Below are 61,013 nucleotides of genomic sequence, written 5' to 3'. Positions count from 1 at the left end.
TTTATATCTAATATGTCAAATTTAATATTTATAAAAAATTTAAAACTTTTAAATTATAAAAAAAATTATAATAAGATATAATACATTAAAAATATTTAATAATTTTGTTAGTTATAAAAAATGATTTAGACATACTCAGTGAGCTTAGGATTAGCATGTTAACATATTTAGACTTTTACCGTGGACTTTTATAATTCTTTGTTAGTTAGTTTCTTTTTTTTTTTTTTTTTTGAAGTTTTAATTGATTAGCTAGCATTAAATCAATTCTCAATTGATTTAATGATTAGTTTATTAGTCTGCTTAAAAATGTGTTGGGAGTTTGAATCTTGTATTGTGCATGCAATCTATTGACCAGCAACAAATCTTTAAATAAAATTCAAATTTGCGACGAATCAATCTTTATTTTATCAAGTTAAACGATATTATGAAAAGAAATAGATAGTATTAATATATATATAGGCTATTATCTTTTTCAATTCTTTGTTTAACTTTCCCAAATCAGTTCTTAAAGCTATGCTATTTCTTAATTTTTTGTTAGTTAATTCCTCATTTCTTTTTAAGCCTAAAATTGAGAAACAGCAAGGCTTTACGAACTAATTTGGAGAACTAAAAAAAAAATTGAAAGAAATAATGGCGAAAAAAAAAAAGTTGGATGGAGGTTAATGGTACTGGGGGACATCATGCCATCATGGTCCATGGTGTAGGGAATAGCCTAGGTTGCAATATTAAGTCTTCATGAACTCTGTGGGTCACCACTGGCCCACTTTAAATTGCTGTCGGTATGGTGTTTGTTCTCGGCGCCACTTTATGCCCCTCTTCTCAAGCTATGTTATGACTTTGTTTGCGTTTATCAAACTTAACCACCACTCCATTCTAAGTTTCTAATTAACCAATAACAACCTAAACTATACGTACATATATAATGCTTCACAATTCATGTTACCGAAAAAACTACAATCCAAGTAAAAACATGACTCGCCATTTTCTTATGTATCAGATAAACTTGAAAATCCCACGCGAGAGTCCTACCCGGTGGATTCCACTGTCCCAAATAACTCTAATATTCAGTGATGGTCACGTGAAGTGGATGGGCGGTGGGCTAAGCGCGTACACTTCACACATCCATTCAAAAGTTTTTGTCCCCCTCAAATTTATTATTCAATGTTCATAAGATATTATTTATACATTCTAGTATAACTATGTTGTAGTGTTATTCCAATGAGTTACAACTTAAATGGTATAATCTTTTCATACTCAATTAAGAAATTGTAAATTTGAATTTTTTATTTTTAATAAAAAAAAAATATTGTAGTGGTTATAATAATTATATAAGTCTTATTAAAATTCAAGTTATATTTTTTATATTTTATTAATAAATTTTTAAATAATATTTTTAAAATACTATAATTGCGGTACTATAATTATTATAATTATCGTAATATAATTATATTAAAATATTTTATTTATATGCATTCATATTTAATTAAAAAAAATAACTTTAGAATAAATGAAAATTTAAAAGTATTTTATTTAATTAATTTAATTTTTATTTAAAAATATAGTTATGTATTAATTATAAATACAGTATACATTGACATCTATAATAAGACTAAGCATTTAATAATTTCTCATCAATCTGGTTATTGGATGAGAGATGATGTTTAGTCAAAAGTGTTGTTTGCAAATTGAAACAAAGGTGGCCCAGTGTTTGTCTATTGGATTTTTCATGTATAAATATACCATGCTTCTCACTACTTCACCCACCAATTCATCTTCGATGTTTCAATCTACATATCAACTAAGATCTGCACTCTATCTATCTCTCTCTCATTACTCCCTATAGTCCCACTCAAATATTCCTTCTCCATCTCTTGCTTGCTCCTAAAAGCTATATATTGACGAGAAATTCTATTTTTGAGCCTTATCTATATACATTCCCTTGTACACTTTTTAGTTTATATAATCTAAGAATACCCCCTCTTCACTCATTATTTCCCAACCTCCCTGAAAAAAAAAAAGAAAAAGAAAAATGAGGCTATTGTCTAGAAAAGCAACATGCAACACTCACGGCCAAGATTCTTCATACTTCCTAGGATGGGAAGAATATGAAAAGAATCCCTATGATAAGGTTAAGAACCCTAATGGAATCATTCAAATGGGTCTTGCCGAAAATCAGGTTAGTTGCAACACTATTATTTTGGTGCAAAAAAAGCAAAAACAAAGAAGCTGCTAGCTCATCAATTATTATTTAAGGCATGGCTCACATGTAAGAAAACTTATGTTTTTCAATAATTGGCAGCTCTCTTTCGACCTCCTGGAGTCATGGCTGGCGAAGAATCCTGACGTGTCCGGATTCAAACGCGACGGCAAATCCATATTCCGAGAGCTTGCTCTCTTTCAAGACTACCACGGTCTCCCTCTTTTCAAGAAAGCATTGGTGGATTTCATGGCCGAGATAAGAGGAAACAAGGTCACTTTTGATCCCAACCACATGGTCCTCACCGCCGGCGCCACCTCGGCAAATGAGACCCTGATGTTCTGCGTTGCCGAAGAGGGCGATGCCTTCCTCCTTCCCACCCCATATTACCCAGGGTGCGTCTTAGTTGCACTGAATACGTGCATATGTTTCTTACTTTTCAGTCTCTGATCTTATTTTGCTTGCACTTGTGCAGATTCGATAGAGACCTCAAGTGGCGAACCGGGGTTGAAATTGTCCCAATACAATGCACGAGCTCAAACAACTTCCGAATCACTGAGTCAGCTTTGGAACAAGCCTACCAAGACGCAACAAAGCGTAACCTTAGAGTCAAAGGAGTCTTGGTCACGAATCCCTCAAACCCTCTGGGAACCACTCTTTCTCGTAATGAATTCGACTTGCTCGTTGACTTCATCAAAGACAAAGAAACCATGCACTTGATAAGCGATGAGATTTACTCTGGCACCGTTTTTAGCTCTCCAAGCTTTGTTAGCGTCATGGAGATCCTTAAGGAAATGAATCCTAATGACGCTACCAAAATTTGGAACAGAGTTCACGTTGTTTATAGTCTCTCCAAGGACTTGGGTTTACCCGGTTTCCGCGTCGGTGCTATCTACTCCGAAAACGACGCCGTTGTGGCTGCGGCGACCAAGATGTCAAGCTTTGGATTGGTTTCTTCACAAACTCAGTATCTTCTGGCAGCCATGCTGAGTGACAACAAGTTTACGAAGAAATACATCTCCGAGAATCAAAAGAGGCTGAGACGGAGACAGAGAATGCTCGTAACAGGGTTGCAGAAAGCGGGAATAAAGTGCCTGAAAAGCAATGCTGGTTTGTTCTGCTGGGTTGATATGAGGCACCTTCTCTGTTCCAACACTTTTGAGGCTGAGATGGAGCTCTGGAAGAAGATTGTCTACCAAGTTGGCTTGAACATTTCTCCGGGTTCGTCGTGCCATTGCAGTGAGCCAGGGTGGTTCAGGGTGTGCTTTGCCAACATGTCTCAAGACACTTTAAACGTAGCCATGAAACGAGTCAAGAACTTCGTTACAGACTCCACAGGAGCTGAATGTGGCTCTTCTTCTGTAAGTTTCACAAAGTCATTCTCTAATTGGGTTTTTCGGCTTTCGTCTCGCGATCATCGTGCGCCTGAAGAACGATAACTATAGCTATAGCTAGCTAGCATCTTCATGTTGTTTGTGGAATCTGAACGCATGCACAATTTTTTTTTTTTTAGCTTCCCGAATATTTTTGGTGGAGTTCAAAAGACATAGTTCTTTTTTATTTTTTATTTATTTTTCTTAATGGGGGATCGATCATGATGTAGAGAAAGAAACTGAAAGCACTCTGTCCACGTGGATGTGCAGTGTGGAATGTACTTACTAATTAATTAGCTTGCTATATATATGAATGTATTTAATTATTGTTTGATTTCCATAATAATCAATTACCCTACTTATTTATGAACATGCTTCCTGATGTGATAGATATGTAAAAAGTTTGACAATTTTTCCATTACAAAACTTATCTTATTAGATAATATACAAGAAGAGATAATGGGCGCTGTGTGAACGCGCACATAAATATACAATGGCACGCACCGCCGGCGAAACACACGGTGGGCTAGGCTTGCCGACGAACCGACTTGATTATCCATTATTTTTCTCTGATCTAATGAGTATTAATAACACATTTCAAGGCGTATAAGCATTTCAACGGAACCAAAAAGTCAATAATTAGGGTTTCTAATATATTTTAAATCAGGAAGGAATTTAATTTAAAAAAAAAGTCTAAAACCAGCAACTTTTTCAAATTCTGATTAGTACGTAACTAGCAAAGAAAAGTGAGTCATTGGATAAAATCTCACACCAATCTCATACCATTAAAATCATCATTAATGGCTATTTGATAACTACAAATCACAAAAATTACTGACCCCTAACACTACTTTTTAATTTATTTTAAATGTAGTCAAATTTACTCTTATTTTTTGTTTGAGTAAACTTAAATTTTTTTTCTTTCTACTGTAATTCTAAATTTTCAAAATGCTCCATCTTACTTATTGTGTTGAGATTTTTATTTAAAAAAAAATAAAGTTTAATTTTAGTAAATTTGCATAAATTTATAGGTCTAAGTTTCACCAATCATCCTTAATTGTATTTACAAAAAAGATGACGAGCTGGAATTAATTAATTATCTCTCATCATAACTATGTAAGAAAGAGCTATATGTGGTGGAAGCCACCAATGCAAGTAATTAAGTATAGGTGAAGAAGTTGAACTTTTGGAAACCCTTTTAAAATTCGTCACCAACTACGCAAGCACAAAAGTGTGCAATGGAAGAAAATAGGAAAAGGTATAATAATAAGTAGGAAAACACTTAAACACATTGCTCTTTTCTGAACTTTCTGGGAATAATCATCACTTCACAAAAAGTTATTTTGTCTCAAACAGGTTACGCGGTGTGTAGTATGTGCTGGTTATCTCTCTACGAATCACAATCTCTATTTAAGCATCTTTTTTAATTTAGATGACTCACTTTTCCTCAAATATATTAACGGAAGCAAAACAATAACAATCTTCTCGAACTGTCACTAAATAATCGTAAATACTAAATTCTAATAAACGAACTAGTTCTTAGCTTTTTTCAATCGAAATAAAAGGAAAACTTCTATATGTTTCAAGAACAAATTAAAGTATTTGTTTTATGTCATTTATTGATTAATATGTCAATCATTTAAATTTTTTATTTTTATTTTGAGTTCAATTTTAAAATTTTTATTAAAAAATTTCATATTAAAAAAAATTAATTTAAAACAACAAAAATTTATATTACTAAAATATCAAATATATTACAAAATACTTTCATATAAAAATATTTAATATATTTAATTAAATTATTTAATATAATACGTATTAACATCTCAATTATTTTTTTTATATAACTAGCACCTACTACAAACATATGACTGAATATAATGGGAGGATGGAGTAGTGCATTCACACATGACACTCCGCCAGCACAAATATATAAATCTATAATACTAATTATTAATACACAATTTGTTTCCCAGCTTGATCCGGTATTATAAACGTTAATCATGATTTCATACATTTTTAAATAATGCTACATTGCTACTACATATCCACTACTTGTTATTAATAATAAACAATTGTTATGAAGTTAAGGCACAAACCTAAATACATATTCATGCGTATCAAAAGTGTTAGTTGATAGGAGGATGTTGCTTTATTCAAAATTTTTTCTTTCCTTTGTTTTATACTTCAATTTTTTTTAAGGGTTATTAAACGAATGCTAAATTTTTAGGTTATAAAATTTTAATACCGTAATATAAAATTAATTCTCTTCAAATTTTAAGTTAATAAAAAGACACATAAATTATTATATTTTTAATAAAAAATATATTTATATACCTAAATAAATATGTAAAAACAACATAATGTAATACTTTTATTATTAGAATATTATACTTCCAATTGCGCTATTTTGATGGTATAAATATTACGACGATTTTTATATATTTAATAATAAAATAAGTTTCTTTTAAAATTTGAAATCGTATAAAATTCTTTTTTAAAATCGGAATTACTTTTTATTTAGAAAAACGTACATGTGCATACATACAAATCCCATAGCACCTTTTATATATATATATATATACACATTACATATCATGATTCTAATTTCTCTTATAAAAAGTATAATAATAATTAGGGTGAGCTAAATCTATAATATATGTATACAAAATAGAAATAATATAGTTAAGAACTTAGCAAAATTTCATAAATTTTTTCATCTATCTTAAAAAGAGAAATTTGTAGGAGCGAGAATATCGTCTTCGCAAATTCTCAGTAAACGGTTCAAGAATTATCATAAGAGAATATTTAATAAAAAATTATTTTCAACCACAATGATCATCGCTCGTCTTATGAATCTTAAATAAATATATTAAATCGTAAGTAACCTATTATTTAATTTTCAAAAAATTCGGAGTCTTACACATAGCATACATCATTATGCATTTAAAATTATGCGCTTAAAACCATACTGATTGTATATTAAGTTGTTTATTTATATTCGTCGTGAAATTATCTTTTTTATAATAAGCTTAAACTTATAAGAGAAGACAATATAAATTATTACATTTTAAATATATTTTTTTAAACAAAAAGTTTTATTTTTGAATTTTGTTAAATTTTACATAGATCTTTTTTTTATTTATTTTATGCTATTTTTTTTAATTAGCTAAAAATTAAACTCTAAATTTTTCAAACACAAAATTTTAATACCACATCAAAAAATCATTTTTTCCATAAAATTAAGCTAATAAAAAAATAACATGAATAATTAATTCTCTTATAATACCAAAACAGGTTATACACATACATTGGGATTCATCAGGTTTGATTATATGTTCTAATATGTTTTAATTATATTATTCGGCCTAACCAACTCATTCAAGTGGGTTGGATTGTTGGGTACGTAAGACAAAAAGAATTTTTTAATTTAGATCCATTTCTATTATTAAAATAAAGGGTAAATTAATCAAACTCTCTTGAAGTTTGCAATAGTGCACATATGTTCTTCTTTTATAACTATAAACTCTTTTACTATCATTGTTTTTTACAGTAATTGATTTACTATCATTGATAGAAGCAAAATCTAATCCCAAAAGTTTCAAAAATAAATAGACCGGCTTGAAAAAGCTAAACCCTCTAAAGTCTAAACCACTTACCCAGTTACCCACATCCGTAGTCACATATTGGCCCTAAACTTTTCTATAGAATTTGCAATGACTCAAGGATCATTCTCAATTAAAATGTAGTGACGATTGCATCGTTTTGAATAATTTTTTAAGACGAAGTTGTTACTTATATCAGCAGAGAATTAAAAGAAGCAATAATGTATATATAGTGTGTTGAATATAATAGTAATTATCTGATGAGTTGATTTTTGAGGGAATTAACGAATTAACATATCTTAAACTGAATGTTCCACCTAATAATAAAACGGCTTAGATCCAATTGGAGAAACTATCCAGAAACAAACTGATTATTATTAATATATATCTTAAAATATATATCTTAAAATTAATATATTTAATATATATCCATCCAAAAATATATATCTTAAAATTATTAAATATCTTAAAATTATTAAATATATTAATTATTAAAATATATATCTTAAAATTATTAAATATATATCTTAAAATTATTAAATATCTCCATCCAAAAATATATATCTTAAAATTGTTTTTAATTTATTTAAAATAATTCTTTGATGCTCTTTCAAGCCATGTATGTATTTTTCAATTAATTAATATATTTAATATTTATGATTATTGCTGTGAAAGAGTTTTTAAGTATGCATTGTTTAATCACTGTATATACGACAACTCTTAACTGAAACTCCAGATTAAATTTCACTTTTCACTATTTAAATAATTATATTATATTTTAAAAACGGTTTTCTTAGCTAGAGCCACTCGATGTGAGAATCTTAGTATAAATCGTGGAATCTCCAATCTCCATATAAAAACAAATTAACCAACTACTTAACCTACCTTAAATGCTATAACTATATACAGAGATTCCTTCGCTTTGATTTTGCTGTATGTAATATCATTCCAATTAATCTTGCGATAAAGAGAAACATAGGTCAATAGCATTACGTTTGCGGTCGGTCAAAAGATACGAAGCAGGGATACTTTATTCAGTTTATGGTATTTGTGTGTTGAATACATTTTGAGTTTAATATTTATTAATATTTATTTGATAGTCTGTTTTTGTGTTTAATCATATTTTAATAAAAAAAAAATTTGAACATGTTTAGATATACATAATATTAAAAGATATACATAATATAGTCACCAAAAAAAAAAAAAGATATACATAATATTAATTTATATTTTAATATTAATAAAATATCAAATTTTTTTTATAATTTATCTAAAATGTTGTATCTAAGACTGGTAATTCATACTCTATCCGCGGGTACTCAATCCATTGTGGGTAGGGTAGAGTGGTAGACTACCCGACCCGTTGTGAGTAGAATAAGGTCTGGATATGCTTGCGGGTAGGATAATATCCTATCCTATCCAATTTACACTCCATACATAACATATATTTTATAAAAATTAGGTATATAGTAAATGAGGTGATAGTTGAATCCACAACCTTTTTTTATATAATGACTTATAATAAATGAATAATCACTAAATTAGTTAGTTAATTTAATAATTTAGAACACTAATTTTTTATTTTTTATTTTATTAATATGTATGAAATTCGAAATGATTAAATTTTATATTTACTTTAAAAAAATTTGATATTTCTACATATAGAGTAGGATAGGATTTAAAACTTTAGGATACGAGTAGGCTAGAATAGAGTTTTAATAAAATTTTTAACCTACAGATAAAGTCTAAACCTTACCTTACCCTATTTATTATCCGCCCTAGTCGTATCTCATGCTTGCTTACAAAAAAAATTATGTATTTACGTGTTCTATGTCTGTATCCATATTTTATAGGGAGTGGATTCTTTCCAGTGAAAAAAATACTGGATAGTATCTAATGTTTGATTTCACCATTCATTATTCTCTCTCTTATTAATTTTTGGTCCCACTTATAAAATTAAAGGTGAGAGATCACACTTTATTCTCTCTAATAAAAAAAATTGGAAAGAATCCATTTCCATGAGTACATCTTAATTAAGCTCAATAGAACTTTCAGGATAATAACCATCCATATCCTGTCCAATGATTACACTGTCTGATTAAGTTCATCTTAGACTAATATTAAGTAATTAATTTTTTTAACTAATATTAGTTAATTTTTTGAAATTATTTTATTTATTTTAAATTATAGATTCTAAATTATAAATTATTAACTCTAAATCTCAAATTATAAACTTAAATTTTAAAGTTGTTTAATATTAACTAATTAAAAGTTTGTTCTTAATAATTTTTTATTCATTTCAATTATTCAATACTAAGCTTTAGCTAGGGAGATAGACATTGGTATATTGACACACATTATTGTGAACGAAATCATATCCATGTGCTTTCAAAGCTATTATTCTTTATTTTATTTTTTATTTCTTTAGAGCTTTTTCCTCTCGCTACATATTCGCCTCTGCTATGAGCAATCACTATCGGGGAGCTAATAACATGTGATGAAGTTCGTTACGAGCATGATTGTAAGTGGTATCATAATTATTGATAGTCTAATAAATTAAGTATATATATTCTTCCCTCGCAACTCAAAACAGAAAACATGGCAACACGGTTTTCTTTTGAACGCATAATGGATTTTGGACGGCAGCGAAACATGAGTAATATATATTACTATTATTTTATGTTGAATTGAATGTATTCGATATATCTTGAACTAAAATCAAAAGGTTTCATAACAATTATATATTCTAGTTATCTGCATTCTGCAAGGGGGCCAACCTCCTACATATATATTTTTTGTTTTTCGAAGAGAGAAAAAAAAAGTCAAAATTTATTTTGTTTAATATTCATTAATGATTGTTAGAACTAATGAATATTAAATAAAATAAATTTAGCTATTTTTAACTATTTTTTCGTATAAACATGAAAACCTAGCATTGATTTGATAAAAATGCTTTGTTTAGACATGTACATCAATACAAATTAAATTAGATGTTAATTAATTACTCCTCTACAATGTCACCACTACTTGGATAGGAAAGGTAAAAACTATATGGTGTAAATTAAGTTTTGGCTGGCAATAATATTGTTATAGATATAATTATTTTGATAATGTTTGGAAGATAATATTTAAAGTTATTTTATATAATATAATATGTATAATTTTATTTATATAATATTTATAATTATATATTTATTATATTTAAAATATACAATTATTTTAGTAATAATTAATAAATGTTAAGACAATTTTAGTCTGTTTAAGTTGATTTTTTTATTATTTTTTTAAATATTATTGATAATTATTTATGTATAATAACATGATATCAGAATTCTATATTAAAAAAATTGTATAATTCAATCCTTGATAACTCCAAAAAAAAATAGCAAATAGTTTTTACTATATATACTTGCCTTTAAAAAATACTCCAAGAAATCAAAATAACACTTTAACAACTTGTTTTCAACAGCCACGACTATAATAGAAACTATAATCTCGTAAATTATATATGGTTAATAATTAGAGGACTATGATGTAAATTGCAACTATTTCACTGACTCACTTAGCATAACAAAGTAAAATCACATTGCTGTATAAAGCGATGGAATGAAGTATATATGGGAATTTAGCCGCCCATGAATTTGAATTAAATTTCTAGGTCCAGGAGGACGTGACAATTTTGATTATTACGTGGGTATGGGTGACATGTGGGTTTCACATGTTGTGTAGCATAGGGTAGGGAACAGAGAACACCTGCACAAATCTGAATAGTGTAGAAGCCATTAGGGTTTCTTCCTTGGGTAGAAAGAAAGTTTGAATGCTTTAATTTCTTGCGGAAGGATCGGAGTAAATTAACAAGTTGCAAAGTCAAGCACTACCCTTAGTTGATGATGACAAGACAAGAAGGCCAGGGTTAAATGAACATGGCTCCTTGCATATCATAATTATTATGCCATTTCACCCCTAACCCATACACACAGAAATTCTAGTACCCTAGTTTTGGTCCCATGGGTCTGCGTGCTAGCTACGATGGATGTAGAGATTTCTCGGTGAATCATTCATCAATTAAACAATTGTCTTTATTTTCGGACCCCATGAAAATACTTGCAACTTTGTTTCTATTATCCCATGTTTTGAACGCAATATAATTAAACTGCGAAGCACCCTATCCACTAATAATATAAGTTCATCATGGAAGAATTCATATTATCACCTTATTATATATTATAGTCCAAATCGGCAATATAATTTTGAGTTCACTACTTCCCTTTAGCTTAATATAATGTTTTCCACTCTCACATATTGACTACTAATGTCACTCTCTTTTAATTGATAAGTTTGTTGTTTTCTCTAAAATATCCTTCTATTTATTTGTTACTAGAAACACTTACTAATTACATAATTATATATTTACTATAATTTATACGTCAATTTATTTGAGTTATTATCTTTTATTTTACTTAATAATTTGTTTTTAATAACAAAATCAGTAGTTTAATAATTTATTTTTCTAAAAAAAGTGTATCAGTATTTCAAGAAATGGGGTGTTTTTATTGTGAATTAAAATAAAAGATTCAGAATTTATTGTTTTTCACTGTTAGTTAGCTATTAATAAATATGAGATAATGTATATTAAATTACTAAATTAATAAAATTAGGCTAAAAAAATTAAATTAATAACTAAGTAATAACCAAAAATATTTATTATGATCCTTAGTATTTCTCTAAAAAAGTAAACAATTCTATAGCGTGTTTGGGCAAAAAATGCAGCAGGTCAATTGATCCCAAAGGAGATACGTATTGAAGAAAGCTAAAAACAAAATGGAAAAGACGTGTAAAACGTCTTTTTCTAAAGACATTTATGTGTTCTATTATTATTGGATATATTAATAAATCAGTTATTTTTTAATTTCTTAACAAATTAGAATAAAATCGATTTTTTTATAACAATAACAATAAATCTAATTGTTATCCAATCTGGTCGAATCGACCAATTTACATTAGCTATTGGATCATTTTTTTTTTAAACAAATTAGGAATATATTTGTCTTTTTATAAAAAAAATTTAGACATGATTCGATTTAGATTGTGTAAATCGATCGGATCAAATCGGGTCTAATAATTATGGTACGGACAATTAGATTTATTATTATTGCTATAATAAACCGATTTTGTTTTGATTTATTACAAAATAAATTATTAACCGATTTAATAAATATGTCCAATAATATCATGATCCATGTAAACGTCTTTAAAAAAAAACGTTTTTAGTGTCTTTATCGAAAAATACATGCATAATATCCAACACATGCATTTTGGATGTGAATTATTGCGTTTGTAAGATGACTCCAATCCAACTCAGAGAAGTAGTCCTACAGTTTTCTATGGAGTAATGTTAAATAACTATTTTTTAAATAACTATTTTTTTAGTTAATATTTACTATTTGTTAAAATTATTTTATTTATTTTAAATTTTAAATATTTAATTTTAAATCTAAAATTATAAATTTAAACACTAAAATTGATTAATTAAGAGTTGGTTTATTATTATTATTATTATTATTATTATTATTATTATTATTATTATTATTATTATTATTTAACATTTTCAACACTACGCATGCAGTTATCTACTACCAAGAACTCGTTTTTCTACATAAGACATCATCCTCTGCACCTTTTGTCCCTTAACGGACTATAGAAAAGTGGTAAGTATTATTGGTCTCATCAATTTACGTTGAATGCTAAAGTTCGATGATGTGGAACATCACAAGGCACAAGCTCACAACATTTAGTGCTCTCGTTGAATGCCACGGCACCATACTATACAAAGTAACTTATATATAGTTATATTCATAAAGCTTTACTTTGAGATACAGATTCACAGTCAATATATATATACGAATATTATATAGGAGTATATGATCAAATGTTTCAACTATTATCATTTATCAGGCACGACATACAATCTTTTATTTCCAAGTTAAAAAGGGAAAACCGTGAATCAATTGTCATGGTTGGGTGGAGTATTCTTTTTCTAGTATATTAGTATTAATGAGTAGGTAATTGCAATTCACGAAGTTTCCCTATATATAACTTGTTTGGCTGTATTCCACACATGTCATGGTGTGTGTTTCGTGTCTACACTATGACTTTAATTTGGACAATCTTTTAGGAGCTGCTTGCTATGACTTTTATAGAACAAGCTTTCTCTATGGCCCCGAAAAGGTAGTAATAATATCCCCAATATTCTGCTAAATGAGATTCTAGTCATCTGTGGCGGACGCCAAAAATGAAAAGCTAATGGAGAAGTCAAAATACATATGTTTTCATCCAAGGGTGTGTTGTGGGTTATACCGACAGTACGGTTTTCCATACCCAAGGGAAATTGGACGAATTCTCCACCAGGTTTTGGTGGGTTGGATTTGTTTCATTGTTTGGGTTGAGTGGAATTTCTCTTCTAAGATGGCATTGGTCTATTGGAATAAATGAGTATTTTGGACAAAAATAATTAAAAAGCTAAAAAATTCAGATACGGAAGTGATATGATAATTTTTTGTATTTTTTAAAATTGTAGGAGGTACACAAATTAGACTGTTCGATTTGTGTAAAGTCCAATTTTTGTACTTATACAAATTAGATGGTCCAATTTTTACTTTTCTAATTAAATAGTTCTACATTTGAAAATAACACTCTAATAGTCCACATCTCAAAAAAATACCGTTATCATTTCAATATTAAAAACAAAAAAAAGTGTAATTAAAACGGGGTGGGATAACTTTATTTTCATTTTTTCAAGCACTAATTTTTATTTTCTTTAGTTTTTTTCCTCTCGCAGACTTAGAATCTTAAAGATTGGTTGTAATTCAATGTTGTTGAAAATTTTATTTTTGTTATTCTTGGTGGCACAAAATATTCTATTTGTAATTTTATTCATATCAAGGAATCTTATATTTCCACGACAAAAAAAAATCTTATATTTCACGGAGAAAAAAGTGATCAATTGGATTTATGCCTTGTGATTCATTAAAGAATTTAATTTTAATAAATTGTATGTATAAAATTATTTTATACATGCCTCTAATTACATAATATTATATTAATAAAAATAATTATTTTTTATATTAATTATATGAATGGTTATCTAAGAAATGGTTATAACTTATAATTATACGACTATGTAAGATATTTTATAGTCTCAGTGTATCATTTTTTTTTATACAAATTAAACTCTTCATTAAATGGTAATAAATATGGCCTTATTGGTACCAAACCCTGATCCTGTATCAATATTGGACTTCGGCCCTTTTCCTTTGTGGTGTTTAGGAGGCACCTCTGTTGAAAACCCATGGATTTACGAAAAAAAAAATACACAAAACTGACGGATTTGCACCAAAAATAGAAAAAAAAAAATAAAACTCACGGCGGCTCAAAACTAAAACAAAACTCACGGCGGCTCAAAACTTGGGATGATTCTTGATGCATATAGCATATAGGTAAGCTTCCAAGACCGAAAATAAGAAGGTAAACTCCTGGAGACAAAACTCATGATAAGCCCAATCATAGCCCAAAAAAAAATGCTCAGCTCTAGGCACGATATGGTAAAGCAGGGAGGTTGGAACCAACTAACTTTGGTTTCATGTCCCGATGAAAAAAAATAACGAAACCAACTTTGGTTTCACTTAAACTGTTAAACCTGTAGCTAATGACCAAAAAAAAAAAACTGTTAAAGCTGTGGCTGAGGTATGTGATGTAATGGCAAAAGTATTTGCCTGACTAAAACCCCAAAATGGTTCTTGAGATTGGGCGAGTTATCCATACTTGTCCTTGACTTTCAAAATTTCCTAACAGCATCCCTGACATTCAGCTCCGGGACCCATAGTTGTCCTGCAACTCTTTCCGGCGCCAAGTCAGCAAACGGAGGGATGATCTGGCACCTCCAATGCCACGCTGGAGCCAGCAATGGCTAGCTGATGTGGCAAATCTGAATTTTGTACCCAATCTGGTCCCTGGTCCCATTAAAACCCTAAAAGCTAAGATCATCCTCTTCATCGCCTGAGCTTTAAACTGCTGCTGCTGATTCCTTCTCAGATCATCCTCTTCATCGCCTCCAGCTCCTTGCTTCTGCTCTATCCTTTTCAGCAGATTACCATTATAAGTTGCTGCATTCTCTGGTGAGACTCCAATTTCATTAGTATCACCTTTAGAAGGCCAACCTGTCTTTGAAATCCGGACCTCAATGTCTGTATGGCCCAGCATCTTGATGGCAGCATACACAGCATCAATTTGAGCATACAACATGTTGTTATAGTTGAGATTGGTGTTGGGATCGATGGAACCCGGATTGGGCTCGAATAGTACATAGCTCAAAGAAACCTCACTTGGGTTGTCCTTGTATGCAAAAAAAGGGTATGCATTGATGAGAAAAGGTGAATTGAATTGCGAGTGAAAAGCAAGAAGAGGTTGGATATATTGAAGCAGATCTTGCCTAAACGAACCAGACGAAGGAGGGTATGAATTGCTTAATATGTTGAAAGAATGTGCTGTTGTGACAGTAACTTGTTGGTCTAATCCAAGATTAACAAGGGCGCCATGAACACTCTGCATTGCTGGCAGGAGATTCATGATTAATTGGGTATCATTGGTGTTGAAGACTTCATTTCCAACAGTGATGCAGGTGATCTTGGTTTGTGAAAGGTAAGGTTGAAGGTGCTGCTGAATCCATGATTGAGCCTTTGAAGGGTTTGTCATATTGGCAAGGTACTCGTTTCCAAGGCCAACAACAAATTGGACATTGGAATTGGAGAATGCGAGTAGCACATTCGGATCAGCATCATAGAGCTTGATCCTAGTCACGTTCATTGATTTGATAAGAAGCACTACTCTTGATGGAGATGGAAGATTGTTGGCTATCTGGCCATAGTTGATTCCAAAACCAAGGGAACTTATTTGCACAAATGAAGCTGAAATGGTTAGTAGATGGAAGAGAAGAGTGAGGAAGAAGGAGGGGCTTCTGTTATTGGCCATAGACAGAATGCTGAGACTTTCTTTGTAATGATAATAATTGTAAGTATTTAGTATTTACACATTTGTCAACATACGTATACTTGAAGTGAGTAGTGAGTGGTGACATCACATCACATGCTCAATGTTGAAACTTGAAACTGAACACCTCACGCCCTCCATCTCCATGACCATGAAAGATGGCTCATGGCACGTTTTTCGGATCTCCATCTCTTTACATCATTCTTTTATTGTTGTCATAACTCATAACATGGCAAATGCCTCATTTCTCATCATTAGGAATACTTATTTGAACAACACTAGTTCTTAACTAGATATTGGCCTTCAAGGCTTCGATAAGGAGCAACAAAGTCATTTTTCTTTTCTGTCACATTTGAAATTCACCAAACACGAAAAATCCAACTAGAGTTATAGTAACACTTATCAGTTATCACATTTAAATTCCAACAGGAGGTAGTAAAACACATATCCCAAGTCACTAATAATCCCAAAACAAAGGTTTTATGATGATAAAGCAGAACAAGCAAATTTGGCTGCAAAGTCTAGCTATGATTCCCAGTCCCCATTTCTCAGTATAGATCGCCTTCCTTGTGAGTTTCAATCACACAATCTGAAGTTGGATATGAGACACAGGTTAGCAAAAATCCTTTATTCAGTTGATTCTCGTCGAGGAATGCGCCATCGGACTGATCCACAGTGCCGGAGACATCTTGCCAGCACAGGTGGAGCATGCTCCTGCACGGCAGGAATAAGGGAGCTCCACTCCTGCATTCTCGGCTGCATCTAAGATATAAGTGTCGTCAGGGGCCTCAAACTCATTCTCTTGTCCATCCGGGCCAATCAGCTTAACCTTGTAAGCAGCCATGGCAGTCACTCTGGATGAATGGGACGACTTCAAACCGAATGATCTGGAAACACTCCTCACCGACCCAATGGAGGAAGGGCACTTCACCTTAGGGTTTTAATGGGACCAGGGACCAGATTGGGTACAAAATTCAGATTTGCCACATCAGCTAGCCGTTGCTGGCTCCAGCGTGGCATTGGAGGTGCCAGATCATCCCTCCGTTTGCTGACTTGGTGCCGGAAAGGGTTGCAGGACAACTATGGGTCCCGGAACTGAATGTCAGGGATGCTGTTAGGGAATTTTGAAAGTCAAGGACAAGTATGGGTAACTCGCCCAATCTCAAGGACCACCTTGGGGTTTTAGTTGTATTTGCCTCAAACTAAAGATTCTGTTCATACCCTGACTCAACGTTAAGGCTCAGGACCAAATAAGACAAAGGGGCCCAATCCGCAGGTTTGCCTCCTCCCGCAACCGACCTCTTGGAAGAGGTCGGATTCAACGCGAGCTCCACTAAAAAGGAAGTCGGGAGTCAGATTAGCTGGCAGATAATACGTATTCAAATAAATAACTGCCCCTAAAATCTCTCAACCCACTTTCAGGAGCCATATCTCAACTTCCCTAAGATAAAGGGATGGTTATCCTCCTCAAAAGGAGGAACTACATCAACGGTAGTTATTGGTTCACCACTATAAATATACTGACATTCCTCAGGTATCTCTAAGTTCCAATACTCTCTAAACTTGCTTAGACCCTTGCTTACTTAGGTATCGGAGTGTCTTTGCAGGTACCACCCCCCTCTCCTTCGCTCATTCACAAGTCGGACGAGGTCTCCTAGCTTGGAACAGACCTGAAGGCTTTCTTCTTTAAACGATTGGGCCAACATTGCGAGTCCAGCCCAACAATCTCCGGTTACCCATCGTAACAGGTTCTAATTCTAGCAGTGGTAGTTAGGTTAGTGTGTGTGAGAGTGGGTGTGTCTGTGAGTGTATTTGTATGACAAAAAAAAAAAAAGAAAAACTGTTAAACATTAGCTTGTATATGTAATTTATTGACGAGCTATAAATTTTTGCTTTGTGCTGAAATAACTTGCAAGTAGATTAAGACGAATGACAAATTTTGTTACGATAATTAAATAATTATTAATATATATGCACATAAAAATTTAATCATTATATATTTATTTTTTATGTATAAATATATATTATTTATTTTTTAAAATATATATTTTATATTTTAATATGTATTATATACGAATAACAAATTTGATGATTGATTTTTTAATACAGAGTTAATAAATGAATAAAGAAAAAACTGTGGTGTTTATGAGTTATGACAATATACATCGTGTTTTGTGTTTAAAATTGTGATACGAAAGGTAATCTAAAGTAACATAAAAAATTAAAGAAAATGACTTATCTACCTCAGTTTAATTTTTTGATGCAACAATTAAGGAAATTACTCTAACTCTACTGTTCATACCAATGTTTTGAAAATCGGATTGGACCGATCGGTCAAACCGATTCAACTGGAAACCTGCAAAAGACAGTCTAATTCAATGTGTAAAACCGTTCCATTCAAAACCGTTAGTAAACCGTTGAACTGGCCAGTAATCGGTCGGTTGGACCGGACTGGAAACCGACCAGTTCTTTTAAACGCTATCGTTTTGAGCATTTAAAAAAAAAAGAGAAAACCAAAGCGTAAACGCTCACTCTCACCCACCCCCTTCCCCCAACATCCCGTAAGTGAAATTCAGAATTGAAAAGCAAAGCTTGCAAGTTCAAAAATTAGGGTTCTGGGTCTTGTCGCGCCGTCCGTTGTTCTCGGCGCTTCCGCGGCCTCCTCCTTCCCCCTGTCTCGAACCCAGCCACTCTCTTGTAGCTCGGCACGTCATCTGGTTGAGGGTTGGAGCTACTTGCCGTCTGTTCGTCGTCGTCGTCCCCCCGGTCGCCGTCGTCTGTTCGTCGCTCTGCTCTTTGTCGGAGGTTAGTGGCACTGCTTACAGGCTTACAGGGTTTTTTCACTTCTTCGAGTCTTGCTTTTATGCTCTGTTTAGTGATTTACTGATTTTTGAATGTGGATTGAAATTAAATTGTTGATTTTGTGTTGTTAAAAATGGATTTGTTACTCTTCTGCTGCTCTTTTTAATTTCTGAGGAAGTGGTGAAGTGGAGAAGAAGGAATAACAGTGGTCGTCATCTGGTGGCCGTTCTGCTTGCCGTTGTCTACTCGCTGTCGCGCTCAACTGCTCAGATCGAAGGTCGGTGTACATTGCTAGTGCTTGTTCTTCTTTTTTATGCTCTATTCAGAAGTGAGAACGAAGGGTTTAGGATTTTACTACTGTTAATGCTATTGTTGAATGATTGACTCTGCTGCTACTGCTGGGCTGTATTCTATTTGGTTGTTTTTTTATGCTGTACTGAAAAAAATTATGCTTAAACTTTGATAATTTTTTGTTAATTTATGTTAAAATTTTGATCAATCTGCTGTCTGCTGAAAATGTTACTAATCTTTGTTAAAATTATGGTAAGGTGTGAGCTTTTATTTGTTCAATGTAATCACTTTGTTAAAATGATACTAAAGCATGAGCTTTTATCTCAATGATTAAGTTTTCTCTATTGTATTGAACTAAATTTATTTATTAAATTTTTTAGTTAAATTTCGCTAAGTTGTATCTTGTTTTGAACTGGTTAAAATGAATGATGAAATTTTTATTGTTGAATTTTTTGTTGTTAAATCTTGTTTCCATTGAAAAAAAGAAATTAAAAGGAGAAGAAAACTTCCACAAACTATAGAATATTAAGTTAATTCCCACAAAAAAATATAAGCAAATGTCATAAGTTATGCAAAATATATAGACTGTTAATAACCAGTAGCATAAACAATTTACATAAATTCCATGTATCGAAGTTTATTAATGATCATGTTTCATAACAATAGCATAAGCAAATATCAATGCTTCTACAAATTATAAACTAAATATCTATTTTTGTACAATTATTTTAGATGTTGAGTATTGCTAATTTTCGAAGTGTCAGTGCTCAACTCCTGCATATTTGGTCTATGTTCACTTATCTTTTTAATCATTTGATTGCCAAAGAATCAAGGAGTTTTAATTTTTATTTTTTTTAATGAGCTTCAAGTCAATAAAATTATTGAATGTGACCTCTATGATGTATTTCACACCCAAATATCTCAAAGAAATTCAAAAAAATTTTCATTCCTCAAAGTTAAGAAAAAAAAAGTGGCTAACAGATTTTAGAGAGTTTTTATACCTCTTAAATTTAAAATTTTAACTTATAAATTTACTAAAATAAAAATGGGTCAAATTATAACTGGCCTAAAACAAATAAAATAAACTAAAATAAAATAAATATAAAATAAATATTAAGAAAGTGATACCTATTTAATTCATCTTGACTAACAAAAGTCTTCAATGTATTTTGTAAATAGTAAGACGTTTGATTTTCCATAATTTTTAATCAGTCTTGTCATTTAATTCATCTTGATTAACAAAAGTCTTCAATGCATCTTGTAAATAGTAAGACCTTTGATTTTTTATAAATTTTAATCATTGTCTTGCCCAATTTTTGATACATTTCTTGAACAAATAATTTAACCATGTTTACAAAACCTTCTTTTAATCTCTTAATGGTTGCTCTTATAATTGGACTAATTGATATATGACAATTTTTAATTTATTCCATAAAACTCGTATCAAACTATTTTCAAAAGATATTCGTAACTACTTTTTAACAAGAGAAATATAAAAAATTAGTGATTCTTTTTAAAATAGTTGATTATTACAAAATAACTAAACAAAATGAGAAGATATATAATAAAAAAATTTAATGAATGGTTGTCATCAAATTTGAAAAATTTTATATTTAGAATCTCTTGTTTAAATAACAATAAAATTACGTAGCCAATTAATTTTATTAATCAGTCCCAATTAAATTAGATACATGTGTTTTTTTATGTGTTGTCTTTTTTTTTTATTTGATTTTTTTTCCTTCACATTCTTTTTTATTGTCATCGTCGTCTTCTTCTTCTTTTTCTCTTATATATATACTAGTGTTAAGCCTGTGCGATGCACGGGCTTATATTTAAATTTAACATGTTAAATTAAAAATAATATTTTATAATTATAATTTTTTTGAGTTTAGTATAACACGATCATCATCATTATATAATAAATACATTGAATATGTTGTTTTATCTTTATTTAAAGTAAAAAGTAAATAGAAGAGTTTGAAATCTATAATATTTTTGAACCATCAGGAGGGAGACATGAAAAAATAAGAACATATATAATTGTAATAATAGCATATCAATTTTATACTAAACTTTATATCAAAAGGCTAATACAAATTTATCGACAACCTAGTATCTTACTAACTTCATTAGAAAAACAATTGGCATATGATGTTGTGCTCTTTGTTACACATTTTATCTCAAATCTGAAAACAGAGTTATAGATAAATTAGTTATATCTACAGTAAATATTTATACAAAAGTGTAAATCATAACATGCTATTAAAATAAAAATAATATTATTCTTACCTAAATATTAAAAATTTTTTTGAACACGACATTTGTTGTTGATGACTTTGGATTGCCGTCTTCGTCTAGAATTAAAATTCTGAGGCCACTGCGACTCTTAACTCTTGACAAAGCAACATAAAATTGTCCATGGGTGAACATTGATTTTGGCAAATAAAGTCCTACATGTGATAATGATTGACCCTGACTTTTGTTAATGGTCATTGCAAAGCATACTGTCAATGAAAATTGTCTCCGTTGGAACTTAAATGGCAATCTTGAATCTGAAGGGATCAAGTTCATTCTTGGAATGTACACTTTATCTCCAATATTTCTACCGGTCACTACCGTCGCTCCAATTACATTGTTGCCAAGTTCGTTAACTATTAATCTTGTCCCGTTGCTTAAATCTGAAGTCTAGTCTATGTTTCGCACTAGCATTACAGCGACTTCTGACTTCAAAGTCAACTTGTGATTGGGTAGTCCCGAATATTTGATGTCATTTAGGAACTCTGGTGTGAACCACTCTTGTTGTACATCTTCATTTTCATGAGCTTGACATGCTGTGTCAGAACTCAAATACTCATTTTCCATCCCTGGAAAGATTGTCAAGACAAAATTGTTTACCTTCTCGACACTCTCAAGCATGGGTGCAAGAATTGCTCTACTCTGAAAATACATGTACTCTGACATGTTTTGTAATAAATTTGGATATGCAAAGTCTACCAAATGATAGAGAGGGTCATCAGTAGTTGTAATCAATAGATCATCTAGAATTTCAACTTCTGATTCATCACCAACAACAGAGTCAATATTTACATTTCCAACATCAAGTATCCAATTAGCAAATATCTTCATTTCACCTTCATCTTGATCCGAAGAAGACATTAGAAGCCTCATGTTCGTATGCAGTTTCAGAACGGATATCAATATATCGTGTCTACTCCCTTTCGGAATCACCGGAAGTATCTGTCTGAAATCACCTCCTAGAACAACAACCTTACCACCAAATAGTTGATGTGTCTTATGTTGATCGATAACTAACATAAGATCCCTGAGCGTCCGATCAAGTGCTTCAAAGCACATTTTATTGAGCATTGGAGTTTCATCCCAAATTATTAAGCTACTTTGGATGAGTAGCTCAGCGTTCAAACTGCCATGCTTAATGTTGCAAGTAGATTTATCAGTGATTGTAGTGGGTATTGAAAACCTAGAATGAGTCGTTCTGCCACCAGGTAGGAGTAAAGATGCAATTTCACTGGATGCGACATTTAAAACAATCTTTCCTCTAAACCGAAAAGCAGAAGAAAGTCTATTCCAAATAAATGTCTTACCACACCCACCATGCCCATAAACGAAGTAAAAACCGCCTGAGTCTGTAATAACAACATTGAGTATCTCATCAAATACTAACCTTTGCTCATGAGTCATCTTTTGTTCTGTATATAAGTTTGTATGAGTCAACTCATTTGTGTCATATGCTAACTCCTCCTCTATTAGCTTATTCTAAAAAAAGGCAAACATCAGACATCTCAGGATATGGCATTGATTGATAGTCTCTTAAAGATCTCGCATTGCTATTGAGTATCTTCTCAATCTCAATAAGGCAGAGGTTTTCCAATTCGTCATCAGTCATGTTTAGTCCTAGTAAAAGCACATGGTAGTTTTATGAAATATTTAATAAGTAATTCCAAAATAAAACTATTAATATTATTAATAAAATAAAATAATAAGAGAATACAATCTTGATATAAAAAAAATAGTAAAATACCTTGGTTTTTCAAAGTTTTTCTCCTCTCATATTGTATTCCATCAGATAATAATGTCGAAATTGCATTACAAACACGCTCTGGATTGCTAATGCTATTAGATATCAGTAGCATCGCAAATAGTTTTCTCAATTAATAGATGCAAGTTCAGCTACCTCATTAATAGCTGCAATGAATTTCCTATCATCGCACAGTAGTCCCATGGAATAGCAAGTATCTTGGAAGCTAAAATATGTAATTCCATTAACTGTCCTAATAGACTCATATGTTGTGCAACCTCTCTGAACAGTTAACAAAATTCTCATATAGTAAATATCACCTGTATCCCGGGGGAACATAATTTAACCTCCCGATAGAATACCTTCTTTTGCGTGGATTCCATTCCCTTACTTCTCTATCATAAACAAATTGATTTGGAAACTCAGCATATGTCAAAGTTTGACCTGGTTCAAATTTTTTTATTGGCCTCCATCTATTCTAAAAACATCGTACATTTTTCTTCCTCTTCTTCCACGATTTTCTCAAGATCGTCATCGTCTTTAAAGATGATATTTTGCTCTACAGAAAAATGAAAGGTTAATCTTATCATTGAAGGCCACCTCTGATGAATATCATAAGCTAAAGTTCTTCACACAGCCTCACATGCAGACAAATATCTGTAATCATAAAATTGTTTGATCTCATAAATAACCTGAGCATCTTCTTCACTGGAAGCTTCCTTTGTAATTCCAACTACTACCCTGTCAGGACCTTTATTCACGTACTTGAACAAATATTGGATAGCATTTGACTTGTTGCGGTACTCTACATTAACATGCGCTTGATAAGACATCAGCAGATATGCATTGTATGGAACCACATTCCTATTATCCATATGGACTCCCTTCTTCTTAGTAATCACTCCTGTGTCTCGTCTTCTATATGATGGGTATCCACTATCATCGATAACTGTGGTTCTACTGAATGTTTTGGGATAATATTTGGTGCAGTACCCATCTTTCATGCAGGGAGATTTTTGAGAAAGCTCTACCACATGGTCCATGTATCATGTATGTAGATACAACTCTAAACAATTTTGGGTGCCAAACAGGATTTGGCAACTCTGAAGATATTAACCGATCAATTTGAGTTGTCGTTGTTATCTTATGGTCTCCACTTAACTATAAAAGAATGTGAGTATGTGGTAAACCTCATTTTTGAAATTCCACCGTATACATCCCTTATACCGAAAAGACAAAAAAAAAATGTTATAAATAAACTATCTATTTTATATATGTGCTTTGATAAATTAAGGGTGATAATAGAAAATCAACAATATGTTAAGTAAGAAAATATTTTGCCATTTATTTTATAACAATTTAAAGGAATATTTCTCTAAAAATAAGGTTGGATGATGAGTAATATCTGCATCTAACACTCCAAATGGAATTCCTTGCTTAAGATCCGAGATTAAATATATTTTACAGAAAATAATATATATTTTTCACAAAAGTTTCTTTTTTCAAATAAATATAAGTTTAATCTCACAATCAATAAATTCGACTAATAGTTAATTTTTTTCCATTTCTTTAAATAAAGAAATTGAAAATGAATAGCTTATAATTAAAAAAGAGAGAAAAAGATGAAAGTACCTCTATTATTGTACAAAGACAATCTAAAAAATAAAAATGTAAATGGAGTAAAGACAAAATTTATAAATGTGACATAAAAAAATTTAAATTTAAAAATCAAAATGGTTAAGAAGTCACTTAATTAGGAATTAGTATTAGAATTTTAAATTTCAAATTTTTAAATAGAGTTTCCTAATTAGCTAGTGCAAATTTTAAATTTTTAAATAAAATTTCCTAATTAAACGTTCGTTGTTCGTTAGGAATATAGTAATTTGTTAATTTAAAAATGATTTTTATTAATTTCGTCATAAATAGTATCAATCTTATTATTTGTCAATAAAAATAAATAAAATTAAATACAATCTAAAAATTAATAACCTTATAAATTACGTAAATTTAGAAAAATATTTAAAAAAAGAGAAAAAAATGAAAGTATTTCTATTGTGCAAAAACAATCTAAAAGATAACGATGTAAATTGAGTAAAGAAAAAATTTATAAATGTGGCAAGTAAAAAAATTTAAATTTAAAAATCGAAACAGTTAAGAAGTCACTTAATTATGAATTAGTATTAGAATTTCAAATTTCAAAATTTTAAATAGAGTTTTCTAATTAGCTAGTACAAATTTTAAATTTTTAAATAAAATTTTCTAAATTAAATTCAATTTTGTCGGAACAACATTAGAAACAGAATTAAGTATAGAAAAATGTCAAATTAAAATTTTCTTTTCAATAGTATGAATAACCTCACATTTTAATAAGATTGGTAATTCTATTTATTTTAATATAATATTTTGTAATTAGCATAATAGCTTATAAATTATATAAAATTTTAAAAAATATTCTCAAACCTAATTGCTTACTTAAAAAATTAAAAAAAGTGTTTAATTGAATTTAAATTTAAAATTTTAAACATAATACTTTAATTAAAAATTATAATTAGATTTTTTTAAAAATAAGTACACATTAAAAATTAATAACTAACTTAATTATATCAACAATAATTCATATGAGAAATTTATAACTTTATGATATTAAATACTAAATTAGAAATTAAAAGAATAAACGGTGTGAATTGAATTAAAATAAAACCACAAGTAATAACCAAATAACTTTAATTTATATTTAACAAAATTCTAAATTCCAAATATAAAAATCGAAAAGAACTAAAAGAAAAATAACAACTCAAAAAAAAAAAAAAGCAATATTTTCACCAAAACAAACATATGCTTTGCATTATTCTATTAGATAAACTCTAAAAAGGATTCCAAAACATGTGTATCTAAATTCTCAAGTTTCATTCTCAATCTTGATCTTCTTGCAAGTTGAGGTATCTCCTTGCAATTCAAATCTTCCGACTCCGAGGATAGTCGCTTGGTTGGTGTAATAGTATTTTCCAACACTTCGGATTTATCATTGTCCGCAACTTCATTGGAGAATTCAAGCAACAAATTATGTACAAAATACTATGTTAAATTAAAGACTTTCTTCTCACCTTTGATCTTATCTCAATAATATTTTTTGAATAAAATAAAGATTTAACTTTGAGAAAACAAACAAATAAAAAATTTAATTTTTGAACAAATTAATACCTTAGCACCTTCTACTTTCACTCCTTCAATGATTTAGGATACCTTTGAAGTTGGAAGCAAACCACTGGTGTAGTAAACATCCTAAAATTATAATTAGTTATTAATTATTATTTATAAATTAGGTACTACTAATAACCAAGAAAGAGAAAAATAAACTGATTTTTAATAGAAAGTACACTTATAACTGTATTCACAATTTGAATAAGGTGAGCCTTTTTGAATTTATTTATGAGGTCCATATTATCAGTCATCTTCTTAACTTTATAAGAAGGTGAAAAATGTGGATTATCAGATATTTGAACTTCAACGATGAAGAGAAATGTCTTATCAATTAGGTTGAGCAAAAGTGTAGGTGTATCCGATAGATCTCCTTTCTGCAAGATATTACATAATATATTAATAATAAATAATATAAAAATTACCATTCAAAATATCTTCACTAATGTGTTTAGAAATAAATATTGGTTAGAACTTATCAATAGGAGTGGATTAAGTATCTCTACACAGTTCTTTCGCAAAACTTATTTTACCTCCTTGTCAAAGACTACAAAAAAAAAAAAACATTTAATTCATGTGCATAGTTGCCAAAAAGTGCACGCTCCATTATTTTTCTATGTCAAATAGAATGTTTAATATTAAATATATTTTTTATAATAAAATAAACAAAAAATAATTACAACTAAAAAAGTAGCTACCAATAAAACAATATCAAATTATATATATATATATATATATATATATATATATATATATATATATATATATATAACTTTAAAAATTAACAATAAAATTAAAATGTCAAACACAATTAAAAAGAATAATTAGTTTATTAATTATCTTAAACTCATAAAAAAACTAACTACGGAAAGAATGCTTTTCATTAAAATTCTTTTTAAAAAAAGATTTAAATACTTTTTTTCAAAATCAATCCAAACTCATTTTTTTAAAAATTTAAATACCATTAATAAAAAAACGTTGCCTTTGAATAAAATATTTGTTACCTATTAATAATATTAATAACAATATTTATAATAAAATAAGTTAAAATAACAATTTAAAAAGATGAGAATATCAAAATTTTTAGATTTATAGAAATAAATATATGATTACCCATCATCAATCTCTAATTTAATAATAATATTTTTGGTATATTTGTCATTCTTTTCAAGAGTCATTTCACTCTTAATCCCAATAAGATATTCAACGACATCTGAAATGATTTAAAATAAAAAAAATTGTTATCAATACGTTTGTTAAAAAAAAAAAACACAGCCGAAATTATCAATAAAATAAATAAATTTATAAATAAATTATACTTTTTCTAAAACAATAAACTTACCAACTAAGTAGGTGTAATCATACCTATGTGTATTAAGAGTGTCAAAACTCACAAAATTAAATCCATATCGTGGGATACTTAACGATTCTGGAAGTCTGTACACATATGTACGTTGGTTTAAATTCACCACATACTCATGATGTGTAGTCTTGAAGTTACCCTCATTGAGTCCAACACCAAAATATCTTATTTGGTAAGATATTCCTTCCTTTAGCAAATTCACGAATCGAGACACAAGAAACCTCTTAACCGAGGCTTGTATTTTTCCTCCCTAGAATTGATAAACAAAAATCAAAGAACAATTAGATGGGGATAAACAAACAAATTTAAAATAAAATAAAAAAATATTAATAGAAAACTCACATTTTCATCGAGGCAAACCATCTCAATTGAGTATGGCAATAAAGAATTTTCGTAACTTGGTAGTCTCCATAACCGTATCACTCGTATACGTACACACAAATTGTCGATTGTAGGATTGATTTGTGCGATTTTGTGAATACCAGCCATTGGAATAAGTAGAAAAATTTTAGATTTTGGATGTATGTAAAGAAAGGATTTGATGTACTTTGAATTGTGATGCTATACATATCTCATAACTTATACTTTTATAGTTGACTCATAGTTAAAATTTTTTAAATTGGATTGACTTTAATTTAAATTTAAATTAAATTTGCAGATAAAATAAATAAATATATTAACAATATTTAAAATTCTAAATTAACGTAAATATTTAAATTTACGTATATAGCTGCAATTTTTGAAAAAAAAATCTACAAAAATTTAAAAAATAATGCTAAAAGAATCAACAAATTTTTGAAAAATAGTGTTAAAATTTAAAAATAACAACCTAAGTAAAATAATTTAAAATTTAAAAAATAACAACCTAAGTACAACAATCTAAGATTTTAAAAATAACAACCTAAATAAAATAATTTAAAATTTAAAAAATAACAACTAAGTATAACAACCCAAACAAATAATTTAAAATTTGAAAATAATAACCTAAGCAAATAATAATTTATAATTTATAAATATAAATCTAAAAATTTCTAGTGACGACACCTAAGAAAATAAACTCCCAGATTCAACGTATGAGCGCTACATTAGCATATGAGCTCCCCATTTGTATACTATATATATATATTCAAAAAATTAGACTACAAATTTTGATTTACAGTACAGATAATTTTGATGTACAACACAAAATTTGATGTTACACAAATTTTCAAAAAATCACATGCTTAGAATATTGACACCCAAATAATCCAACCAACAAAATATGCATAGCACAAAAATTTTGATACACAACTAAAAAAAATGGTGCATGTTCCAAACCCGATCACTAAGTCCCCCAAACGGCCTAGTAATGACCCGATTTCCTGGGCCGAGGCTCTCTATGCGGCCTAAATTGGCCAAGAGATTGCAAATCTCTAATTAACATTCAAAATCAAATATCTCTCTTATCTTAGCCAACAAGATAAGATAAGATAACAATGCAAATTTGATGCGCAACACAAAAAATATTCGAAGAACTATATATTCAGAACATTGATCCCAACCAACAAAATACATACAACACAAAAATTTTAGTGCATAATATAAAAATTTTTTATGTACATCACAAAAAAATTTTATGCACAACCACAATTTTTTATATATTTTGTGCAAAAATTTATATGCTATCGGATACAAATTTTTGTGCTATATGTAAAATTTTCTATGCTATATTGATAAAAAAAAATTTATGTGCAAAAATTTATGTGCTATGTCAATAAATTTTTGTACTCTCCAACAAAAATTTGTGTATTGAAAAAGCGCAAAAAAAAGAAAAGTAATGCATGTATTTGTTTTTTTTGTTAAATCTATGCCAACTTAATTAGACTTGACTACAAAAATATTTGTATATATAACATCATCGTTTAAATAATTACAGTTGCAAAACTTTTTTATTAAAAAAAAATAAATGAAAATTGCCCACAATAAATTGGTAGCTGCCTAAGGTTTTTTTTTTTTTTAAATAATTACTCAAATCAGGTTTTAAGAGACACTTTAATACCTCAGGTTTTAAGAGACACAAAATAATCCTTAATATTTATATTCATTAGATAATGCAATTCCCTCCATTAATCCATATCGGTGATCACATGATTATTAAGTGTCTATGTATACGAGATGAATAAATCAGTTTTTATATTGAAGTACAAACAGTCCCCAAAGAATTTTAAAAATCTTAAAATAATTCTTGAAAAATTTTAAAATAGTCCATTTCAAAAAAATGACTGATGAGTTGTATAAGAAGGGAATTGATGGAAGTTTGTCGAGGTGTTTAAGTCAAGATGATAAAAACATTGCTTTAGGTGAAGTTCATAAAGGGATTTGTGGTGGTCATCAGGCTGAAAAAAAGATGAAATTGGTATTATATCGAAGCCATATATATTGGCCATCCATAATCAAATATTGTATCGAATATGCAAAAGCGTGTTTAGAATGTCAAAAGTATGGATCGATACAACAGATCCCAGCATATGAGTTATATTCAATTATAAAGCCATGGCCGTTTAGGGGTTGGGCTTTAGATTTAATTGGATTGATTCATCCTCCTTCATCGAAACATCATAAATTTATTCTAGTAGCAATTGATTATTTTACGAAGTGGGTCGAAGCAGTTCCTTTAATAGAAGTTGGGCAAAATGAAATAATTGATTTTATTGAGGAACATATAGTCCATCGATTTGGAATTTCTAAAACATTAAGCACCGATCAAGGGACTATGTTTACTGGTCAGCGAATCAAGAATTTTGCAGCTTCGAGGAATATCAATATGGTTACTTCAACCCCTACTATGCACAAGCTAATGGGAAAGTTGAGGCAGCAAATAAAATTTTGATAAGTTTGATTAAAAAATATATCGAAAATAGACCTCGAACTTGGCATGACACGTTAAGTCAAGTACTATGGGCTTATCGAAATTCACCAAGAGGGTCGACAGGTACATCGCCCTATAGATTAGTGTATGGTCATGATGCTGTGCTACCATTGGAAATCAATCTTAACACTTTGAGGGTGTCAAGACAGAATGATTTGCCAATTGATGATTATTGGAATGCAATGTTTGATGAGTTGAATGAGATAGACTCAGAGCGAATATTGGCACTTGAAAACATGATTCGACAAAAAGAAAGTGTTGCTCGAAGTTACAATTGTCGAATAAAGGAAAAATGCTTCAGTATAGGTGAGTTGGTTTTAAAAATTATTTTGCCAATGAAAAAGAAATCGAAAATTTTTGGCAAATGGTCCCATACTTGGGAAGGCCCTTTCCAAGTGATAGGATTATATTCAAAAAATGTATATCGAATCAAAGATATCGAATCCGGAAATGTAATCAATTCGATAAATGGAAAGTATTTGAAGCAATATCATTGTATTTTAAATTAAAATTAGATTGCATAAGTCTGAAATAGAGAAAACCATTACAAATACAAAAATTTAAGGCGAAGAAATGTAAGGTGCCATGAGCTCTGCCAAGTCTGAGCGTAGTTTTACCCTTTCATTGTCCAGGGCTGAAAGGGCCTCAGCGTGTCTGAATTCTTCATATTGGGCCTTGTCAAGTTGTGTCTCACATTCTTCTTGTTTGGCGTCAATAGAAACGATTTCTTGCACAAGTTATTGTTGTTCTTGCTGAGCAGTAGCTAAAGGTGTAGCTATATCTGCCTTCCTTTTCCAAATTTTAGCTGGTCTTTCATTGAGCTGAGCCAATTCTGCTTCAAGCTTCCTCTCTTCATTGTCATAATGTGCTTGAACGGAGAGGGCCTGAAAAATTCTTAGATCGAATTTTTCACGGGAAGCCTTGATTGGCTGTAGAGTTGCAGTATAGCTTTCAGATTCAGTTTTAATTTGAGCCATTGTACCCTTGATCTCTTGTAGTTTTTCTTGGGTAATTATGCTCCTGTTGGCAACTTGTATGAACTGTTTGACTATGGCAGAGTATGAGGATGAGACATGGATCTCAAGAGACGAACTTAAAATATTAGAAAGTTTGTTCAGGGCTGCATCGTTGGTCCACTCGATGGGTGGATGGTCCAGGAGCTTGAGAAATGATAGAAGTTGTTCTCGAACATTAGCATTCAGTTCGATTGAAGGACCAGATGTAGAAGGACCAACAAGTATATGAGTAGAAAGAGGCACCTTATCTTTTTGAATAGCTTGGTTCATAATGGTGACCAGATTAACCAGGTTGGCATTTGTGGATTCGGTAGAAACACCTAAACCTCCAGATCCCTGACCAGGAAAAGTTTGAAGTTTAGCTTGTTTGGAAGGACTAGAAGTTCTTTGAGGAGAAGGAAGTGTTTCTATAACTCTGGATGGAGAATATGAATCAGGACCAGTAGTTTTAACAACCCGAGAGGGGGAGTCAGAATCAGGGGCCACTTGGAATTCAGAAGAAAGTGCAGCTGGTTGGTTGGAGAGGCATGTCCAGTACTCAAAGTTTGTGTTGAAGAGTGATGGGTGTGCTCCTTGGTTAAGTCAACCACGTGTGTCCCAGTTGGAGGTGAAAACGTGACCTGGAGAGGATGAACAGACTCTGTGGCTTTGATTGATGAGTGAGATGTGGGTTGTCCTAAGTCTTGTTGTTGTTTTTGATGTTGATGTGGCTGATCAGGTGCCAGAGGTGAGGTGATTGATTGAGCAACAATAACGGACTGAAATGTAAGGTGTAGTAAGTCAAGATTTATTTTGACTAAATTGAAATATATGTGAAAATGATATAAGGTTATTGGAAGAGGTCTTGTTCTTCGAACCAATTGAGAGCCCGAATCCGAATCAATTGTATCCTCCAATTGTGAGTATGCAGCAAGGATGTTCTGAATAGATGGCTCACTTTCATCAGAACTTTCACTCGACGGTTGCAATTGTAACTAAATAAAGATTGAAATTATAAAGAAAGCTGCAAGTAAATGTGGTTTTCGAAGAATCTCAGTTAAATAATGAGCATATGAATATAGTTACCTTCCTAGAAGTTTTCGAAGGTGTCTGTCGACTTTTCCTTGGTGGTTGGCGTGAGAGGGTTGTAGTTTTGGCTTTTCTCTTCTGAGTTCTCTTCAGAGAACCCTCAGCAGCAGGGACCGCTCGGGCAATAGAACGCTTGAGCTCTTCTAGGGTACGACTATACTTGGGGTAGTAAGTAATCCACCTTTCGAAGCAAGATTTTGTGATGTATGAGCTTTGATCGTAAACAAGGTGATTAAAACCCTTCCTTTGTTGTTGATTTTTTAAGAAGCAAATATCAAGCTCTCTTTTTGTGGCCAAAGTAATACGAAAAAAAGGCCTACTATTTCGAGGGAATGGAGTTGGGATGGCTTGTGAGAAGCCAAGTTGCCTGGCTGTGTAATGAGGGGCAGACAGGGTTACTTTGAAACGTTCTTTTTTATCTTGAGGTAACCCTGTAGGAATCACTTGTACAACCAGTAAATTTGCCCAGCTCCTGTTAGCAAGCTCATTTTTTTCAGTATCATTGGGGAAGAGTAGGCGTTCGAGCCAAGCAGGACCACAATTTCGACGCAAAAAGTGGTGAAATTGAGGTCCTCATTATGAAAGTCTTTGCAAGAATGGAAGAGAGAAAAGACAGCCCAAAATTGGTCTTCATCTGATTGTGCTTCTGGGAAATCTGGCTTGAAACTAGCCAATCGGAAGCCTTCAATGTGCTGCTTGTCTGTAGCACCACCTCCGGACTTTATCATATACTTTTCAAAAATGGCATTAAGCCACAATTGGAGAAGCCAGAGAGGACCACCTGTGCTAATTAAATAATTATTTCGAAGACAATTAACAAACTGACCAAGTTCTTCGAAAACATGTCCTAGAAGAAGCTTGGCCAGGTTGAGGTTGTTTCCATCATGAAGCAAGGAAGCAAGAGGAAGGAAAAGCTTCTGCATCTGCACACTTCGAGAGCAGAAAACAATTGCATTTAGCTAGTAGAACAGAAAGGCTACGTGCTCATCATCTGTAAGGGTCACCTTCCGCACCCATATGATGAGCAATGAAGTCACTGTAGGAGGTCAAGAGAGCAATGTTATATTGTTGCTTGGGTTGCATGTCGAAAGTGAAGTCTGGAGGATTAATCGAAAATCTTGTAATAGCAGCTACGTCTAAAAGCAACATACTAATCATTCCACAAGAAAGGTGAAAATTGTTGGTAGTCCTATTCCAGAAGAAGGTTACGGCTCCAATCATCCAAGAGAGCGTCAAAGGAGAGAAGTGAGCGAGTCTTAGAAGGTCCTGAATCCCAAGAGCCCTCCAGGCTGTGCTCTTCGATGGCGCAAGATGCTCGTACCAAGCGGTGAAGTCAGTTCCACGAGGGTTGATTTTTGGATTATTCCTAAAAGATTTTTGATTGGTAAAAAAAGAGATATCAAGGTCTTGGTTGATCACCAAGTCTTCCCCTTGAGCACTGGAGAAGAAAGGAAGCTTCTTGTTTGCCTTTTCCAAATTCTCGATGGAGCCAATGAAAGAATGGATATCTCCACCCACATTAAAGGGAATAAGGATTGTAAGGTCATTAACTTGGAGTTGTGGGTCATCAATAACTTCATCGTTGACCTAATTCAACACATGAAGAGATTGAGGAGCCGGTGGTTGTACCATAGGGCCTTTGCCTTTGTCTTGTGCAGCAGCGTGGGATGAAGAAGCGGCCATTAAAGAATGGGGAAGGATGAAGATTGAAAAGTAAAATTTTCGTAAGAAAAATTGAGGGAATAAGGGTTTGAGAAAGTTGAATAAAGACGAAAGTGTCGAATTTAAAGGGAGTGTTTCTCTAGCCGTTATTACAAAGAAAATTAAAAGAAGAAGGAGGTAACTTTGTGAAAAAGGCAAAGTGGTAGAGAGAGAGTGTGTGAATCCTGGGAGACGTGTCAAACGGGTCAGAATTAATGGAGAAGGTAAATGGTAATTATTATCAGTAAAGGTGCTTGACGATTGGATTAGGATTAAGTGTTTCACCTTCCAAGAAATGGCTTCGAAGGCAAACACATTAATCCTAAGGGACAATTTGTTAGTCGAAATAATTATTTTCGAGAAACTAAGTTGATTCAAAACGCTAGTGAAGGGTCAGCTAGGAAGCAGAGGTCGAAAGGATGCATGTACAGGCATTAATTGGAGGTTATTTGACACGGACTCAACTTAGACACTTTATTAAATCGAACAAGTATTCTAATGAAGAATCAAATAGTTGTTTGAATAGAGAAATCGATCGGTTACATAAGTTGAGAAGTCGAATGCTTTATTTAAGCGAGGAATTTATGGGTAACGGCTATGGGCAAAAGAGCGGGAACAGTTACCTAAGAATTCAGATACAAGGCAGTGTCATGTAATTAATGGTTGGTTACAGATATGAGTTATAAATATTAGTAAGTTTTAGGAAATAAGGGTTGGAACTTTTCTTCAGAAATACACTCAAGCACACTCACATCCCTAGCGAATTTCTGAGTCTGCATTCGAGTTCGATTTCTGTAGGGTTCCTTCCATTGTCTTTAGAGAATTCATAATATTATCCAGATTCAAATTCTGAATGACAGTGACATCCCTCTGATTTAAAGGAGAGTGAGATACCAAAACTATTCAGGATTGCAGTGTGTAAACCCCACTTTAAGAAGAGACATGAGCTTAATTGAGCACTCACTTCTCATGCAAATTCACATCCTAAGCCTATATTAGTTTTGATTGCTTGAGGAAAATCATCAATTCAAGTTTGGTGTTATGATGCGTGAGCATCTTTCCTATCTTTTCCTAGTGAATTTACATTCAAATTGTTGAGTTTAATCAAGAATTAATTATCTTTTAGCCACTATGAATGCTACTTTGAGTTATGTGCAATTCTGTTTATCTCAGGTAGACTTTGGATGGATTTGATGGAGTTTCTGTAGAAAAAGAGAAGAAAGCGAATGATGCTGTCAACCCTGACCTTCTTGCACTCCAATAGAAATAACTTGAGTTACAGAGGTCCAATTGACGCGATTCTAATGGCATTAGAAAGCTAACTTTAAGAGCCTTCCAACAATATATAATAGTATACACTTTCTCTCCAGATCGAACGGCCTTGGTGGCGCCAAACTTGAGATACTTCAAGTTTGGCGCCACACTCAAGAATCCAAGGAGTGCTTACTGATGAGTTGAAGCCAAACTTGAGATACCTCAAGTTTGGCACCAACTAAGAAGAATGGAAGAATTACATGCTGGCTTGCTGAAGGCAAACTTGAGATACCTCAAGTTTGGTGCCAACCAAGGAGAACTAAAGGGAAGCACACAGACATGTTGAAGCCAAACTTGAGATATATCAAGTTTGGTGCCACCTCTTCTAAACCAAGTGGTCCCCACGCTGTACAAGGCTTGCACGGATTTTTTATTAAATATTGATTAAACTTTTGTTTTATTTTAAAAATAGGAAAATATATTATTTAGTTTTAGGAAATATGATTTACATTAATTAGGATTAGATATAAAAGGGAAAAAAATTAGCCCTTTGGGCTTCTTTGGTCTCTTCTCTCTTACCTCATTCTGCAATTTACAGTTTTTCAGAATCCTTATTTTCTCTCTGAACCATGAGCAACTAAACCTCCATCCATTGTTAAGATTAGGAGCTCTGTCTATTGTATGGATTGATACTATTATTTCTCTATTTTAATTCATGCACTGATTTATATTTCAAGAATTGTTTTCGTTCTTTATCTTATGAATTTGGGTGGAACGGAAGTATGACCCTTGTTCTAATTGAGTTCTTGTATAATTTGGAAAAACTCTTTACTTAGCTTGAACAACAGCTTGAAAACAATTTCTCTTAAACTTTTAATTATCTAGACTTAACGGGATACGTGACATATAATCCTCTTATATTTGAGTAATTAGGGTTTCTGTGGCATATAAACTAGAATTGAACTTCACCCTCTAATTGGAATTAAGTGACCAAGGAATTGGCGGTTGATGAAGGTTAGAGGAGACTAAAAAGATCTAAGGAATTACGGTTTAGTCACATATAGATTGCCATGAATTGAATCTTGCATGATTAAAATAGTTAGTAAGAAAAGTCAATCCGGAAGATAGATATCTCTGAAGCCTTAACTGTTTCTCCATATATTATTCACAACCAGTTTACTGCTTGCTTTCTTATTTACTGAATTTATTGTTTCATGCTTTTGAATTCTCTAAACATCATTTTCTGTTTGTCTAACTAAGTAAATCACTTAACCATTGTTGCTTAGTCCATCAATCCTTGTGGGATCGACTCTCACTCACCTGAGGTATTACTTAGTACGACCCGGTATACTTGCCGGTTAGTTTGTGAGTTATAAATTCCGCACCACCATTGACATGAACAGGTTGATACCACATCGGAACTTATAAAACTATGTCGTTTTGGTTGTGATGTTCAAATAGTCCAAAAACGACTCAGATCACTTGTTTTGGGAGAAAATTTTTTAATAAACACCACTTACGGTATTTTTTTAAATTATTTAAATATCAAAACAAAAATGATGTCGTTTTACAAAATTTAACATGACATTTAGCTAACTACATCAATATTTCATTAATATTTGTAAGTTGAAAATTATTCAAAAAATTAATATGAGTTACATTCATAAAGTTTGAGGACTAAATAAAAATAATTAAAATTTTAAAGACTAAATTAAAATTTAGTATAAATTTAGATAACAAATTGAGGATTAATTGATATATGTCCCAAAACATTCTCGCTTTCGTCCTTCCAAAGTTCCAATCCCTACCTATTCTATTAAGCATATCTTAATTCTTCTAAAAGAAAAGCGTTGTAATTTTTTAAGTTTTTCTTTTAATGATTCTCTTTGGTCTTTTGTGGCATGTGTATTAGCTTCTTCCGATTCAAATTGATTTCTGATCTCCTTCTCGAAAGTATAAATCAAGCTCATTTTATTCTCCTAATTATTTTCTTAATTTTAAAATAAGCCAGAATTTAAAAGTATATTTAATTTTGGAAAATATAAAAAAATAAATTTTCTTTATTTAAAAGTAAAAATAATTAAAATAAAATTTTAAATTTCTAATTATTTTTGTTAAAATAATATATTGATAACTAAAGATAAAATAGTTTTTTTTTCTCTCTAGAATCCAAAGGATCACTGTGGTATTAAAATAGGTCACTTATAGAGTTACAGTTGCTCGTGATATGAGGCTTGGTTCAAGTAGCAGGTGTGTCTTCCAAACAACCACATTAAAAGCTAGAATCTGGCTCTAGCATGGAGAAATGAATCCATCTAGGGTGTGAAACTGTGAATGTGTAGTGTACGGTGTTGTGTTATGACAAAAAAAAAAGGGGGTTATTGTTGACTTTTTCATGTTAAGTATCTCTTTTTCCTTTTGTGAGACTCTTTCCTTAGCTCTGGAAGCCCAAAACTTGTATTTTGAAGGAGAATGTTAGATAAATAATGACTATTTTGAAAACATGAACAATCACCAATCAAATAAAAATACACGATACTCTAATTTAATGCTACTAATTAAATTTACTCTTTTAATTTTATTAAGGAAAAGTATAGGTAAACAATGAAAATATTAAACAATGTAAACAATAGATATATTGGATGTTCATTTTACTAGTGTACGGATGGTTATTTTAATATTAAAATTTAGAGGGTTAATTTGAAGATGTAGTGTGTTTTTATTTGATTGGTGGTTGTTCATATTGTTCAACAAAGTCATTGTCCCCCTAGCATTCCCCTTTTATTAATTCACATTAGTTACACATTGTTCAAAAATATTGTTGGTTACTTCTATTTTTTCTATTTTGAACTCTGCAAAGAGAAATTTGGGGACAACTTAAAAAAAAATAGAGGGAACAAATCAGTTGCCAGGAAGATTGCACAATTTGATATATAACTGTGGGACTTCAGCCACTGTTATCTTAGTCCATGGAATAGCATGCAATGTTATCTTGAGAGTACTCTTTAGGTTTGACTTTAATTTCCCACTAACTGGTAAGAATTCTAAAACTTCAAAATATTTTGCATGCTGTATGCTGTATTTTATCTTTTAACACTCTTACAGCTGGGACTTATCTACAAAATTAGTGGACATGGAGAGTTGGCCAAAGCTTATTTCCTGGAAGGAAAGACACATCTTACTCGCTACATTTGCCTTCTTTCATCATTGCATTTTGCTGTAAACTAGGTATTTTACCCCATTGTAACCTCTTATCTCTTATTTATTTATTTATAAACTCTTAAATTCTTATCAGATTCATGATTGTTCTATTTATAGTTATAAAATTCAGATTTCCAATCCACCCAATCAGGACAATGAATCACTAAATGGAGAAGTACACTTCAACAAGTGAATTATAATTGAACCGTTTAAATTAAAATAATAATTTATTTTCAGTTATGTATTATATTAGAAAAAAGCTAACACATAATAAAAAACACTTAGTTTAGTAACTGCCAAGTTGGCATTCCCTCAAGACCCTTTGTAAGAACTTATTTGCTAATCCATAGTGTTGTTCAAAAACGGTCAAAAACAATTTTATCTTATTTGACCTATTTAATTGTATCAACAGTCAAACATCAAATTGAATTGATTAGGTCCAATTTATCATTTTTTCAATTAAACTGACTACTGATCCAATTCGGGATAACTATATATAGTTCTATTTATTAATTTGTTTTACTTAATTATTCAATTAAATTCACAAGTACAAAAGCTTGTACATAAGATCACTAATAATTTTTTGTGTTAACGTCATTTTGAGTAATAAAGGTTATATGCTCTTTTTTTTCTCTCTACAACGTAGTTTTATTTTTTATAAATAATATTCAATTAATTATATTTCCATTTTTTTTAATTAGTCTTTTCGCGTGTTTACAATATAGTTTTTTATCCGCACGTTGAACAAATCTCAATCTATTTTATTATTAAATAGATTAACAAAATAAAATAAAACTAGCAAGAGTACATAAGAGTTTAACATACAAGAGTACATAAAAAGTACACAAAAGTATACGGAAATAAGTTGTATTTTATTTTCGAAATTTTTTTTAATTTATAATTAAAAAATTCTTGTTAAATATGACTTATTCTGGTGTACCATGTACAGGCATAATAATAGTTGTCATTGTTAAATATGGCTTATTTTTTTAATTTATAATAAAAAAAAATCTTAAAGAAGCCATGCTTATTATCGGAATATTTTTATGTACTCTTATATACTATTTGTATTTATATACTCTTTTGGAAATAATGACATGAATTTAAAACATGTATTTTAAAAATTTTAAAGGGGAGTTCGGAGAGGGTACGACGAACTTGTTAGTTTTTATAGAGTTTGCCGCTAACTTGCCCAAATACAAAAAAAATCGTATTTGGAGAATTAAAGTCCAAAAATCTTGTTTAAGGAAATAATAAATTGTTTTATTTTATTTTTGAAAAAAATCTTGTGATTTGTTAGGAAAAATTTATATTGAGAAAAGAGAATGGAATTCAGCAGAAAAGGAACTTCAAAATGCCAAGCAGATTTTAAGGGATAGCAATACAACTTAAATTAATCTTTGAGGTGACACTTGATCAGTATCATGGAGATTTGCATCAAAGTAAATAAAAGACCTATGAAGTGAAGAGTTTTAGTTTCGAGCATATATCTTTTTACGAATCAGCTCTGGCTAAATTAGATCTTCCTAATGGAAAAATTCTGTCTACTGTCCTGAAGATGGTAGTCTCAAAACAGTAGCGGTAAATGTCATCTCTGATTTTGCAGGGACTTCATGTATTTGCTTTACAATGAACGAAGCAGCTTAAAATGTAACAATGGAACCCACGAAAGAAGGTAGCTGGCATTGGCATTGGCATTGGCATTGTATTGCAACCGAAGTTTTAGAAGACAGACTTTTTGGCCATTTCATAAACTTTTAAATGGGAGTTTGTCAAGAGGAAACTTTAGATGAAGCTGGTCGCTCGATTAAGTAGTACTTATGACTGCCATTTTATTTTTTAGGAATGTTATATACATGAACCTGTGTATATATTTTTTACACTTTTTTTTTAATAATAAAAATAATTGATAAGAAGTAAACATACATAAAAAAAGTAGTGCAAACATCATTTCATTTTTTCCCTCCTGCTAGCATTGTTGGATACATCTGATCTCCTTTCTGAGGTCTAAGTTGTGTACTTGTTTTGTTGCAGCATAGAGTTGTTTGCTTCCATCTTTAACACAACTGTAGTTGAATCTCAGTAAGATGCTTTGCATATGTTGGAGATGAAACACAGAAAATTCTTTTGAAGAGTACGACAATGCTTCACAGTAAAAATACATTCAGCGAAACAAATTCAGGGATTGCCCTGGATTATTTTCAACATATAGTCCCAAAGGTGATCCTGGGAGATATGTTTGCAGTTGAACGTGCGGAGATACTCAGAAATATATTTGTATTATTGGAATCTATAACAATATATAATGCGAAAACCTCAAGTTTGGTGTCCAATTTTCTTTCCTATTTTAACCCTGCTAAGTGTCAACATAATCCAAAACTAACTTTACAGTTATGCATTTCACTACTAGTTACAAAAAATTTCACATGTAACTTCTTTTTCAATCTTCCACTTAAATAATCTATTTTTTTCATTTCTTTAATTTTTTTTACTTCTCTTACTCAATTCTAACATTTTTATCTTTTAAATAACTCTTGAGACAACTTTCTAAAATAGACAATGACTATGATAAATGTTGGTTTTAGAAGCATGTACGAAAAGAACAAAAGAATAATTTATGATGGAGAAAGTGTTTAATTATCATCAATAGTAGTGATAAGTAAATTTTGGTAAATTTTATTATATTTTGTGATATTTATTTAAATTATATTTTATTTAGTTTTATCTTAGTTTTAGTTTGTACCGTTTTGTTCTGAGTACAATGTACTCTATAGCTTTACTCTAATTATTTTATTAGAGCTTTTGTTGTAGTTTCTTAAAAAAATTTATCATTTTTGTATTTCTTTCTTCTCCTTTCTTTAACATTCTCAGTTGAATTGCCTCCATCCTACTCCTTTGTCTTCCTCCACTGCGGTTATAAATTTTTTTTTCAATTTACTTACTCAATCTATATTTTTAATCCATTTTTTATTTTTTTTAATTTGTTACCAATTTTTCACGTAGACAAATAGCGTTATGTCTTTTTCTCTCATTAATTTGATTTGACAAAAAAAGCAGTATCTTAACATTTTATATGTATATTTTATTTATTTTTTTGACATGTCTGTATTTAACTATTTGTCAATGATGAGATGAAAAAATTTTATAAATATTTTTTAATATTTTTCTTTTTAAATTGCTTTTAATGGGATAATTTTTTTATTTTCTAAAATATTTGATTACTTAGAATATTGTATTTAAAATTTGAGTATATAAATATTTTTAAATTAAACTAAAATAAATAAATTATATTACAAAAAAATTTATTAATTTTGCCTTTTACAATATTATTTGTTTGGCATATTGGCTTAGTTATTTAATTGGTATATAATGCATGTAAGAAAATCACACCTATCAAGTATTTCTTAAAATATTCGTATACTAATTTTTTAAATAATTAATTATTTAGAGTATTGGATTTGATATTTAATTACATAAGGTATTGTATTTGTCATACAAATGACACAAAAAATATGCGCATATCAATGATAAAGTGAACAAACTCCATATAACATTAAAATGGATAAGATAAGAACTTTGTTAATTAATTTTGATTTTTTAATTTATTAGTTTTTTATATATCTTTTATTTTTTGGATTATTTTATTTTATTTGGTATTTTAATTTATTTTATTGTATTTTTTTATTTTAAAAATTTTAGAGTCTAAAGGACTCCTATTCAAATGATTCAAACCAGATGATTAAGTCACCAAAAAAAAAACCAGATGATTAAAAAGTGGTTTAAGAGAATAGATTTGAATTTGGGTAATTTAGCATTTATTAATGAATAGCTACTAGAAGAGAAAAATTATTGCATAAATAACAGAAATAAGTTGATAATATATAGGCTAATTTAGAAAACCAAAAGAAAGTAAAAAAGTAACAAAAATTAACTTTAATTTTGAAGATAAATAAAAAGATGTGACATTTTATACATTAGATAATTTAAATGATACTTATTATTATAGGAAGTTAAAAATATTTTTACCTAAAATAAATTTCATAATAAAATTGAGTTTGGAGAGAGAGATATAAAATTTTCTAACTAATTACAAAATTTTTCTATTTATCTTTATATAGCGTTTCACTTTAAGTAACTATTTTTTAGCGATAATATTCAAATGATAAATTAATCTCACTTTTATAATACGATGACATTATTTCAAAACATGCAAAATGAAATAATAAAGTACAGTTTAATTAATGTGCATAATAAAATAAACATAAAACTTATATAGTAGTAGTCAAATACGATAACAATGATTATTTTTTGTCCAATGTACTATATTAAACTGCGACTTTAATTTATAATTATTAATTAAAAAACTTACAATGATGTATTTTTATTTTTTATTATTTAGTTAAAAATAATATATTTTGATATTATTTTTTAGAATTATTGACATCAAATTTTGCTAATATAGCAAAAATTTTGAGTATTTTTTGTCTTAAATTTCTTCTTAGTCGAACCAAATAAGACAACTAACACGCGCATCAAGAAAAAAAATTATAATTTTTATACATTCAGATATTCAAAAGACACAAAAATTTCTTTTAGCAAAACTTAAACAACTTATAAAATTTAAAAAAATAGTTGGTTATAAATAAAAGTGATAGACAAAATTAAAAGTTGTGATAATGATATTTGGTGATAATTAACAACCATCGAGTGAAGAGAAGGTGAAAGAAAAAGAAGACGAGAAAGGAGAACAATGCAATATCATAGTGGCGTTGAGACAATAATAAAAATATAAATTAGTAATTTAAAAAAAATAAAATTAAAGATAATTTTAAAAAATGAATAATAAATTTTTAAAAATATTTTTTATCAATTATAATTATACATAAAAATAAAGAATTCTTTAAATATAATTTTTTGTCTCTAATTAAAATTAAATACTATTAAAAATAAATAAATAAACATAATAACATTTATAAATATTTATTTTATAATTAATATTTTTAAATCTTTATTTTGATTTTTGTTTTTACATAATAACAACATAATGAAATTTTTTAATATTTTATTTTATTAAATTTATAATTTTAAAATAAAAACATAAAAATTAATTTCTTAAAAATAATAAAAAAGCGGCTGAACAGGCACGATAGTGTCGGTTGAGCCGCTAGTATCTATAATTCCAAGGCTACAACTATAAGGTATTTGTACTAAGTAACTAGTATTTCTTATACTTGAAGACCGCATGCGGGTGTGTGCGCGCTTGCGCCATTTTTTTTTTTTTTCTTCTCTTCCGAATGAGAAACAAAAAGTATATGCGTCGATATTAGCAATTTGGCATCCAAGATGTGCTTTAGAATAAACTTGTTATTTTGGTTTTGTTTTGCACATCTTGTGTTTGGAAGAAGACCCCCTGATAATTGTTGACAGGGACATCTATTGATCAGATTTTACTGAAAGACAAGCAATTCTATAGAATTGTTGATTGTTGAGAACCCAGTAATGAAAATATTTAGTAAATATTGTTATCTCTAAAGAAAAAAAAGCCTTCAGTAAATTGTCGTTGTTTTTATTTAGTTATGCATGCAGTTTTGGGAATATAACTATTATAAGTAAGATTGATGTACTTCTAAGTTCTAAGATTCTGATTTTACCTTACAGGAATATTTTTCAGAATGAATCTTGCATTAGCCTTAAAGATCTAGCTTCTTGGCTGATGGTGGCATTTGTACTCTCCCGTGAGGTTCCCGATATTTTTCATAAGGTCACCGCTCTCTTCACGTTTACCACTCATTGGCAATGTTTTTCACTTTATTGGTTTAATATTCTATTTGAATTACCATAATCTTTCGTTTTAATAGTGTATTTATTCTAGTAGAGTAGTAGTGTAGATTACTTCCTCAGAGTTTTTAATGCATCAGTCAAACAATAATTGAATCTAAACTTTATATATGGCCTATATATATAACACGCTGCTATAGCGTCTAGCTACTATCATATTGATTATCTTAATCCTGATTTAGAGGTTGATATGGTTTCATCCCTTGCTCTTTTATCATCTGAACTGACCTTAGTCAAATGTTGATACTGCAACAGGTGTCTCAGTTACTTGCTGTGACATATGTTGTTTCTAACTCGAGAGAGCAACTTTCTCTGCCATATATTAGCAAAAGTTTGGGTGAAAATGCTTGGGCTTCGTATTTCCACCAAGCGTCCATTGGAACTCATGATACTCACTCATCTCGTCTAACTGGAAGATGCAAGGTACAACCCCTTGTCTTTGGTCAATTATCGTGCATAGTTTTTTCAGTAATACTTGTTCCTTTGTCTCAGTGTCCTTTATTTGACTTAAATCAATTCTCATTACATCTAACTAAGTTATGTATGTACATCATGAAATGGTTAAGAGTCCAACCTAGATGGCACAAGAATTTTATTCAATGGGTTAGAAACCTGATCATTTAGTTAATCAATAATGAGTGACTGCTATCACTCAAATCTTGTAACTGTATATTAATTACTACTTACTTGGATCTTAAAGGTGACATATTGTAAGTTATGATAATTATGATATGTATGTTTATCAGTCAAATTAAACATTGTTGTCTGTTTTTTTCATCGTTAAATTTCAGGGTTCAGATAAATCCAACATAGGAGGGACATACAACTTATCCAGGTAACAGTTGTGCTTATTATTGCATCATAAAGCCAACCTCCAATTGATATACAACCTGAAGTCTTGCCTCTCTCTTCCTGCAGGCTTGTGCCTGATGACACTGAAGTTCTTGCAGAATGTGTAAAACAGTTTTTGGGTGGTCTTCCATCTACAACAGTCATCTGCCTGACTTTACTTGGACATGATTATGCTAGTTTACTCAAGGAATTTTCCCCTAGTGTTAAAGCATGGATACTGTTGTCCAGACTCACTTTTGAGAGTGAACCTATAGTAGCATTATTGCCTTTGCATCCTATTTCAGAAGGTACACACACATATAGCCACCAAGTATCAATCGTAAGATACTTAACAAGATCATTTTTCTTTCCATTTCCTTTTTTTTTTTTACTTTTAAATTTTTAATTGCAACATCCAGATGAAATTGATCCGCCAATACTTCCCAAGTATAAAATTTTAAGAGATTGGTCGTGTCCATGGGGTTCGACAGCCTTAGATGAAGTAGTTCCAGCATTCAAAAATATTTTAAAAGAGGATTATTCGCGAGAATTGGAAGAAAATACATCTGAACAGCAGCAGCTGTGGTGGAACCATAGGAAAACGCTTAATCAACGTCTTCGTCAATTGCTAAGGTGTGCTACCCTCTGTATGATTTTCTGAGTTGTCTTGTCTGGCATTAACTTCGGTTAACGGGCTCTCTTATTGATAAGCATATTTTGCATGAAGCTCCATAGTTATTGAAACAATCACTTTATCAAATTTTTATTAAAAGATCTAGAAACTAAAAGCACCACTATGCGCAACGACAGTCACGGACATGATGAAGTAAGTTTGAATTTTAAGAAACTAACTGTTATGTGTATCCCTCAACTATTGTCACACCTTACCATGCAGGAGCATTGAAGAATCGTGGTTTGGATCATGGAAATGCTTGCTTCTTGGAGAATTGTTAAATTGCAAGAATTTTGAGTCTCTGCTTGAGCATCTTGTGAAGGAGTTAAGATCTGAATGTAAATTGGAAGTTAACGAGGGCCTCGTCAGAGTTATTCTTGGAGGAACCAGACATGTTTGTGGACGAGAAAAGCTAAAGTGCAAGAAAGACTGCTATATTGCTAAAGTAGGCCATTGTGATCAAGGAATGAGTGGGATATTATTAAATGCAGCCGATGGTTTTGGGGTGTCATCTGATAAAGCTTTTCAACTGTTGAAGCATGCATTGATTGAGCTGGACGCAGATAAGTATAGTAAAAGAGAGCCAATTATTCTTGTGTTAGATTATGAGGTGCAGGTAATTGTTCTCTGACATAAAACTAGTTAGGAATTAAATTTCGAGTTCTACTCTATGGATTAATTAAAGAGAAATGATATGTAGTGGTTAGAAAACGGAAGAAGAAAAATGTCCCTCATTTCCCTCAATAGATCCTCTGCATGCCTTCTATATACTAAATCCAGATGGAACCATCCCTGAATGTCAAAATGAATTTGAGAATTGGTTTAAAGAGAACAATTTGAAGGTATTTTGCAATTTGAAGTTGGCAGGAGAATAATTGGTTTATTTGTGTGTCTACTGAATCAAATTTTGTTACTCCACAGGGGAACACAGGTTTGGCACCAACCCGAAAATTATGGGCTTCTGCATTGGAGAAGCACGACCTTTTTATATACATCGGGCATGGAAGTGGTACACTCTGATAAAATATCACTAAATTTAAATATAACTATCAATCTCTTCTTATTACTGATGACGGTTGTGTTTTCACTTTTTCACAGGAACAAAGTACTTTAGCTTGGAAAATTTTCAGCATCTAAAAAAATGTGGTGCTGTGGTGTTTGTTAGGGTGCAACAGCGGTACCGTTTACTTGCAGAGTAACTGTGCACCGCTATGTATTCCCCTGCAATATCTTGCAGCCGGTTCTCCGGCTATTGTTGCTAATTTGTGGAAAATATCAGCAAAAGATATCAGTACATTTGGTAAATACTTGCTCCAGGCGTGGGTCAAGAAAAGATTTGAACTTGAAAAAGAATGCCCTAACAACTGTGATCACCCACCAACACTTGGAGCTTTCATAGGTCGTGCACGGGATGCTTGCGAACAAGAATTTATGACAGGTGCAGCACCTGTATGCTACGGTGTTCCTACTCGGATTTGTGTGAAGAAGAGAGTTTCGTCCATGGCCACTTGATACTCGTTGACTTAATCATCAAATCTTAGTGAGTGGTAAGGGTCTTGGGTATTATTTTGCTCGGGTGGTTGGATTTTTGGAGATATGTGTATGTTCTTTTTTGGTATTATAACGCGGCATCAAGCCCAAAAGGAAACAGAAAGACTAGAAATTAAGAATTAATCGAAGTAAAGAACCTGTGGTACATTTTTTCTCTTTAGGAGAATGTTTCACTCATGACACGAGAGTTTTCTAAGAACATATGGTTCTTTCTTTTTACACTTAATCAAATATCATATAAACATATCTTCTGACTTATCCAGTACATTATACAAATCTTCGTTACTTCTTCTAGTAAAATCTAACCTAATATTTTCTATACAATATCCATCATTACGCATAATTAACTAACACACATTCTATTCGGGAGTGCTAGTTAAATAATGATCATCTTGAATAATATAAATAATTACCAATTAAATAAAAATACACTATATCCTAATTTAATGTTACTAATTAAATTCAAGATTAATTTACTCTTTTAACTCTATTAACTCACATTGTTCACACATTATTCAAAAATATTGTTAGTTACTTATATTTTTCCTATTCTTATACTATTCATCATTACCCACAAATCACCGGTATACAAATTGCAAAAACAACAAATACTTGAACAATAATATCTTAAAACCTATTGATTTTCGATGAAGAACTTTGGACTTGAATTCATAGAAAAAAAAATCTTTTACAGAAGACGGCGCAACAAAAGTTTAAAATAGACTGCTTGAATCTTGTTGGAAAAGTGATCACAAACAAAGAGCTTGCCTTCAAAATCATCAAGAACACTCTAATTGGAGTTTGAGAAAATCTTGAAGATATGCCAACTTCTGAAGTGGACAAAAACAAAGTTCTAGTTTCAAGAACAAGATGAAAGGGCTACAAATATTAAAATAAGGGCCTTAGAATCTAAGAGACTATATTCTAAATTTTTAAATGTGGATGCAAGAAAATTCCATATCTAAGGTTAGACATGATTTTTTGGAAATTTGGGTCCAAATACATAGACTTCTCCAAGAATTCATTAATGTGGAATCATCAAAGGAGATTGAAAATAAAATAGGCTTGGTTGTAGAGGACTAGAGGCTGAAGATCTAATAGTAAAATATACTCTAAAAATATAATTTTTTTAAAGTTAAAATAGCAATTCCATATTCAAAACCCATACCCACTGGTTTTTATTTAAACAGTGATAGATTACTAAAGGCATTGATACAGTTAAGTAGAAAACAATTAAGTAATAGTAATAAGTTATTATATATAATTTAATTTAAAAAAAATATTTAGTATTTAATTTAAAAAAATATTTAGTATTTAATTTAGTATAAATAAAAGTTTAATTCAATTTAAATATTAATGATTTCTAATATTTAAAAAATAAGTAATAATATTAAAAAATATGAAAAAAATATTATTACTAATATTTTTTAATTAAATAAAATTTTCAAATCTCATAAAATGATTTTTTTCTTTTTATAACCGTATTTTTTTATTCATTTGGTATTAATTCTCTCTATTTCAACTGGTACAACTAAGAGATCTTTTTCAACTATGAATATTGTAAAAAATAACCCATAAACAAAATGAAAGATGAATTTCTTGCTAATTGTCTTTTAATTATATTGAAAAGAAAATTACTCAAAAATTTGACACAAATTCTATTATTATCGATGAATTTTATGATACGATAGTACAAACATATTTTTTGTACTTTAAAATATATTCTCTATCGGTATATTTTTATAATACATCTTATATTATATCATTTTTTATATAATTTTTAATATTATGTGTTATCACACCCTATGATAACATTTCTAGATCCGTCCCTGATTGTATGAACTACGGTATTATCAATCATAACAAGAAGAAATGCAAGAATCTAACGACAATGTCAATTTGGAACCCAAAGAAACCAAGGTATTTGGCTGGTTTGGGGAGTAGCACAAGCAAGAGCGTTGAAGCCAAAAGAATACAGGGTAAGCAGAGAAGAGAGTAGTTCGAGGTAGAATGAGAGAGAGGTGGCGCATGAAGAACATGATTGAAGGAAGGGAGGTGAGTCAATACAAGAGATAACAGGGAGTAAAGCTTGTAGTAGACAAAAAAAAATGGGAAATAGAAGGGGACAGTTTAGCCGAAGATCCTAGAAGAACTGGTAAAGAAGATCATAGAGATGTGAAAAAAGAGAAGAATATCCTTGAAGATCTGCTTGGTAGAGAAATTAAATTAGAAGAAGTGGAGAGAGATGTTTGGGATTGTGAAAAGGGGAACAAATATATTAAAGACAACAAAAGAATCCATGAGAAGGGCAAAGAAACGGGTGGGCCAAGTGTGTTAAAAGAGGAATCTGCAATTAAAGGTACATGGGTTGACTTCTACCAAAGGCCCAATGAAAATATTTATCATTTTAGAATTGGGCCACAAGAAGAATATAATAATCTCACTATTGGACAGCTACTTAAAAGGTTCAATAATAGCATGGTAAAGGAGATAATGAAAGGAGATACAAGAGAAAACAATGCTATTGAAGCCCAACATAATAATAAAAGGGATCATATGAGTGCAGGCAGAGATCATTGAGTTAAAACAGAAAGTTAGAAGAATAGGATAACAAGCAGATATATACAGCAGCTGATGGGGGTGTTTATTACGTTGAACTTGCAAATGAAGATGAAGAGTTATAGCTAAACAAAAGCAAAGTATTAGTAGTGGCTACAGAATATGAAATAGAACTTGTACAAGGAATGGAGGAAAAGCTGAAATTGAAAAGGAAAAGGGAGGACGAACAACAATTGCTGATGGGAGATATGTTCAGAGAAGAAGCTGCCCTACAAGTTTGGAAAGCTGGTAAAAGAAGCAAGCAATCACCAGGACCAACTAGAGCAACGCCAATAGAGGAAGACCAGTAGAGCAGAGAAGAGATCATAGAAGACTCAATAGATGAAGAGGTGGGTTTAAACATGTCCCCAACTCATCCATGAGTATCATAAACTAGAACTGTCGCGGGGTAGTGGCCCTTACGACAGTTTCTGAATTGCACAATACGTGAAAGCAAATCAAGTCAGCTTTAGTTTTTCTTATTGAAACAAGAGCAAACGAAAAATTTATTATTAAATTATAAAAAATATTACATTTTGTGAATACTTTTTGTATAGAACTCCGAAGTTTGTCTAGAGGGCTATGTGTCTTTTGGAATGATATATATAATATTGATGTTTACTTTTGGTGTGATAGCTACATAAAGACCGGTATTGTTGATGGAAAGGGAAATGCATGGGCATGTAACTTTATTTACAACAATTCTAATTTTGGCAGGAAGAGAAAGCAATGGAGAAAAATCACAACAACCAATTGTAACAAGGTTGAACCTCAGCATTTTATAGGTGATTTTAATGACGTTTTGACTCAAAAGGAGAAGATGGGTTTACACCCAAAGCCACATTGCCAAGTAAAAAAGTTCAGAAACTTTGTTGATTCTAACCTTTATGGATTTAGATCTCAAAGGGGATAGATTTACTTGGTTTAGTAATCCGAGAAACGAGTTTGTAACTAAAGAAAAGATTGATAGGGCATTAGTTAATTCGGAATGGAGATTTTTGTTTGAGAATGCTTCATTCTCAACTATGTCTGCTATAAGCTTGGATCATTGCCTGTTAATTTTGAACCCAAAATTAGTATATAGGATAAACAAGAGCTTTAAATTTAAGGCATTTTGTGCTTACCATCAGGAATGTGAAAATATTATTAAGAAAGGATGGGAGAAAGAAATCTCACAGAACTGCGAATGGACAAGGATAACAAGGAGGATGAATAATTGCAAGAAAAATCTGAAAAAGTAGAGTAAATTTACATTCAAATGGGCAGATAAAAAATAAATAGATTGAAAAAAGAGTCGAAGAAGTTACAAGATTTAGATTTCACCGAAAAGAAGCAAAATCGGGTACAAGTGTTAAAGGAGAAAATAACAACATTATGGAAGCAAGAGGAAAAATTTTCGGGCCAAAGATCCAGATTAAAGTGGTTGAAGTGGGACGATAAAAACACATTCTTCTTTCATGCAACAACCATCCAGAGAAGAGAGACAAACCGCATTTAAAAATTGAAAAATGAAGTAGGTTATTGGGTGGAGAGAAGAAAGAAGTAACGAGGCACATTGAAGTGGATTTTGAAGTATTGTTCACTTCGACTATAAGACAAAGGTATGACAACATCTTAAAAAAGATTCAGTGAGGGTCACGGAAGAAATGAACAGAAGGTTGATTTTTGAGGTCTTAAAGATGAGATAAGGAATGTAGTTTTTAGCATGGGAGTCTCAAAGTTCCAAGACCAGATGGTTTAAACGGGTTGTTTTATTAGAAATATTGGAAGGCAATCAAGAAGGAGGTATGTACAGTTGTTAAAGAGTTTTTCAAAAACAGGCTATTGCCAGAATACATTAGTGAAACCACAGTGGTCTTGATCCCAAAAATTAAAAATTCGAAAAGACTTAACCAGCTAAGACTATTAGTTGTTATAATTTCATATGTAAGATTATATCAAGGATCTTAGTGTTGAGGCTGAAAGGACCAATGAAGGATGTAATTTCATCAATTCAAAGTGTATTCGTAGGAGGGAGATTGATACAAGATAATATGGAGTTCGTGTAAGAGGTATATCATAGCCTGAATAGAACGAAGAAGAGGATCTAACAACATGGTAATCAAGTTAGACATGAATAAAGCATATGACAGATTATAATAAAATTTTTTTGAGAATGTTTTAAAAAAGTTTGGATTTAATGAAAGATGAGTGGAATTAGTGATGAAATGTGTCAGAAATACCAATTATAGATTTAAGGTCAATGACGAGTCGTCCAAAAGAATAAGCCGCAAAGAGGCCTAAGACAGAGTGACCCTTTATCTCCCTACCTCTTCATTTTGGCAACCAAAATTTTTACTATTTTGATGCAGGAAGCACATAATGAAGGTAACATCTCTGGATTAAAGATTACTCCTACCGCCCCTACAATTACTCATCTTTTGTTTGCAAATGACTACATTATTTTTGCAGAAGATAAAGAAGAAGCTTATCAAATTATTTCAGTGCTAAATGAATACACATAGACGTCTGGACAAAGGATAAATCTGAATAAGTCGGGTGTCACTTTTGGGAATCATGTGTCAATTCAGAAAAAAGGGTTGATATTGAGGAGATACTAGGCATGGCTTCATGGGAGACACCTGAAAAGTACCTTGGTCTTCCAGCTACTTGAAAAAGATCTCAAAGCAAAGTTTTAGCATGGATTGAAGAGAGAATAATGAATAAATTAGAAGGATGAAAGGAGAAATTATTAAATCAAGCGGACAAAAAAACTCTAATCAAAGCAGTAATTCATGTGGTACCATTATACGCTATGAACGTCATAAAATTTTTAAAATAGTTTTGTAGAAGAATATGCGTTAAGGTGGCACGCGATTCTGGTGGGCAACATAAGGAAGGGAGTGAGATATCCATTGAAAAAATTGGGAATCCATTATGAAGAGTAAGTTGGATGGGGGTTTAGGATTCAAGGATTTGAAATCACAAAACATTCCTATCTTGCAAAACAGACTTGAAGAGCCATCAAAAACTCAAATTTGATTTGAGTCTAAATTCTAAGATGATTATACTTTCCAGAAAGTAATTTCTAGATAGCAAAAAATTAAAAAAAAACATCATGGATTTTGAGAAGTATTTTGCATGGGAGAAAGCTCTTTACAGAGCAAGAGGCAAGTGGAGCATAGGAGATAGATCAAAAGTGTGCATTTGGAAAGATAATTGGATTATTAAAAAGAATAAGGCTTTGAATGCAGAAAGTTGTGACAAGACCAAAGTTAACGAGCTGATTATGGAGGGAGAGGATAGAACGAAAGGAAAATTATAGGAATATTTTCCCACGACATCAGCAGAGCAATTTTAAAAACCTTTATTGGTGTCGTAAACTAAGAAGATTGCTTGTAGTAGCCATGGAAAAAAAATGAGAGTTACACCATCAGAATAGGATAGCATGTGGCTAAAACGGAAAGTCAAGAATTTGACCAAGAAAATCTGTCAATAAATGAAGATATAAGAGACTTATAAAAAAAATATGAAAAATGGATGTCCCACCAAAAGTTAGAATGCTGCTATGAAGAGCAACCCAGAATATATTGTCAATAGGTCACAACTTGTATAAGAGGAAGATAATACAAAGCCTAATTTGTTAAGTTTATTCTAAAAAGTGGAATTAATGGAATACGCTTTTTTGCTATGCAATTTGATAAGAGCTACATGGTTAGGGGCTAAATGTTATTGGAAATTAGTTGTTAAAAAATATAAGAAAAATTAGAAGAACCGGAGGTGAAAAAAAAAGTATAAGCAATTTTGAGTTTTTGATGTGAAAAATATAAAAGATCAAAAACGGCAAATTATAATAAATCCAATGTGAACAATAAAGAAAAAAGAGTATATACCCATTTTGGTCCTCAAAAAATTTCGGATTAGACACTTTAGTTCCCAACTAAAATTAATTACTTGAATGGTCCCTAACAATTAATTCCGTCAGTCATTTAGATCCTTGGCTCCGTCAATTCTAACGGAAGATAAAATGGTCCCTGTCAACTCTAACAGGGGACAAAATGATCCATGACAACTCTAACAAGGGACAAAATGATCTCTGACCCTTTTATTCGAAAATGACATTGTTCTTCTCCAATTTTTATCATATCTCGCATAACAATAATATTCATACTCTCCTTCTTCACCTTCACCGTCTTTTTTTCATCTTTTCCTTCCTCATATTTAACTCCAAGATTAAGTCATAGTGTAATTGTCACACGTGTCGCATCTACCTCAACATGTCATGGACCACAAACTTCCTAAATCTCTGATACTGGTACATCCACCTCATCTGCACTTCACCCACCATAAGCATCCACTTCCACGTTCTCGATAACAACACATCTAACCCCGACAACGTCCACGACATCCCTAAGACCAAGTTCCACAACTGCTCCAAGGACACGCCTTTCCTCACTCTTTGGCAAGCAATATAGATTATTGGACATTAGGACATCATGAGAAGATTCTCCTTTGACATCATATTCTCAGAGTCCATGTTGGCAGACAGTTTCAACCTCGTATCCAAGCTATTAGTACAATGAACAATGTTGTCGTTGCCGCTCATATGAAAACTGAAGCGATTACTGAACATTGGTTCGAAGAAGAAGTTGAAGGAAGCGATCAAAATGGTAGACAACGTGGTCATGGAGACGATATGGTAGAGAAGGAGGGAGATAGCAACGATAATGACGAGTCTTAACAAATTAGACTTGTTGTCTAGATCCATGTAATCCATCGAAGACGACAAGTAGTTGCGAGACATAGTCATTATTTTCCTGAGTATGAATTTATTGAGAACAAGTTGAGAATTTTTTCTTTGTGAACATTAAAGTTGTAAAGTGTGCATTGTGTAGCTTGAAGTTACAGTGTTAGATTGTTAGTGTTATACGAGATATGATGGAAATTGAGGGAGAACAGTGTCGTTTCCGAACAGAGGAAATCAGAGACCATTTTGTTCCCTATTAGATTTTTTAGGGACTATATTGTCCTTCGTTAGAGTTGACGGAATAAAAGACCTAAAGAACTGACGAAATTTATGGTTAGAGACCAATCGAGTAATTAATTTTAGTTGGGGACTAAAATGTCTGGTTTAAAATTCTTTGAAAACCAAAATAGGTATATACTCAAGAAATAAAACTTGAAGTCCATTGTAATGTGTCCAGCAAGCTTGAGCAGTTGAGCTTGTGTATGTGAAAATAAAATTTCAAAATTGTCCTCGAGCTCCTTTGCTCGTTTGTCAGGTTTTTTGCCTTCTTGTGTTTGAAATTGGTTTTAGTCCTTTAAATAAGTACAAGCAACTTTATTTAAATATGTTAGAATTATCTTCTACTAATAATTTGTATAACATGGTGATTTAAATGACAGTTTTTAACTTAATTATAACTTAAAATTGATGAATATGAATTAATAAGGTATACATGGCCCATACCCATTTTTATTATTTTGGCAAAATCTTTGGGGATATTATATGTTCAACGTTTTCTCTTGAGGAGTTTTCTTCCAAATAGGAAAGATTATTCTATTCACTACCGCGATCTCTTTATAGTTAATAATTGTTCTCCAGGCTGCCACGGTCAAAATCGACAAGAAGAAAATTTCAATCTTTGTTCTTGGTAGAAACAATTTGTATAATCAAACACGCACATCCGGGTGCATACTAATACTTTTTTTAAGTATAATAAATACAAAATTGCTAACTTTAATGATGAAATGAATATTAAACTAATGAAGTGCACATTTATAGTGATATACTATATATTCTTGTGGTAGTGAGTGTCAGTTTCATGAGATAAACAAAGTCGCTGACGCTTACCTTAATATTAAAATTTGTTTTAGAAATGCAAGAAATGGGCATATAAAGGTGAAATGACTGCAAGAAAGGTCGTCACAGGCTTCAATCAAGGCTACTTTTTGTGTTTTATTTTAATCCCCTTATTATCGTCATGGCATTGAAAGAATATGCTATCTACATTTATAATATATCTTAATCTTAATTTCACACACGCATGAAGAAAATAAACACAAACTTTGTTGTTATGCTTCTAATCTGTTTCTGAAATGGTTGCTTCGTCAAGGGATTATTCTCCAACCCACTTTATTGAAACCTTTAATTTTCTCTTATGTATTTGCAAAAGAATAAGACGATTGTAATGACTAATGAGTAAATTGGTGGTGGAATGGTGAGAAGGACATTATTGTTCACACTTCACACTTTTTTTTGGGCACTGTCTACCCGCTATACCGTGTGTGAATTATAGGTAGAAAAACTATGAGGTGGCAGCCTAAAGTATTTTGCAGTAATTTTCTCATTCTCATTATGCCATATGATATATATGTCACAAATAGCACTGCAAGCAAAGAAAATTTAAATACATATTGTCAAACATTTTTATTAAATAAATTAAATTCCAAACCATTTTTGTTACGGGATTTTGCTTACTAATTGAGTAATCTTCATTTGTCAATTTTAATTATATATATATAGCTGCACGCATTATACCTTGACTTTTAAGTTGTATTTGAAAGAGAGACTAAAATTGAGAGACTAAAATTAAGAGATTGAGATTGAAAGACAGAAATTGAGAGACTAAGCCTGAATTAAATTTTTATATTGTGTTTGGTGTTATCAGTATTATGTTTAATTTAAAATAAATATAGAGATTGAAAGATAGAATTAGAATTTAAAAAATTAAATAAAAAGTGTTCATACCCCGACCCAACATTAAGGCCCAGGTCCAAATGAGTCAAAAAGATCCAATCTAAAGATTGGCCTTCACTACTCACCGACCTCCTCAGAAGAGGTCGAATTCGATACAAATCTCGCTTTAAGAAAGTCGGGATCGAAGGTTAGCTGGCAGATAACCCTTGTTCAAATAAGTAACTGCCCCTAAAATTTCTCAACCCATTTCCAGAAATCATATCTCAACTTTTCTAAAATAAAGAGACAGTTATCCACCTTAAAAGGTGAAACTACTCCAACGGTAGTTATTGGTTCACTACTATAAATACATTGACACCAGGTATCCCTAAATTTCAATACTCTCTAAACCTGCTAAACCCTTTGCTAACTTAGGCATCAGAGTGTCTTTGCAAGTACCACCCCATCTCATCATACATACAAGTCGGACAGCAGCTCCCAAACGCAAGCCAAGTCGGAGACCGCCTCCTTCTAACGTTTGGGTCAACCTCGCAAGCTCATTCCATTAATCTCCGATTACCCATCGTAATAAAAATAATAAAAAAATATTATTAAAATTTCAGTTTTTATTTTCAAAATTTTAAATCTTTATATTCTCACTTTTTTAAAGTATTGAACAGACTAAAATTTTAAAAACGAAAAATCTCTTACCGCCAAATATAATACTAAATTTCAGTGTTCTAATTTTAATCTCAGTCCCTAACTAAAATGCTACCTTTAGTGTGGGCTATATAGACGCCCATAAAACAATAATTTTCAGTGGTTGGAACTTGGAAACCAAGCAATACACTATATATAGTTATATAGTTTTTATTCTTCAGCGGAATGCATGATAGCTATTCTAATTTCTTAATGCATTTGTCTTCTTGCTGTTTGTTAGGAATGTTAATTAAAAGAGGTATTTAATTTAATTTTTTTATGGACTACGACAGATACGCAACAGAAGTATATATGTATATATATTCCACGAGACGTTAGCGATGAGATAACATAAATTAAAGATTACTAATAATATTCTGCTTCAACTGGAACTTTTAGATAATCTACCCACGAATTTAGTTGCACTTAATTAATAATCTCAGACATATCTTATATAAAAAAAAAACAAAACATGTGATTTCTTTATTATATATGTATGCGCAAATAATAATTGAGAAAATTTAGGCTAAATCAGTATAAAAATAGATAAATGCGGTTCTCTTTAAAATAAGATATATTTTATTCTTTTATGACATACTAAAATAAAATCTTAATCTGATTATATTATTAAGTATATTAATAACTTGAATGATTTTAATTTAATTATAATTAATATCTTAACTATAATAAAATTATTTTATAATTAAATTATAATTTAAAATAAATAATTATATAATTTTTTAAAATATTAATAACCAAAACTATTTTTTTTCGAATCATTCTTTTTGAAAAAAAAAATCATCATAAAGAACTTTTATTGATTTGGTTAGATTGATGGTAAAACCTTTCACTTGTTGATAGCAACTTAAACATTCTGTAATAATTTTCATGTCGTATGCTAATTTTCATCCATATATTTGTACAAGAATTATAGTTAATTAAAAATACATTTGTTAACTCTTATTCTCTGTCGTATCAGCGGTTTAATTTACAAAATAAGGAATATAATTTATAAAGATAACGACGATGTCAGCATTGCTTATTACAACGGCATCGGTGAAGGAATATAATTTTTTTTCCGAAAAAATAACTTAAGAAAAAAAATTTGGTTATTAATATTTTAAGAAATTATATATATTCTCTTATTTTAAATAATAACTAATTACAAAATAATTTTATTATGATTAAAATATTAACGTTAATCAAATTAAAATAACTAAATTAAAGTTATGAGTATATTTAATAATTAAATTAAGATATCAGCTAATTAAATTTTGACATATTATAAATGTTAAATTACATATTATTTTAAGAAAGATAAGATACAACTCACCATAAAAATAACATAGTCTATATTATTTTCTGATTTCTAATGTCGCGGAGTTCAATCTTCTCATATAACTGAAAACTATTAATTAAGTGAGAAAAATTAGGCCTTAGTCCACGATATTTTAGTTGTTGGTGATATGTTAGTATGATTGAAACCAAACACGTATTTGATTATATGTTTATATTATGTAATTGGATACAATTATTTTTGACAACTATATGAAGTAATAATTATTAAAAAAAATTGAAGAAAAGTTTATGAGTGTATCATTCAGAGCATAAATAAATACTACATTGGTCATTCTTTTAACTTTTTAAAAATAGAGAAAAGTATCGTTTTTGTTTCTGACGTTTGGGATAAATTCTATTTGTGTTCTTAATGTTTAAATCATCTTATTTGTGTCCATAACGTCTGTAAAAGTGATTTAATGTTATCCTACCGTCAATTACACATCATAAACGCTTTAGTTTGAGTTTTAAAAATCTCTTCTTGAAGTTAGAATACAAATATTTGGGATAGAATCGATGATCCACTCCAAAAAATAGTTTATCAAAAGTTGAAACTAATTCCTACAATATTTACTAGGGGTGTCCATGGATCGGATTCGATCCGCATATCCGCGGTGTTTATCCGAATCCAATCCGAAAATTGCGGATATGATGGATCCGATTCGCAAGGCTTTCGGATCGGATCGGATCGGATCGGATCGGATCCGCACACTAATCGGATTGGATTGTGGATTTTGTGTTGGTATCCGCATATCCGCGTATCCGCAAAATTAAAGAAATAAATAAGTAAATATTCTTTTATGTTTTATTTCAATTAATAATTATCATATATGTTATATTATTTTAATTTATTATTTAAAAAAAGTATGTTAAATATTATTTTAAGAGTAAACATATTTTAAAGAATAGAAAAAATGAATTTTATTGATATTTTTTAATAAAAATATGTTTTTAAAAATATTTTTATGTTTTGCGGATATATCCGATATCCGATATCCGATCCGATCCGCAAATGTGTAGATCGGATCGGATCGGATCCAACCTTAAAAGCTGCGGATATGAGATCCGATCCGATCCGATGATTTTAATGCGGATCGGATCGAATTTTTGGCCATATCCGATCCGATCCGATCCGCGGACACCCCTAATATTTACATAATTCACTTTTCTAGGAACATAATCGAATCTAAACACAAGAGTGGGTATAATATTAAAATCAAACACATTCAAATGAGACCTAATTGAAGATGAATACATCCAAATGAGAATAATTGAAAAATATAATCTGATTTATTAGTATAATTGATAATAGGATAACATTAAATCACTTTTATAAACGTTAGGGATACAAATAAGACGATTTAAACGTTAGAGACACAAATAGAACTTGTCCCAAATATTGGGACAAAAACAATACTTTACTCTTAAAAATATTTTGTATAATTATCAGTTTCGACTGTTTATAATTTATAGTGTTGCTAATTAATTTGCTTACATGCATGTCGGTGCATAAGATGATTAACTATGAACAATTACTGATCATTACTATTTCAAGAAAAAAAATCCTTTAACAATGGCGGTTTGAAAGTGGGATCAGCAGCTAGGTAGGTTTTTAAAGTTGACAAATCAACTATCAATATCAAATCACTTCAGAAAGATTATGCGAGAAAAGTAAAATCAATAATTAAACGATAGAAAAGCCTAGAGAAGGTTTGCGTACCAAAAAATAAGAAATTATAAAGTCAAGATTAAATATTGGTAATTTGATT

The 61,013-nt window shown here is 30.8% G+C and overlaps 3 protein-coding genes and 2 long non-coding RNA genes across 5 annotated transcripts; 4 read left to right on the top strand and 1 right to left on the bottom strand.

Annotated features, from left to right (window-relative positions):
- Nucleotides 1–1,762: 1,762 nt before the first annotated feature.
- LOC112748160 (1-aminocyclopropane-1-carboxylate synthase 3-like) lies at nucleotides 1,763–3,942 on the top strand. The gene is made up of 3 exons (XM_025796361.3): nucleotides 1,763–2,176; nucleotides 2,300–2,592; nucleotides 2,673–3,942. The coding sequence occupies exons 1-3, from the start codon at nucleotides 2,030–2,032 to the stop codon at nucleotides 3,634–3,636; spliced, it is 1,404 nt and encodes a 467-aa protein (XP_025652146.1). The 5' UTR covers nucleotides 1,763–2,029; the 3' UTR covers nucleotides 3,637–3,942.
- An 11,096-nt stretch (nucleotides 3,943–15,038) lies between these two features.
- Nucleotides 15,039–16,202, bottom strand: LOC112748158 (glucan endo-1,3-beta-glucosidase 14-like). Its single transcript, XM_025796360.3, has one exon. It carries the CDS (start codon nucleotides 16,200–16,202, stop codon nucleotides 15,039–15,041), a length of 1,164 nt encoding a protein of 387 aa, XP_025652145.1.
- A 2,457-nt stretch (nucleotides 16,203–18,659) lies between these two features.
- On the top strand, nucleotides 18,660–19,521 carry LOC112748156 (uncharacterized). The gene is made up of 2 exons (XR_003174995.3): nucleotides 18,660–19,025; nucleotides 19,201–19,521. It is a non-coding gene; the product is annotated as an uncharacterized lncRNA (long non-coding RNA).
- Nucleotides 19,522–44,917: 25,396 nt separating this feature from the next.
- LOC112747781 (separase) lies at nucleotides 44,918–46,388 on the top strand. Its single transcript, XM_072217669.1, has 4 exons — nucleotides 44,918–45,319; nucleotides 45,688–45,731; nucleotides 45,815–46,035; nucleotides 46,147–46,388. The coding sequence occupies exons 1-4, from the start codon at nucleotides 45,134–45,136 to the stop codon at nucleotides 46,386–46,388; spliced, it is 693 nt and encodes a 230-aa protein (XP_072073770.1). The 5' UTR covers nucleotides 44,918–45,133.
- Nucleotides 46,389–46,587: 199 nt separating this feature from the next.
- Nucleotides 46,588–48,209, top strand: LOC112748154 (uncharacterized). The gene is made up of 3 exons (XR_003174994.2): nucleotides 46,588–47,242; nucleotides 47,322–47,409; nucleotides 47,499–48,209. It is a non-coding gene; the product is annotated as an uncharacterized lncRNA (long non-coding RNA).
- Nucleotides 48,210–61,013: the final 12,804 nt, after the last annotated feature.

The sequence above is a fragment of the Arachis hypogaea genome, chromosome 15 (genome assembly GCF_003086295.3).
Source record: "Arachis hypogaea cultivar Tifrunner chromosome 15, arahy.Tifrunner.gnm2.J5K5, whole genome shotgun sequence".
Taxonomy (NCBI): domain Eukaryota; kingdom Viridiplantae; phylum Streptophyta; class Magnoliopsida; order Fabales; family Fabaceae; genus Arachis; species Arachis hypogaea.
The sequence above is the reverse complement of the archived record's forward strand: the minus strand, read 5'-3'. Positions and strand labels throughout refer to the sequence as shown.

Bases quoted from the DNA above. Each gene is read 5' to 3' on its own strand.
- LOC112748158 (XM_025796360.3), bottom strand. From the start codon at position 16,202: ATGGCCAATAACAGAAGCCCCTCCTTCTTCCTCACTCTTCTCTTCCAT.
- LOC112748160 (XM_025796361.3), top strand. From the start codon at position 2,030: ATGAGGCTATTGTCTAGAAAAGCAACATGCAACACTCACGGCCAAGAT. The intron at 2,177-2,299 runs GTTAGTTGCAAC...AATAATTGGCAG, and splicing joins TGGGTCTTGCCGAAAATCAG to CTCTCTTTCGACCTCCTGGA. The intron at 2,593-2,672 runs GTGCGTCTTAGT...GCACTTGTGCAG, and splicing joins CCCACCCCATATTACCCAGG to ATTCGATAGAGACCTCAAGT.
- LOC112747781 (XM_072217669.1), top strand. From the start codon at position 45,134: ATGTTGATACTGCAACAGGTGTCTCAGTTACTTGCTGTGACATATGTT. The intron at 45,320-45,687 runs GTACAACCCCTT...GTTAAATTTCAG, and splicing joins GTCTAACTGGAAGATGCAAG to GGTTCAGATAAATCCAACAT. The intron at 45,732-45,814 runs GTAACAGTTGTG...CTCTTCCTGCAG, and splicing joins GGGACATACAACTTATCCAG to GCTTGTGCCTGATGACACTG.